The 60,613-nt window shown below is 33.2% G+C and overlaps 1 protein-coding gene across 2 annotated transcripts; it reads left to right on the top strand.

The window, feature by feature from the left end:
- The first annotated feature begins 2,275 nt into the window (after positions 1-2,275).
- LOC123718702 lies at positions 2,276-59,952 on the top strand. Of its 2 annotated transcripts, none has more exons than XM_045675427.1 (10): positions 2,276-2,509; positions 16,807-16,891; positions 21,242-21,365; positions 26,895-26,980; positions 27,943-28,038; positions 29,714-29,776; positions 42,180-42,263; positions 49,427-49,571; positions 57,467-57,583; positions 59,375-59,952. In XM_045675427.1, the coding sequence occupies exons 2-10, from the start codon at positions 16,817-16,819 to the stop codon at positions 59,437-59,439; spliced, it is 855 nt and encodes a 284-aa protein (XP_045531383.1). In that variant the 5' UTR covers positions 2,276-2,509; positions 16,807-16,816; the 3' UTR covers positions 59,440-59,952. The 2 variants fall into 2 exon arrangements, with proteins under 2 accessions (XP_045531383.1, XP_045531381.1); XM_045675425.1 differs by having other exon boundaries at positions 27,943-28,053.
- The last annotated feature ends 661 nt before the right edge of the window (positions 59,953-60,613 follow it).

Below are 60,613 nucleotides of genomic sequence, written 5' to 3'. Positions count from 1 at the left end.
CACTGATGGTTCAAAAACAGGGTGTGGCTCAGGCGCTGGTATTTTCTCCTTTGATCTCAACATCAACATACACCTACCTCTGGGCACACAAAGCACAATCTTCCAATGTGAATGTGTCGCTCTAACCGAAGCAGCCAGAGCCGTACAGCGGATGGGAGTCAATGACTTTTACATTAAGCTCATATCGGACAGTGCATCCGTGCTGATGGCGCTCGGTAACGAAAACACAAACAGCAAATTAATACTGGAGTTTCACGAAGCACTGGAGGCAATAGCTCTAACAAATAGAGTTACCTTACAGTGGATTAAGGGACACAGTGGCTCTCTCGGCAACGATGCAGCCGACGAGCTTGCGAGAAGAGGCTCTGGTATGATGCCTGCTGGCCCGCATCCGCTCCTCCCCTTGCCCTTCTCGCTAGTTCGAACCTGGATTCGCCAGAGATCCACTGTACTCCAGAATCAACGATGGTCGCGAAGTGTAGATTGCAAACAGTCCAAAATGGCTCTGCCGGCTGTGAACCCGCAACTTACTAAGCGACTTCTAAACCTGAACAGAACCAATCTCAAAACAATGATAGGGACAATCACGGGCCATTGTCTCCTTAACAAACATCTTTTCGTCCTAGGCGCAACAGACAGCCCCTTGTGCAGTGGCTGTTTCAGCGCAGAGGAATCAGTCACCCACGTAGTCCTGGAATGCGAGGCTGTGGCTAATCAACGTACAAAAATCCTCGGAACAGTGAGGTCGCTCCGCAAAGCCTGTGAAGTGCCCGGGAGACTTCTGTGCTTCTGGAAGGAGTTGGGCTGGCTAAATTAGCCAGGGCTTCTACGCACAACGGACCGACTACGCGTCTAAGTGCGGAAATTGAGTCCACCCTACCTTACCTTACCTTACCTTACCTATATTATTGCAAGCAAGCAATCAGATTTCAGGTTGGCGAAAATTACCTTTTAATGATACCTTTGCAGTTTTTGGGTGTAATTTTAAGATTTGAGAGTAAACAATCAATAAGGCGTGGAGCGTTGTCCTTTCTCCGTATACATTATTTCCGCGGACTGTACGAACTTGTAGATTACTTATAGCCCCGTATTCGTTGATTGTTCGACACTGCTTTTCAGGGCAGGGTCGAAAAAGAACTTGTTCCACAATGTCTAAGTAATCAAGGTTATTAATGTATTGGATTTTCTCTTTAGGGTCTACAATAGTTCTTACAAAAACTATTGCAAGATATAAATACTGTCCAAGTACGTTTTATAAGTTCGTTCGTAACTAATTAGCAAATTATTATTATTAACGTTTGCCGGTTTGGAACAGTTTTGTATAATTTGTACTTTACAATGTATTGAACCGTGGCCGAATTTCGGATACAAGGGGCAAGCGAAGGGTGTGTAGATACATACTCTACCTATAGATTCGGTACTCTATTGACTCTTTGGAAGTCAATTTCACTCATCCTGTCTTTGACAACCTCATATAGTGATTAATAGGCATATAGCTACTCGTAGTAACTATTTTAGTTCTAGTACATTGCGTGGTCCTGACGTTCCAATTAGGATCGTAACTGTCTATTAGGTTCGTGATTGCTGTCATAAGTGTATTGTTTGTTTCTATAACTAATGCTTCTCACCATTAATGAATATATTTACAGGTTAAGTGCGTGTGACTAACGATGTTAGGATAATGGCAGTGGTCACATCTGTTGCGTAAACCGTAAATATATAGCTTAACAAAACGTAATTCGAGTCGGGCTTTGAAACAAACTCGTAGCATTTCGTAGCATGATGATCAAAGCCACGTAACTTATTACGCACACTGTTACGGCCTACAAAGCCTACGAAGTAAGTTTATGTATATGACTTGAAAAGATATAATAAATATTTATCTACATAGTAACAATCTAAGTCATGTAACTGTCGTTTCATTACTGAAATAATTTGTTCTATATATGTTTCTAAACGATTTGTTTAGTTGTATATGTTTAAATATTCCCTAATGATAAGTATTTTAGGTTTTATTTACTATTTACTTTGGTAATAAGATTTTCGTTAAAAAGTAGAAGAAATTATCATAAACCCCAATGGACCATGGGGTAGACATTGTATTAAACATTATATACGTCAAATTATTGAGCCAATTAGTAACAAAACAAATGTATTATGACAATAAAATTGCGCCCATTATGCCGCACGATTACGAACTGCTGTTCCGGCGAGTTACAAAAACTGGAAATGGAAAATCAGTTGGGTCTGCGCTACGGGATAGGAAGGACGTAATTCTCTTTTGGCTCTCACAAAATCGAAACATTTTGCGCGAAAATAACAATCAAAATATAACGATATTATTATAGTTAAAGTATTAAATATTATAATATTGGAAATTTTAAATAAATTTAGTGTTTTTAAGTACATTTAAAGTTATTTGAAACTCAAAAAAATACAAAGGGGATGATCTTTGTAAGGTTTAAGCATAACAAAGGTCTTAAACATCGGCTTCACTGCGTGGTATAAGGTTAGTTGAACAATTAATTAATTAATCTATTAACTATATTTATTATTACATTTTTTTGTGTATTTGCAATGGCGAATAATTACACCCTCATATTGCGTGTTTATTTTCATGACATATATGTTACAAATATATTTATGAACCTATTTCATTACTTTTAAAGCATGCAGGTGTTTAGTGTGTCGCGGGGAATCGAATCTACCATCTATGACTGACCTTAGTTTTATATTGATGTAAAATAATGTTGATACTTCTGGGAGCTTCATCTCCAATTTTTGATAGATACTACCTTGGAGCATTAAAATATTCAACGTCTATATGGTTGGCGTAAAATAATTACAATAAAAAAATCATCAATGTGTATATCGTTTTCCGAGACGTATAAGACTTAATTCCCTATAATAATAAGAAAGCTGTGCATTTCTGAATAGTAGTAATTTTTAAAGTGGTATTTAAATTCATGAAAAGTTGAGAGGAAAATGTGAAAAGTTGTAATGAACTCCAAAAGAAAAATAGACCCTAAAATAATATTTTCATCTTAAACTTCGGCGAGCAATACACTTATAATATTAACTTTGAAATTACTGAAACAGCTGTATGAGGAATGCTTTCCTAGCTTGTCTTTAATTAAATCTACTATGTCCATTTTGCTTGCGTTATTTGATATATTATCTATTAGGTATATGTGCCTTAATTGTATTAAGGTTAATGTATTATATTTTATAGCATAGGACAAGTAGGTGATCTGCCTTAAGTGTTTGTTCTGTCATGCATGCCGTTTTTTTGCAATGTTTACCTTCACACGTATATATAATGAAAAATCGATTGGTGCCAGGTTACAGCCAGAATCTAAACAAAACGGTTATTCAAATAGTCAGATAGCCAAAAGCTTAACCCGTTTGGTCATCACTGGTCTCCAATATATGAAAATGCTGATGTTCAAGAAATTCTCAAATATTTCAACACACTAGTTTTTAGCTTTGAGCTGTGTTGGCCTAGTGGCTTCAGCGTACGACTCCCATCCCTGAGGTTGTAGGTTTGATCCCCGGCTGTACACCAATGGTCTTTCTTTGGACCCAAAAGACTCAAAAGTCAACAGTGTGCGTCAGGCACAGATATAGTTGACATACTTGATAGACATACTTGCCCATTCGATTAACAAATGATCATGAAAAAGCTACAGAAATCTTAGGCCCAGGCTTAAAAAGGTTGTAGCGCCATTGATATTTTTTTTACCTTAAGATTTTCGGGAGTGCTTTTAAAACATGTTGATCGGTGATAATAATAATATGGAGACGAAACAACCGTTTGTCTAATCTTGCCATCGGATTGTTTGTGTTTCTTTCCATTATTTTTCTATTACATGCAAGTACGACCTTCGTCAATTTACGGTCTAAAACATTACCCCATTTCCTCATGATGTTTTCCTTCACTGTTTGAGAAAGTGTTAAAGGCGCATATAGAACAATCCATCCGACAGTCGGAATTTGATCGTACGATGAGATTCCCAATATGTAATAAACCCAATAATCAACAGGACCTGTCAGATATTTAAATTAAAAATTATCAAAGAAATCGATCTAAGGCAACCCAATCATGTCTGAGTTTTCACTTAAATTAATTATGAGCCTCGTGGAAATAAAAACAAGGTCAAACAATACATTTTCAATTACCGTTAGCGGGTAATAAATTTAGTATGAGAATTGAAGGATTTCTTCATATACAATAAATATAGTTACCCAACACAAGGGGCTCCCTTGTGTGGGAGCGTTAGATCAATTTTGTCACAACCATATTTATTTTTTTATGACAGGAAGGAAATATTAAGTTTACAGGTTAGATGCTAATTTCGTTTACAATGTGATTAGTTATCACGATATATTATAAATTTATTATAATTTGTACCAATTTTCATTTCACTGGACTATGAATTTGAGATGTAACATACAGTGATCTTAAAAAAAAATAATGTTGTACGGTAAAGCTATTTCTTACTTAAATTTCCACGTCCAGTTAGTGAGTTGTAAACTAAACTCAAAATAATGGTTGATATACATAAGACGCTAGACGAAACGCAATTTCACGTGTCTATGCGTGTTGGACTAGTGTCGTCTTTTGTTCTACGTTCTCACCCCTCCCTCTTTCAATACAGCTGAACAGTCAAAAGATTTTATTGTTGAGTTTATATATTATATCTTGACCGGCTACAATAAAATACTTCGAACCCACCACTGTGTACTTATTTTTGCTTATGCGAATGTATTTAATTAATAAAAAATACTGCCCGGCGTTTAACAATTTAAAATATTTAATTTCATTAAAACGGCATGCATTTAATTTTCAAGGAGACAGGTTTGTTGCTTTCGGTAGCACAGAATACATTTGTAACAATGGACATTGAATCATTACCTACAATAAGTAGTTACAAAAGTATAAAAACTATATTGTAAAAGCAGCAACTAGCTTTGTTCTCACAAAGTTTTTGTAAAAGTATACTATAAGTATGATTTACTTTTTATATATTCTCAGTGCTCCGTTGTACTTTCTCTCTCGTTCAACGTTGAGGCCGTGACCTTTACCCCCTTTAAGAGTACTCCTAGCTACGTATTCATATTTAATCAGTACAAAGGCACTTGTGCGCAATTTGATCTTCGTGACTGTTGTATTTAAAATAATGATTTAAAATACTCTATAAGTCCACTTAGCCTTTTATGGCGTCGTGGCTTTTTTATATATATTTTATTGATCTTTTTTATTGACAGATAGGATTTTAGGCCCTTTTCGATTTGCGACGATGTCGGGGCGGTTTGGCTTTGAAGTGAAATGTAATTTTGAATATTGCATATAAAATTTCCAATAACTATCCTAAGTTTTAATCGCAATAATGTCGGTAAAATGTTTCCAATAAATAATTGCTCCACATATTAATCCACTATTAATCGCAATGTTATTAATGGAAATATATTAAATCCCGAATGACGTCCACAGGTCACGTTGGCAAGAATTTAATATACCAATAATCAAACAGTGTTCAAATAATAAGGTTGTATTCATTCTGAAGCCTTGAAATTATTGTGAAATATTCAGTCGCAATATTTTGCTCCTTTGCCCACTCGAGTTGAGATGAAGTATCTTTGAGGATTGTAGAAGGGCCTACATAATTCTAAGATGTTTTGTACATTCCTCCGAAATTGTGTAGATGGTATGCCTTGATGTTCCTTAGAGCTGAAGGTTTTAGAAACAACTAGGACCTTAAAGTATATAATTAAGGAGTTATACTATATACCGTTATTAATATACTATGGCTTTATTGATAGCACAGTGATTAATAATGTTCTAGTTTTTGGGAAACAAATTGTTTCTTTAATGATATGATATCAATGCTGCTGTTACCTTATAATAAACTATACATTAATCATAACATATAAATAGCTTGAATAAATATTTTATTTATTCAAAAACTTCTGGTTAATCTGGGTCATAGCTTCAAATACAACTTGAATTGCATAATACATCATTTTGAGCTTCTATTTTATAGATATTCAATATATCCCCATAACCAAACGAGCCATTAGAATTCTCTTGATACTTTAATATTTATGTATATGCCAGAAAGTTTTAATAACACATTGAAAAATCACAAAACAAAGTAGACAGATTCGTTTGTGTTAAAACTACAGAGGGAAACCGTTAATGGAACACGGTATAAGCTGCTTTTCATGCATATGTCTCATCTATACTTAGATATAAATTATAGATTGTGGAAATTCAGTTGACGTAAATAGGGCATTTAAGGCTAAAAAAAATGAATAAGAGAAATTTGTGGAGTAAACTATCTTGATAGTTGTGTACCTTTGTTTAATAAGCTTCACATTTTCTCCCTTCCCTTTATGTATATTTTAGAAATGTCCTTATTAGTTAACAAAAAAATAAATATTTTTAAGTCATCGAGAAGAGACATCTGTCGAAGTCGACATGGGGAGAAATTGGCCTTGTCAAAAATTTATCTGGAATTGCATAGGAAAAACACCTTTTGTATGTCAATCAAGATTTATAATAAAACCAAAAACATTAGACACTAGAGATTTGGAAAATCGACTTCATGTACTACTCTTGCAAAAAAAAAATGTATTCATGATTATTTTCGTTAAAAATTATAATTTATATTAATTTGATAACGAAATAATGTGATATTTAATCACTACAAATAATATAAAAATTGGCTATATGACTTATATATGTAAAATTCCTTCTATGACAACTTTGCAAGTCACGTTATTTTACTTTGGAATGTACCACCTTAACATTTTTGTACACAAGAATATATCTTGCACGAAACTATTATTATTATAAGTCCATGCATTGGCTATGGTCCTCCAGTTACACTGACCCATGCATAATTAGGTAACCTGGTTGCTTGATAATGCATGGTGGAGGTTTTTAGACGAAGGTAGGGTATGCTATCCATCCAATTCTGTGATTGGCCGAAAATGCGTAATCAACTAATCACGGCGCTGGTTGAAGTGAGTTCGTTAGTAGATTCAACCATTTACATTTACAGAATAATGCCTAGCTGGCTTAGATAATATTTAAAGCCTATTTGTACGCAACAATTGCTCTTCTACACGTTAATTGTAGGGTGTGTTGTGTGAGGAGTAATGGTTGTTTTAGCATTACACACAGTAAGTTGCTTACCAGGTTTACAAATAAGTTTGTAGAATTTAAATTGCGTATATGTCTCAATTAAACGCTTGAATATCGTATGTATTAGTAAAGAAATTAGAGTTGTCGTCCAGTGAACTGCGGAATGAAAACGTAACGCTCTGCGAATTTCAAGCGAAATTTTAAATTCTCCTATGAGCTCCTATCTTTATGTAAGATAAATTAAGAAAATGTCACCTGCTCTAAGTATCATGTGCCCTTACTTACTCAAAAGACCGGATTTGCACTCGCGAGCCCTCTAGTATTGAGATTGTCCATAGAGTCCTTGTTCTATAAAACTCAAAGTTAATTAAATACGTTTTTTAAAATCACTTTTTAATCACTATTTATTTAACTTCAGAAACGAAGTAGTATAAATTTTCTAAACATATATTTATTTATTAAAAGTATTTATATTTATTAAACCATTATGCGTTACATAAGATTAAAATTAAGTTACAAAACAAAACACCAATTTAAATTCGCGAGAAAATTAGAGTATGTAGTGTGTATGCGTGACTAAGAATTAGGTGATTCATAATTACACACCCACACATCATATCATATATGACTTAATCACCAGTGTGTATAGACCTACAGGTCTATATAAATTTTTAAAAAGAAATTTAAAAATAAAGTAATTTTTATATTCGCAATGCACCCAATAATAATAACTTGAATTTGAATTGAATTACATTAATTGACCATATTAACTGTGATTAAAAGTGTGACTTACAAGTTTACTTGATATTAAGTTGGTTTTTAATTTCACCTTTGATAAGTCAACTATTATTTAAGTAAAAATTCTATAACAATATTATTTCAAAAAGCTTAGAAAATGAAGGAATACATTGTAATCACATAAATTAAACCTGTTTGTTATTCATTCATTTGTAAAATTTATTTGTATTGTCCTGACATGAATTATATTATTTTTAGGGTTGTTGCAAATAAAAAATAGAATTTTTTCTTTCTCTATAGTAACTTTCAGTTGCGACAGCTATAACGATCCCGAAGCTTTTACCTCCAAGTGTGCTGTAGTTATATTATCAGTAGCGCTGATGTCGCAATTTAAGTATCGCGCAGAACAAATACTCTTTACAGATATATAGAAGTAAGTCGTCAATTCTAAGGCTCAATTATAGGCGTTAGAAACTTACTTCACATGTTATATATTCCCCAAGTACAGGCTCAGTTATGTACGCTTAAATATTAACTGAAACTATCCGGTTACCTCAGGACAGTTTTCCGCTTCCGTTTCCGGGGTACTAACGCTCTCAGGGATATGTCTATGTATGACTTTACATCACATACAAGGATCGCGGTGTTTAAAATAAGTACTTGTTTAATTAAATACGTTCATTGGAATTATACAGATATAAATGAATATCATATTTCAAGAAACGTTAAATAAGAAAACAAGCATGATTAATATATTCTAATGTAAGTGTTAAATTCAAAATGTATTTTTTGTCAAGTAGCAACCCTGAACACATGTGTATTTTTCGATTATATCCAACACTACGCACGTTTTGATCGTTAAATATTGCCATGAATGTTTATTTTACTTGGCGCCTGAGTATAACGTTATTTAACCAAACAGCATATATCTCTTGATGAAATATCGCAAAGTATGCTAAAAAGTCTTCATTAATTACGACATATTGTATATGACACGTCTATTCTATGAAAGAGTCACAAATGCCAACGTCACTATCTATGCGTTGGTCAAAGGCATACAGAAGTTATTTCAACTTTCATTTTCAGGCTAGTCTTTTCGACACAAAAAACTACGTCTAGGTAATTTCCTCAAAGAATCTCGTTGATTGCTAGAAAGTCTTTCAAAACTCAGTCCTAGGATTTTTGTGAGGTTATTTTCTCTGCTGAGTATAACACATTTTCCTTTCTTTCCTTAAGAGTTTCCATGAGTTTCATAGAAACTCACTGAACTGTCTCCGTACCAAACAGAGCTCGTATCGCAGTTTCAATTTGTAAAATCAAATTTTCGACTAATGCATAATTCTAAAAGGTTTTCAGATAAATCTAAATACCTCATTCATTAGAAAAAGTTCCTCGAATTTCGTCTCCGTCATGACCCAAACCTGACACTATAGAAATATTGGTGACAACTTGACAAGTGACTCGTTTTTGGACTTATCCAGCGATAAAGGAAAACTGTTTTATTTCCTTTCATCTTTTCCACCCACTGAATTTCTGATGTCAGTTGACTATTTGGAGTTTGATGAATATTGACGTTGTAATATTACACAATATTTCAGGTCAGACTTTAAAATATTTGCAAACAAAGTCTTTTTACAGTATACAAAATACAATTTAATTAATAAAGTAATTAAGGTATAAAATGTGTGAAAGATAACCCATAGAAAAGCTGAAAAAACAACCAATTAATCGGATGACTCGCCGTGATTTCATAATATAACAAATCAATCAAACAATCTTCTTCCAAAATTAAAGGTTGATCTCGGAAATAGAGCTAAGTCAACTGTCAAAAAGATTATCAAACATTAGTAAGTACAAAACCACGTATTGGAGCGAAATAACAGTGAAATAATTTGATATTTGTGGTAAAAACGAGAAGACGTTAATAAAATTGTTTGCAGAAGTGAAAAGCATACCAGTACTTTAAATTACGGAATACACAGCGCGGAATAATTGGCGACAACTTTACACGGAAGTACTGCACTTCAAACAGAAGTTATAAACTTCTGTTTTTCTCATTTTCCTCCCCGATTATAAGATTTAAATGAACGCATGCAAAGATCAAAGCTGTACGTTTTACTTTATAAATAGTTGTGTGTTCGCGTAATATTTCCTTGTAAGTTTTTTGGGCAAAGTTTAATTAATAGTACGCGGAATGTGTTTTTGCTCTATGAAAATACTTAGCTTAATAAACTTATATTCTTGATATTTTAAATACTTCAGCAGCGCTGTTGCAGCCTGATATCGTGTAAAATTTTAATTTGAATATTGTAATATTCTCATGTTCGCTTTGTAGCACTAATTAGCCCTTGTAAAGCATTTTTCAAAACTATATGAATACAGTTTTGTATCCATTTTAAAATTATTTCTTGCTGTTTTAATAAGTACCTATGGTATAAATTAATTTAACCCTGAAATATGCTTTCACAAATGGCCTTTTGTAGCGTAGTCAAGAAACTTTTCGGAAGCCCTTTAATCTGTTTGCATGAATACTTGGTTAAACGTAGGTGTGATAAACTGTTATTTAATTGTTTACAAAGGATTACTTAAAATGTATATTATATTTTGATACTTAAAATCTTACGCAGTAGGGGTTAAATTTTTGGAATAACTGTGGTTTTGAGAATAACTAGTAAAAGGAAGGTGGCTCAATGCGATTGAAATTTAGGAGAAAGAGAGGGCCAGTTACAGCCAGTTTTACCAATTCTTACAAATATTACAACAATATACATTTATAACAATTTTACATTGAATTTTCGAAACAAATAGGAAACTAAATTAAATTTAAAAAGTGTGGTCCCTGTGGCACTGAACCTTTATTGCTGGCAGAATTTCATTGCTGTTCGCGATACTTATTCGTTGAGCGAGGAAAGCACCAGCTATGAAGTCAGCAGTACCAACTTAACTTGATTTAAATTACCTTTTAAAGGAAATATAAGTGGGTAATAGAGAAGTAGAATATACTACGTCTGTAGACTTGTTTAACAGTTATGTCAGTTCTGCCACATTTTACCTTAATTCATATAATAAAGGTATGTACAGGATTTAATAGCTACCGCGTTCATATTGTGTACCCTATGATAGAAGTTAATAGATCTGATTAGTGTTTATGAATGTCTTAAATACTCTAGGTAAGTGAATAGACCAGACCACATCCGACTCACAGCTTTTCTATCAGAAGAAATTATTTTGCGTTCATCGTAAATTAGGAATATTTTTTTATATAGAACACCGAGCAAACGGGTTCGAGGCTCACCTCACTCACGATGTTTGTAATACCAACGCCAATGGACACTCTCAATGCCAGAGGGCTCGCGAGTGCGTTGCTGGCCTTTTAATATTGGGTACGCTCTTTCCACATACTCGTGGCGCGCGGCAAAAACTCGGCGTCGAGATGATTCTTGTGGAGTTACATATTCTGCCTAGACGTCTGATGATGAAACTCAGCAAGCATCAGAAGCATCCGCTGGCATCCGGACAACTCCTCTGAACACTCTGCATGGTAAATGCGGTAGGAGATTTAACCGCAAAACTGAACGTTGTTCGATATGTCAACGCCTAGTATTCCGATGCTGGCTGTAGCTTTATGGAGAGTGTCTTCGCAAAAGAGGAGTAGCGAGGAGTAGTGTATTTTTAGTGGAAAACGCGCAAACTTGTATCTTCTTGGGGTTAAATTGGACTAGATTTAGTCTACCCCAGTCCGAGACTCCACGTAAAAGAGTTTCGACTTCAGACACAAGTATGTTCCGGCGCTCATCGACAACAGCCCGAGAAATACTTGCCCGGCCCGTGTAAAAAGTATCCCCAGTGCTGTCGTCCGCATAGCAATGAATGTTGCTAAGTTGCAACATATAATTGATATGCAGAAGAAACAGTGCCGGGGATAGGCCACAGCCTTGTACTACCCCAGCGTTCACGGGTTTAAGGTCGGAATGCTCCGCAAAGACGACCTTGATTCTTCGATCGGTCACAAAGCTGGAGATCCAGTCGCATAATTTCTCGGGAAGTCCGTAGGCTTCGAGAGAAGCGCTTTATGCCACAGCCGATCGAAGGCTTTTGCTATATGGAAACTATCGACTAACTAACTAACGATCGAACACGAACAAATATAACCATAAGTATTTGCGTTAATAGGTATTTACCGTTGTAACTAGCTATTAGAGTGACCTATCTTGATAGACCCTAATAGATCGATTCCTACCTTTTTTAGTTCCTACCAATTGAGACAAGGTAGAATAATAATTTAAATAAAGTGCATATAATGGATCTATTATAAATTTAAAATCATTACACTAATTAAGTTTTCATTTCGTATTTTAATTTCAATTTATTAATTACAACACATTTGTGTTGTATTGTAAAATATTTATTTTATTCACCGTACTAAATAATAATATAAACCACCGTTCGTCAAGTGATAGATGAAAAGCTTTATTCAGAGATATTCAGCCAGCTTATATTGAAATAAAGTTGCATAATTACCCAGGTGTAATTAAAAGGAATGTCATACAAATATTCAATATCGTAGCAATTAGTTTTTGATTCCGGGACGTTGGTTGTTTCTAAATGTTTGTATTGTTAGCCTGAATATAATTACACTACAGTTTAATTTAGTATCCTCTTTAGATTCTGTAATAGTCTGTTTAGATTAGAGCTTAACCGTCGCACCTATCGTCTTTCATCATCCAAATTATATTGGTATGAAAACTTCAAAGTGGTATGAAGCAGACGGTAACTGTGGGTAAAGTTGGTGCTAAAAGTCCTCAATGGATAGCGGTACTAAGTCGTGTGAGGGAAACGCATCTGTGGGATCTTTTGAATAGTCGACCAGGTGTTTGCTTAGGTCTTTGACAAGCGTCTTTAAGCCCCAAGAGTATCCACAGTAAAAGGAATATTATTGTCGCAGCATAAGTTATAAATTGTTCTAAGGTTTTTTGTTGATTAAAACCAAAGCGTTTCTTAATATAGTAGATATATATATTATAACATTTCTTTATTTATTTATGTACACTACGTTACACTACAATATAAAAAAAATGAACATAATAAAATCAAAAGGAGGGTAACTGGCGGCCTTATCGCTTACGAGCGATCTCTTACAGTCAACCACTATGAGTAAAGAAAAAATAAAAATGTATTAAATTACATAAGATAGGCAAGTAGTGCAAAAATATATGTTATACACATTTATTAAGACAAAACTAAACAGGAACAAAACAAACCAAACTAAACTAAAAATACATACATTAAAAATAGAAAGTAAAAAGACACATAAATCACGATAATCGGAAACCGTTCGATAACATCACATATGTCTAGTTTCTTAGCAACGGAATGAATATTGAATTAATCGTGATGTTTACAAATCCAATTATCTTCCTCACTGTATAAAAATACTAATTGTATAAATGAATGATTTCCCGTTTATTTAATAATGTAAGCTATATGCTTCTGATAGTAGAGGATGAGGACTTGTGTTCAAATTATTTATGTACAATTGCTCAAGTTTGAGGGCCAAATCTATATTGATAAATCTATAACACAAAATAAATAAAACGAATAAATGTTTTATCTCTCAAAGATCATTTGTCTGCTCTACGCCACAATAATAAGTTGTTCTTTCTCGCTGCGCTCTTGACAGTAGTGGTTTAACATCATAGGGTGGTTTCTCTATAAAAGTAAAAACGTTGTAACGTTTAGAAAATTAGTTGTACAAAATATTGTTTGCTGTGTTAGATTTCTCTGTTCTCATGATCTTATATCTTATTTTTCCTTGTGAAGACTCTAATCTACATCCCTCCTACAGTGCTGTAAAATACACATACTTTAAGTAGTCTTAACAGGTTTACACTCACCATAACCAAAAGATGCCTTTCACGTGTTTCATTCTTTATTTTTTCGTCTACCGTATAATTAAGTAAGAGCTCTCAAATGCCTTTCACCTTTTCATGCACCACCAGTCGGTCTATAGATACCTTTTCACGTTGCTATACTGGGTGGGTAAGGTTAGAATTGGTTTTTGAACTTCGAAGACAGACGTTGTTTGTCAAGCGAAACTTACAGAAACGCCTCGGGTATATTTTTACTTTCCTACAATTTATAATGCAGTTTTAACACGTTCGTGTTCAATATTCACTTAAACATTCACCAAGATTAGATGGGATATCGCAGCACTACCGTCGAAAAATCAATATGAAATCTTATATTCCCTTAGCTTCGATCCCAAGATGGTCTTATTAAATATTTAAGTTATAAATACGATGGTATTAATTAACTATTGAGTAAAAACTTGAGAATAGTGAAATAATAACGTGTAAAAATATTAAGATACTTAATTAAAAAGGAAACCAAATGTCACGGTGATATGATAATATTAACTTAAAACTATTTTGTCTGATCCCCTGGCTGGAAAATAATTCATGTTAAACATAATTACCTATTCAATAATAACACAAAGTAATAGTTACGTAACATTTCAAAATTGTCCTTCAAGTTTTTAAAAGACTTCAAGAAACCCGAAAGTGTATGACGCGAACTTCTTTAGCAATTACAAAAGAAAATTTTAAAATTTCCACTGAGCTGACATTTAACACTGAGTATAATACTTAATTAAATGTACAAGGTTTCTATCATAACGGTCGTTGCTATTACAAAAACCTTTGTTAGAATTTGAATTTAATTTAATTGACAGGAATTCGTTGCTCGTTTTACAAAGCGATAAAAATTAAAATGTTTTTATAGTATAATAGCAAAGCAGCACCTCGGCTTAGTTTCAGTCCTGGGCTAGTTTTCGTGGAACTATTTACTATTACGGGTTATAAAGCTCAGAGGCCTGAATACTTGTATGTGGAGAAAACTGATGAATAACACACAGGCAGAAATATTGAATCCCCAATGTCTTCATGTCTTCTCAGCTTGGCATATTACAAACTTGAATCATAGCGCTAATTCTTGACTCGAAATCTGACTTATAAAGCGACGTTCTGTGTCAGGCGTAGGTGGTTGATCAAAATCATCCAAATAACAAAAATTGTGAATAAGGTTGTATCAGCACTGCATAGTTGTTATTACCTTAGATTGACGACAAGTAATTATTTCAATCAATAATAATCAATAAATCATTGGATCAATATTATCAACCATGTGATTTCCAATCCATTAAATCCCGATATGGGAGTGCGGAAAGGCTTATTTATCCCCATTATTTTTTAACATATATATGGGGAAAGAGTATAATGCGAAGAATCGTAGATGGAAGGCAGAGTTGGTTTAGTAAAAATCAGCAACCTTAGGTATACCGACGTCACCACTCTCATGGAATCAAATGAACATGACTTTGGCGAACTAATTCAAAGAGCGCATAGAAGTTTGTACTACACATAAATAGGTCCAAAACTTAAGTGATAATAAATAATCGATAAATCAGGAACCTCACACGCACTAAAAAATCTAGAAATAGTAAGCGAGTTTATATACCTTGGTTCTCTGAAGAAGGAAGCGAAATCGAAATCCGAAAAAGACCAAAGATTCAATGACAAAATTGTTGTGTTTATGAAAGGACCGGAACATTTCCTGAAAAACAAAGATGAGATTGGTTAAGACCCAGAGTCTTAACCGATCGATTTTCCATTACAGCGCTGAATCCTGGACAATACGGACATCTGAATTTAGACAAATAGATGCTCTGGAAATGTGGTGTTGAAGACCGATGCTAAGGATGCCCTGAAAAGCTAAGGAACAAACCGATACAGGTAAAAAATCGTTTTCAACACTTTGTTACCAACTCAACCTGAGGTTTTTTGGACGTGTAACACGCAGAGCCCTCCGCTCTGCACTAGACCTCAAGACCTACTCGCTGAACCGATTAAGTAAGGGCTTAAGATCCGTAGGAGTACGGATCTTACCATGCGCAGGTCATACCTAGGCGCAGAGCCTCACCGAAGACAGGGAGTGGAGGAAGTTGTGTGGCACCGCTAACACGACCTTCAGAATTCAACAGTGCGACTGAAAAAGACCGTAAACTTATAAAGAAAATAAGTGTTAGTACATCTGATTTGTAAATTTTATAGTATGAAATTAAAGTGGCTTTATTATAATCATATGATTCAAGTCATTTGACATTCCTTTAACAAAAACCATACTTTATTTGGCTATAATAATCGTGATCTTGTGTCAATGTGATATTTAAAAGAGAGCTTGTCGTCCAAACGAGGTCAATTATTGATTTCGTTCCTAATACACTTCTGATGATTTGGATATAAGCAGTCAATGTGGTCTTTGAAATAAAGGGTGACGTCCAAAACAATAACGAGGTCAATTATTGATTCCCGTCCTAAAATTGGACGTATTATTCATGAAATACTAACATTTTAGCACGTGGATCTATTGACTAAATACCTGGCACTTGTTAGTGTTGACGGCAATTTAGTTTTCTGCGTGAGGCGATCCGTGATAGCCGATTACAATCTTGAACTTAATCCTGATAAAGATTTATTTGTCGTCAGCATAGAAAGGAGGTGGTGAACTTTGGAGGCAAATTCCAAATCGGAGAAAACTCTGTGACATGACACTCGGTGTTGTAATGTTCAATGATTTAAAGCCGGACGGCCTAAGTACGATTTTTTAAATATGATTTAAACAAAACTTTATAAAAGAGGCTAATGTGACTGACACGGTCGCAAGTTTTTTACGTAATCGGAGTATATAGCGTCTAATGTTCGTTTGCTGTTCATATCTTTATTATAAAAACGCCAGTGTATTCAATTTTAACTTAAGTATTTTCGCGTTTTAAAAGGTCAACAAATGTATGTGCTTATGCTAGACGTGTCCGACGTATAAGTTACTAAAAATAATATGTAAATATTAATTTTTTGTTACAGGATCGTCGCTATGGCCATCATACAGTCGTGCTGCTGTTGGCGTAGCCTTCGTAGAGGCTGCTACGCCTCTGCGATATACACTTTGGTATGTAATCTAAGTATATTTTTACCTATATAAATCTTCTATGCGTGTGTTTGTAGTTAAACTCCTTCTAAACGGCTGCACCGATTTTAATATTTTTTTGTGTATGTTCAAATTCATTAGGTGATTTGAATTTACAATTAAATGTCTTTTTATTTTATTTTTATTGAATTGGTAAAAACATATTGAAACCAAATTATTTGACTTAAATTAGTGACACCCGGTATGTAGCTCTGAGCTCAGATTCAGAAAAATTTGAATGTACTTCTTTGACAAAGACTTGTACAGGACATCGTCTATCAAGTGTTTGGAGTTTCGGAAAAAAATGTGCTTATTATTATAGAGTAGAGTGTATTCTTAAATATGATCCTAAATTATATGTACAAAAAACCCAGGCAGTAGGCATTTGTCGTATTGAAGATAATATGCTATATGTTATTTATTTTTAAAAACCAGATGTAACCTCGAATGCATTTAAGAAATTTAATTCGCTTCTAATATTAGTAAGACCAAATCCATCCTTATAACTAGAATAAAAATAAAAATAAATTTAGTCATAGTTTAATAACTCTGTTAAGGGTATTAGAGACTTATAAAAACCTAATATTTTGAAACAAAGTTTGCACAACTTTGTAAACATTCGTATGACTTTTGGGTGCCATTCAAGTTTACAAATTGACATTGTTCTTTTAGCCCAAACATTTTGAAGAAGTTTACTTAGAATTATTATGTCTCCTCGTTTAACTCTGCCACCGGCCGAGCCTTTTGTACACTTAGCAATAGGAGTCGTCTAAAATTTGAAAAACTTGCTATTGTGTAACCGGTACATAAACAATCTGTCTTGTTTATTTACTAACTACCTCAGTAAGAACCGCACAAGCCGTACTTTAGGTGGACGGGGTAAGAATCTGGATAACATTATGCGGTGATACTAACAGTATTTAAGATAATTAGGGGAAACAAAAACAACTTCACATTATATAATGTAAATGACAATCCAGGAATAAAAGTAGCGACATATGTGGTCTATTACAAAAAGTCATAGTCAGCTGTCTCCCGATGTCGTCAAAGTACGTCTTCAAAATTCATATCGCAAATTGATTTCATTCCACTAGATGGATATCATGAGTTCGCGATATATTTGTTTCCTCTCAGTATCCAGATATTATCGTAAATTTTAAAGGCAAATGCAAGGAGATCGATTGAATATACAAGTGTATTTATATGTATACACTCAATGTATACCTTTAGTGTTATTTTTTCCGAAATTTTCTTTAAATAATATATATGTACTAAATAAAAATTAACCAAATGTATATTATAAGAGACAATCAAAAAGAATATACTTTTTATGAACCCCTTATAAGATATTTTAAATAGAAATATTTCCGAAGCAAATCAAATTTTACTTACACAGGATGCTCTAAAGGCCGGCCAGGCAAGGCAGTATCCATGGTAATTTAACATCCTGCCTGTTGGTCCTCTTATTAAATCACTTATGTTACGTATACTATCTAAATATAAATTACGAAGATAAAATACAATTAATACATTATAGAACGTAATAACTCTCATAAACCGTATATAATTTATACGTATATTCCAAAGAGAAGATTGCTATGGAGTAATTACAGACACCCTATTCATGACGTAACATACAAACCTTGGCCTCCTGAGACAGTTCAATAACAAACATACACTACACCCTAACTGCAAAACTGTGTTACTCAGTGCGTAATATTATGTTAATATTATTAGGAGAAGAAATATCCTTGTAAATAGAATATTTCACTTCATATAACGAAAAAGAAAACATCTGTTTAATGGCATTGATAGGATATCTAGGGTAACTAGTACATTCAAAGATCACTGAATCCAGTCTTGTTCTTTTAGATACCACCATTTGTTATTACCACTAGACCTGTACAGTACCGGTACTACATAAATTGTTATTGGCTGGTATTGCCACTCCATAACAAGGTTTCAATTGAACAGAGCGCTGTGTAAGTAACGCGGTAGCCTTGCAGGCGGTTTTACGACCACCTTCCGTTGTTTGTACTTGTAGGCTCTTGTAATTATTGCAAATATACTTTTATCGGATTAACTCGCTCAACCATCACTATTCAACAATGGTTTCAGTTAAATTAAATTTACGGGGTTTATTGACTTAGGTCAAACCAGGTCAAAATTTAGTTTTTCCACATCATAATGAATTCTGTTTAAGAGCTGCGTTTACTTCATAACCAATGGGAAGAAACAATGCATTACGTCAAAAGTGTCCTTCGGTCAAATAGTTACTATGTATAAATACGGTAATCTAATATTCTGTATGACAAAAGTATAACTTAGTTTTTTTGTATGATATTTTCTTAGATGTTTAGCTAAACAGAGACTAATTCGCAGAAATAATTTTTCCTCGCAGACCTCACGATCGTAATTTACTTGAAATTAGCCGTAAATAATGCTAGGTGCGTCTCAAAGGCGTAAGATTTATGATAGAGTGCTCGTTAAATTTATGAAACGTACCTAATAAATCTGGGATATTGCAGAATTTACTTTTACATATGAATATTCTGCATCACATAAAAATATTAATGTCACAATTCAGTGTTTCCGTGACTAAATGCCGTTCTTGATTATAATATGTATTTTTTTTTTTGTAACTTATACCGTCATGTAGGCTTAGATCATTTGCAAATTGGAGAAAAACACATAAAAATAAAAATATTAAACTGGCAAAGTTTCGATTGCGAGCAAGTTCAATGCGTGTTCTTTTGCAAAAGAGTTTTTGTATTATCGGATATAAAGGATTATAATTACAGCGTTGGAAAGATTAGGGTCTGTTTAAATTTCCGTTCCTTCACTCGCTACTGCGATGACGTAACGCATTTATAAATCCTCGAACGCTGACTCGCAGCTTATACCGTGACGTCACAGTAGCAAGGTCGCTAAAAATTTTACCGTGCCATACTTATAATAAAAACTGATTCTTTTTTAGAAAGGCCAATAATAATAAGGCAATGGTGCGACGAAGTTTATGCTATGGAACTCTAATTGTAATGGCAGCGCTCATTTGCGCTCCTATGCCAAAAACAAGGATTTTTTTTATAACAATTTATCTTCTCAATTATGAAGCAGCTTGAGTAACTGCCTAGTAGTCGATAATGCACATAATGTGTCGAAAGTCTTGGGGTCGATTGATCGGAGAAACACTTCTTTTCACAAAAAATATCAATGAATATGCCTATTGAAAAAAAATAGCACTTTTTATACATACTTCAAAGCCTTCAAATAATTAATTTTGCTACATATTTTTTATACTTCACCTGCTCCATTCTATCGTGTAATAATTGCACGAGAGCCCACGCGTAAAACCATACCACTGTAGAAAGAAAATCCTGAAATCGTATAATTTAATATCGACAAAAGTGTAACGTACGAGACTTTTTCTGTTGTGCCAAAAAAATGTAAAATAGACGGTATCAAAGCAAACGTGATATTGGAAATGTACATAGATTTTTTGTTTTATGACGAAAGAGTACGTTTTCAAACGAACTAGAAGCGAAATAAGCGCTGAGGAAATTGCTAGGCGATTCTACAACCTCCTTTTCATTGTGTAGATGACATCGAATATTTCTGAAAATAGTGTTTTTACGATCCTAGTAGCCGTACTGGAGTTTAACAATTATTATTAATCCAATTTTATGAAAAAAAATCGTCGTAGTACTATGATAATGTGGCGGAACACTCTCGTCGCCAAGAACGCGTTTCATAGTTGTATGATTTCACATTTCTAACTGTGATGGGTCAAGAAATCATATGATAATTATTTTTTATTTTCCATGTATCCTTTTTTTAGTTTAGTTTTTTTTTGTTCCTGTTTGGTTTTGTCTTAATAACTACACTTTACTACATTTTTTTACTATTCTAACAGTGGTTGCCTGAAGAGATAGCTTGAAAGCGATAAGCCCGCCAGCCCTTTTTTTAATTTGTCTATGTTCAATTTTTATATTGTAATGCAACAAATTGTTAATAAAAAATAAAAAAAAATAGTTTTTATCATCAAGTGCGTAATGAATTGATTAATTGTATTTCTAATAAAGTTTTTGTTCATATTTCAGTGTAGTACGAGTATAGCACTACTTATCACTGGAACTGCGATACTAACCTCAGTTCATTAAGAATAATTTACTATTCCCGTCATGTACAATGTACTAATACAGTCTAACAAAAATACTGTGCAAACGAGAATCCCTACCAATTAAAACCATATAGGTGTTTTATTGGTCAATAAATTATCCTAAAGAGACATGCCGTTTGTAACAGGTCCCTAATCTTGATAATATTATGCAGGTATACTTCGCGGTAACCATAGTAACGATGGGGCACTTTATCGACGTTGAGCATCGCTACCTATCCGGCCAAATGACTGAACCCGAATCGGAGAGCTTTCTCGAGCCGGAAAAAATAACTCCAAGTAAGTATATTTTTTATACCTCATTGATTCAACATAGGAATTGGGTTTGAATACGGCCTGTAGAAACAATAAGGAAAGTAGGTTAACCAAAGATTACACTTACGAAGAACGAACAGGTGTGGGGGTGTATTCCGTATGTGCGTATATCTAAAACGATAGTTTTTAGGCCATTATATTACTTACTTATTTAATTTAGAGCAGTTGGCCAAGTGGCTTCAGCATGTGCCTTTCATCCTTAAGGTAGTAGGTACCAATCGCGGACTCTACACGAATGGACCAATAGATTTTCTGTCTATAAATTCCCGCACACACTCGATCGTACTGTGAAGGAAAACATCATGACGAAACTAGATTTTTACATAAGACCGAAAAATTTGGCGCGTGTCAGTTAAAGAAGGCCTACCTTCCTTTTTGAAAAAACTAATGATAACGAAACACACATAGGGCCTAAAACATTGTAGCGCCATACTTTTTTTTAACAAATTAATATTAATAATTAATTCTGTGGTCCATACGAATGCTACACATTTCAATAATACGCAACGGAAATGATTGGTCTCTCAATGACCACGATTGTTGTAAATGTAATGTAAATAAAAATGGGTACCCATTATTTCCATTAAATAAGTTTTACGTAATGCAATGTTTAACTATTTGAGGGTATCTAGGATATTAATAAAACCGAAATACTGAATTTATCCACTCGTATATACTTCAACAAAAGTAATTTAGCCAATAACTTCTAGCTAATATAAGTTCGGTGGATGACACACGCTAAACTTTGTTTCAATATACTGGTCATTTTCTATCTCCAAAGGTGAACTTTGTAAAACTACATTTTAGCTATTTCTACAATAGTATTCACCCCTGTGAAACGCTCATCTGTTATTAAGTGAGATAGTTAATTAATCTATTAAATAATGATTTAATTATAGATCCAACCACTACTAAAAGCCTATAAGCCTATAAGCCTAGTAGCTAGCCGAGCATGAAATACCGTAGCTGATTGACAAGACGGTTCTTTAAATAATTAATTGACAACTCTAAAATTTCTTGAAAGTGTATTCTAGTAATGAAGTGACGGCCTACAGTCACTACAAAAAATCACGCATTTCTGTGAAATGATGAAAATTTGATACAAGTTTTCTTGTAATAATATATTAAACATAAAAACCACAACTTCTTCATATTGTTTCTCACATTGTAACGCTTATAAATTTTTAACTATGTGTACAGGAAATCCCCGCAGAAAGAATCATTTTTCTTTGAGAAATATAATTAATTTTTCCGGACAAAGCCAGCCACAGAACTGGTTTTAGTTTCTATAATCTGTATTAATATTATTATATATATGTTATGATTAATCTAATTAACATTGTAATATTAATAATTTCAAAGTAATATTTAAGAATTTTTTAATGGTAGATATTAAATAAAAAAATCAAATAAGCTTTAAAGTATATTCATAATCTAAAAATATAAAAGATTAATTAAAATCATTATTTATTCTATTACAGCTAATGAAGATATTCGAGCTGTATTTACAAAGATAAATTCCTCATCTTCATATTCATCTCATTAATTTAACTAAGATAATTAAATTTGAATTCCTTGAACTGACTTTGATTTTCCAAATACTAGAGCCTCCAAGTAATTTACACTAAACAACTTTAAATTAGCTTTCAGAATTTCAGAAAATATTGTGGTTTGTTTCAACTTCGCTATTTATAATTAGGTCGCCTTGTAGGTGTAATATTATAATCAATATTTATGATAAATTTAATGTATTATTTCAAGTAAAATTTATCATACGATTTAGTAAACATTACAAATGATCAAAGTATTTTAGTTATTTATATATTGATGTCGTGAGGTCGTATCATAACTGTGCCAGACAATTGTTTTTGCATAGTTCTTACGGAGGCCATATCTCTCTATATGCCTCTTACAAAGATGGTCCGTACCTGTGGCATGATAACCCGTAATATGCAATATTTTGAAAACGCAAATATAAGTTATAAGTCTGGAAAGAAAATCACCTACTTCTATATAAAAGAAAATGATCAAAGTCACATATATGGCTGTCCATTTATTTTATTAATTAATTAGTGAAAGTGATGCTGTATGGAATGAATATTTTGCTTATTAGTTGTACAAAATTAATAAACTTACATTTAATTACTACCTAATTGCTATTTAAGTATTAACATTGTATATCCGCGGAGGCTTGACGGATTGTGGTGCTGCGGCCTACTCGATTGTGAGGAAGTTACATGGATACGGTTAGCGCTGAGCCTTCTTAAGTTCTCATGAAATTTTCACACGTGTATATCCGTTTTCTATCATACTTTAATAAATATTTAATTTTGATATGTGTGATGTACAGGGGCATAAATATAAATGGAAAAGTATTCTTAATTAATTTGTAATTCATTATATACAAGGGTTTTGGGACTATAAGAAACCGATAAATTTGTTCAAAACGGATTCTGTTTTATGAATCTTCATCAGTCACAATCTTCATTTCTGAAGGTCGTGTTAGTGGCGCCGCACAACTTCCTTTACTCTTCCCTGTTTTCGGCAAGCCTTTGCGCTTGGGTGATGGTAAGACACTTAAGGGCCTTTACTTGATCGGTCCAGCGAGAAAGGGATCAGCCTCGAGGTCTGGTGCCCTCTACTTTGTCACTATATATCAAAATTTAAGGGTTGCAATTGCTGAGAAATAACAATTGGGTTAAAATTTGATAAAAAAGTGCAATTGTCTGGTTCTCTATCGAATGTCGAGTCTGATCGATGTCAATTCTAATAAGTAGGAGCAATTGCTTTAATTTAATAAATCAACAACAACTGGACCCTTGGTCTTGTACCTTTTCTGACAAGCTTCTTTTGTTACCAGATTACAATTTAATTGTTTTGTGTAGTATAAAAGAAAAAGGGCGAGAAATCGACAAAAATCTTTTATAAGAAGAAAAAATGGATTTGTATCGTTAGCGTGAAATTTGTTTAAATGAACTAAAATCTCGGCATTTGAAATATAAATTCGTAAGAAGTAGTTATCCGTGTTAGTTACTGCAGTGAGTCGGTTGGTCACGCTCATTATTAAACTGCTATTTAACTGATAAATTTAGGAAATAACAACATTTGGGTATCTATCGGATGTATAACTAATTCATCGTTAACTAAGCTGTATATAAAATAATTGTATTCATTCTTATCATCTTATAATAGTAAAATCACGCACTTAACAAATCCTAATTTAACAATTAATAAGGAACAATACTAGCTATACGTACGTGAGAAAATAAGTTAGATAAAGCAATTAAAAGGGAAAATTGCAAATACCTTTTGGAACAAATGACCAATTAAAATAAAGGTTAGGAAGTTTATTCGCCTAAAATAAGATTTTAACAGTTAAAAGTTTTAAGGGAACATCCCCGTCGGTAATCGGAATCCATTTAGATAGTGTCAGTTACAAATCTTGCTAAAGGAATAGCCCGATTTTGTTACAAATTACATCGCATGTACTTATGAATCGTAAACATATTGATTTTATATTTTGAAATAATTATAATAGTCACAATTATAATCCACTTTTAATTTCCTTCTATAATGAATTGAATATACTTATAAATTATAAAAAAATCGAATTCTTGTTTTTATTTTTTTCAGTAAGAACTCTTTTTACATATAGGCCTCCGAAAAATGTCCTTTTTTCATCATAACGGCATTTTTTCCTCAGAGCACAATGAAAAAATAAAACTCGATTTGGTTTAGCCGTCCGCATGACCGCAAAGCGCTTAGCAACATATTTTCGGATTTATTTTTACTTACAAATAAGCCTTCTCGTTTTACTATAGTGAACGTAATTTAGAAATGAAATACGCATAATACAGTATTTATAAGTTTCATTAATAAAGCGTATTTTTAACATACAATAGCTATAAATCAACTTAGTCAATGAGTGTCATGCACGCCAGTGACCTGGAAATCGATGCTACCCGTGGATAAAATATGAAAATAACCTTATAATATAAAAAAGTTCATTTCCCTCATGGATACATCACGTAATATTACCCATCGTTTACGCTCTTACAAGCTGTGATACGAGTTTCAAACAATACTTTATGATCAATTAGTTTTGATGACTTATGGATGTTTTACCTTTTCACCACCAAATGTATCAAGCACTTCTATTATACTGCAGGTTACCTACTGCAGTTACTGGATTGGGTGATTTTCTGATAAATACGGTTTTCGTAATGGAAACTTCGAACCTCGCTTCGAACTCGCTTTAAAGCTCTGTCATTGCCCACGCGTAATAGACCACTGCGTTGGACATTTATACAATACGTGGGCTTCACCATACTAAATTGTTGTACTATCCCATACGAAATTTTATTAATTATTAAACTCAAACTCGTATATCTGCTTCGAATGCTTCTGTAGACAACTAACACGTAGCTTTATATATAATAATATACATATTTTAAGGTATCCTTCAACAGTTCGTCAATAATCGAAAATAGCACAACACTTGCCTATCTTATGTAATTTAATACATTTTTCTTTACTCACAGTGGTTGCCTGGAAGAGATCGCTCGAAAGCGATAAGGCCGCCAGTTGGCCGCTTCTTTTGATTTAATTTTGTTCAATTTTTTTTATATTGTAGTGTAACGAAGTGTAAATAAATAAATAAAAAAGGAAATTGGTTTATTTAACTAGTAAACTATTCAGAAAAAAATCTCATGCCTTCGTTCACATAATGAGAAACAGTTTAAGTCTTTCTGATGCTTAGTTTTCATGGCATGCAATAAGCCTTCTTGTGAATTTCAAATAAATTTCTTTTTGGAAAACATCAATTTTATGTATGTGATATAATTGAAATAGACTAATATTTAGGCATAATGATTTAATTTTACCGCAAAGCTGTGTTTAATTCCGTAAGTATATATATGCGGTCACCTCGAAAACTCAAATCGATTAAATCAGATAAACCAGGGAGCAAGTCACAGTTTCATCAAAATCACAAACAAGACTAGAGTTTGAAATGTCCACACAAATCTGGAGAGGACATTTATAATATAACGTATATATGTCGCAGTAAAGTAGTTAAATCAGAAAGTTAATTGAATCTCTACACAGTTAATTAAATTCAATAAAGTCGCTAGCATTTTGATTTAAATAAAGCAGCGTCGAAAACGTTTAACTATCTGTCTGACCGAAAGCCATGCTGGATTTCGGTTGATTAACAATGATTATGATTATTTCATTTGTTATTGTTATTTCGGTGTGATCGTGAAGCACTGAGAGCTTGGAAATTCCATGTTTTGCTTTATTGTAAGTGGTTAGGTCAGGTTAGTCTTGATCCCTAACGTTTTGGAAATTCGTTAACCGTTTCGTTCACTCACTTGTCTGACGGAACTTTAGCGACTTGATTGAGTATCGACTTTTAATTAACTCTGATTTAACTACTTTTCTGCGACATATATATAATATGGTTGAATTAATTTTAATTTTTTTTTGTTACAGTAACAGTGTCTCTTAACATCACGCTTCTGGCATGCAGCAGTTTGGGCCTCATCTCTTGTGTCGTACTCATGGTGGGAGTGTATAAGGTATTTTAAAATTTATTACAAAACTCACATTTTTCTTATAAGTTTTAATCCTATATAGTTATACAAAGTACCGCATTAACAGTGTCACACACGTATAACCGACGGGATCGATTTACTTTTGGCGACTAAGGGGGTCAATTAAAAGTGGGTGGTATATAATGTATAAAGTTTGTAAGAACTATTTTATATCACACCATGTCACACGTGTCATTTTTATAATATTACTAAAATACCTTTTAAAAAAGTGTTATTACTTACTAGTTACTACTAGTTGCTTGCTAAGATCCTTGGTACACATTCTGGGTTTCAAACTGGTATCATTTATTTCTGCACTTCTATTATAATATATATCACCTCAACTATGAACAATCCCAACAATTAAAGTTAGAGTTAAACATAGATTATACTGGTATGCGCTATATACTATAGGCTGTAGGTTGATGTCTTTGTAAGCACGTCCGAGCTGGGTCACTACTAAAACTTTATAGCAATACATAAAACATATGAAAACCCGTTACTCTAGTTATTGATTGGACAAGCACTAGAATATATTTTAAATCCAGCTAAACATAAAAATTCTTTATTACCATTTTTATTTTATACGTATAAATATAATTGGGCCTTGTGTTAGATCCGCTTGCACGATAATCAACAAACACAGTTAATAAATATATTAAGAACACGAATCACTATTCGACTATCAAAATAATTTCCTTATTTTTACTGTTAGTCTTATTTTTACTGGGCAGTCTAGCCCAAATTACGAAAATTCGTTGCATCATGGATTCATTTATATATAATATATAAGACCTCCTTAAATCCTTTGGATTTTTTTACTATTTCACATATATTATAAATTCGGACAAATAGTAGAGATATAACTTAAGAAATGTTTACGTTTATTCCCTTTAAAAGTAATACTAGAAACACTGTATTGATAAAATATGTATAATTAATTGCAGGATATCAAATTTATGCTTCTACCTTGGATTGTGTCTATGGGATTGGAAACCCTCGTTGAGCTGATCAACGTATGCTATCTATTTTACTTGCAAACTGTAAGTATTGAACAAGTAAGTATTCAAATATTTTTTTAATTGTGTTTGAGAACAAATTAGTGGACACGACTTCTACACGAAAGTGTCCGCGATTATGTTCGAATTTTGAATAAAAATAATTGTACTCAACGATTATCATTCTAATTCTAATTGTTTCTTCACAGTTAATCTGACTGTTTCAAAATATTCATGTATAATGTAATAGCTTACAAGAAACACATTCGTGATTTAGTAATTCAGTATAACAAATCTTAAAATATTAAAAGGAGATATAAATATTTTATTAAATTGAAATAGTAGTATAATCAGATAATATAATGTTCATACATTCTTTAAAAAAAATGATATATTTAGCCATTATTCAGACAGATTTCTAACTTAAATTTAATCTTAAACTCTAGTGAGTCGGTGACACAGACAATCCATCTGTTTGCCCAACTTTGGCAAGTGCCTTCTGCATTTCTTTCCACTCTGCTCTGATTCTTTGTCCTGTTTTCCCAGTTACGGTTTTCATTTCGTCATCCTACCTTCGAAACTATCTACCTCCTTATCTTTTCTTATTTCTTGGGTACCCGCATATATGATTTTTTTGTTCCATTTGACCAGCCCATTTCCATTTTAGTGTTGGTATCCTCGTTGTAACGTCTTCAATTTTCGTGCGGTTCTTAATGCTTTTATTATTGATTCTATGACTTCCTGATATTTAGCATGCTTCTTTCCATCGCCGTCTGGCATGTCTTCAGTTTCCTGTTTTCCACTTTTGTGAGTGCCCAGGTAAGACAGCTGTTAAGACTATGTAGGTGTTATATAGCTTTCAGTGTTCATCATTACTTCCTTAAGCCCCCAATATCATTTCCATGTGTATTTATTTTGGCATAATATCAGTGGGTTAGATTTGTTGGCTCAGGTGTGTGTATTCAATTGCATCTCCGTTTACAATAACAATATCGTCTGCATTCGTCAATGCTTTATTTCTGGAGGTTTTCCTCGTTAGCCATACCTTGTGACTTTTTCTCTCCAGCTCTGTGATCATAATTTTTAGAAGATTTCAGCATACTATTTGCTACAAACAATGATCAAACATACTCCTTCCCATTTCATAACTTTTTCACAGTGAGAATTTATAACCGGCCTCACGTTTCGTTTATCTTTGACCTAATATTTCTACCTTAATAATTATAGATTATATCATTTAATTTTGGCATAGATAAAGCCACTCTTTGATCCAAACCAAAAATTATTTGAAATCATACGAATGGTCGAGCTGATGCGTCTGTCAAATATAAATTGAACACAGACGCAATTATAGAAGAAATGGCAAACGTCCCCAAACAAGTAATACTATACCAAAATAAGATAACAAATAATAACGTTAAAAAATATCGCTTCCATATCTCATTAGAGGAATTCAATGCTTTTATCAGCCTCCGGGCTTCAAAGAAATAATTGTTTCGAGTTTAAAGTTACAGTATCACTTGTTATATCAGAAACTAGAAACGTAATTACGTTTATGAGACATGATAGACTGTTTACTTCTAATTCTAATACAGTCGCAAAATCTGGCTTGGATATCATACATATTTTCTAAAGTAATATAATGTTAACTTCGATATTGTTTAAAAAGGCTTAGGCCGTTATGGGAAGTGTTTTTGACAGACTTTTTGTTTCGTTTCAGTTCAACTTCAACCCAATAACATCATTTCTCTTCACTCTGGACTTCTTTATAATCGCCCTTAACGTAAGTACCGATTTGTTGAAATATAATTTGTTATTATTGTTAGTGGAATTATTTTTCTATTACCGAACTATTGAACTCCAATTATAAAACAACAATGGCAATTTGGCACTAATAATGATAATACAAGTGTATTAAAAAAACAATTAAGCAACAGAATCATTGTATGTCTGCATACATTTTTACATTAATTATAGGTTTTGGTAGGTGTGCTCTGAACAGAAATGCTCCTATTCTGTTGATTATACCGAGCTGCTCTCTGCAAGCTCAATGTTAAATATGACAATATTAAGGGAATACGACTGCACACACTGATAAATACAGCCACTGAAATAACTAATGCATTTCGTTTAGTCTATTTGCACTTCATAGGCAATAAATAACAGAGACAAATATATATAACAAAAATATACAAAGGACAAACCTAATATCTTGACTTTCATTCTTTAGAAGCGAAATGGAAGATCTAAGTGTTACGGCTGTTAGCCGTTCAAACGTCCAAAGAAAGGTAATTAGTTGGAATAACCCAATACCGTCTAAGAAACGGGGTACAAAATTTATTTGCATTTTAAATCCTTAGAGCAAGAATTTTGATTTTTTGTTGAAGATGAGCTTTTTGTGTCTGAAACAATTTCAAATAGCAGGCTAGAATCATTTTTATTAAAAATATTGTTACTTTAATTGTAGTCGTTGTCCATAGAACGGTTTCCTTATAGCGTATTCCTCAAATTAACATTTCTATTGAAATGCAATGGGGGCCGCCTAAAGGGAAAATAATTAGTTTAATAAATTCTTTTCGTAAAAATTTCTATGTAAGTATTTTATACTTTATGTCGCTTAATAATTCTTAATTATAATATTATTGTTTAGCTAATTTATATTTTTAATAAATAATTATTTGAAATACGCAATAGTAAAATACTAACGTAATGTGTTTTAAACTATTTAAATATTGTTTAACAACCTTCTTAATGTAATTCGAAAAAAAAGTCAATGAAACATAGCCTTATAATGTTTAAAAATCATTCAAAACCATTTCTTATTTTAGAGCAGACTGTTAAACAAATTTTTTTAAATCTCATATTCTAGTAAAAGAACTCGTAAACCCTATTATTTTTGCCGCACTATTGTAAGTGAAGTAATTTTTAAGTATTATTTTAAGTACCTTTCTACGTAAAATAAAAGATTTTAAATTGGACGACACAAGTGTGGAATACCAAATATCGTTTATCAGTGTCGCAATGTTTCTGATACAAATTCTCTGTAAACAGTAGCTGTTTACGGTTTTGCAATCTGTGAATAATTTTACAAAATCTAATCACTGCTGGATTTGAAATACTAAAAATAAAATGTCAAATGCGAAAAATAGCTAAAAGACCTAAAAAAGAAGTGGTAATAGGGACTGATAATAATGATACAGGACTTTATAACAACTGTATGGAAAGGACCAATGGGAAGAAGAAAAAGAGAGCGCTCTAAAATAGTCTAGATATTCAAGTAATAGCACGTATGGAGTAGAAAAATCCACGCTTAGAGAGGATTTCAATAAGCTGGACTAACTTAAGGAAGGTCAATAACACTTAAGGAAGATAAGGCAATGAGGAATAAAAAACAACATTATTATAATAAATGTTCTTTATTATTTGGATCAACTCAGAGCTGGCACGAGACTCTCAACAACATACAACAGAAGACTTGTAATTCACTTTGGTCATATCAACCTCCGGGAACTAGATAACTCGGACAGGTGTGTTGTCGTCAGCAAGGTGGCAGGCAAAAAGCCGCGGCGTAGATCGCAAATCGAACAAAGTGGAGAGATAACACTAGCAGGGCACCTTACAATGAGGAATATTATATAATAATATATAGTAAAATAGTAGTCTAAAGAAGTACTGTTACTACGAGGAGTTTAGAAAATTAATGGCGCGCGAATATCACATGTTGTACAACGATCACGTTAACAATGAATATTTTCTCTCTTCAATAAATTTTTCTATATCTGTTTATTTAATCTGATATATAATTATCATTGAATCATCAAAATTTTTTGTGTTAAAAGGAATTTAAACAGCTCCTTATAAAACTTTGTATGTATAGCCCCTGTAGCGGCGAAGACAAAGAAAAGTAGGCCGAGGGGTAAGTGGAATGCGGCGCAATAATATGGAAACACCACTCACCTATAGTCCTCAGTCTCTTCAGCCGTGTCCGTGGGAGAAGACCACAAATAAAAATATAAGCACAAAATAGCGGAAGAGTAAGCAAACGAAGCGCAAGCGTAAGCACACGCGTGACCTCGCGTCGGCGGTTTACTCTTCTCTAAGGCACAGGAACATGTAGAATGATCCCCTCCTCCTACACTTCAAGATAGTAAAAGAGAAAGAGTGGTTTTTAGGGAATTGGTGCGGTAAGGATAGAAAATGTGAACAGAGAGGACTATAGGTAACTGGATGGCGTGAACAGCCCCTTTTTTACCATTACCATTGTTACCTTTTTTTACATAGTTGAAACTACGGTGTCAGTCACATTTCTATCATTTGGCCACGTCGTAATGCCTAAATGTTAGTAGTTCAACGTTCTTTACAATAAACACAGATTATAACGTCAAAATATATGAACAAAAATGTTGTAGTCGTAAAGTATATTAAGAAACCTCAGGTTGAGTCACTTGCGACTGAATAATTTGTGAATTTTTATAGCGCTCCTTTTAAATTGAAAGTCTTTTTATTGCGCATCCCTTAGCGTAAAATTTTCACGGAAATTGGGAGTACCATTTGCTTGCTACGTAACAGTTTACATTAAATTTGTATAATTTTACAAAAATTAACTTTTCAAAAGTAATATTTAATCATGGTCTCAGAGCTACATTATGTTAATTGTACTTCGTCTATAGTATGTTTTTAAGATCTAAATTCAATTGAAAATCCTAAAATTTCACTTCACTTATGAGATACCAAACTGCTGTGTTCAACCTGGAGATTTTAAAGGCTAATCTTTAAGCTTTTACTTTTCGATAGAGTAAGCGCGCTTTTATATAAATTTATTATAATTATGCAACACAGTTCGTTTTGAACTGATATCTTAAGCATTTTTATATAAATGCTGATAATTATTTAAGTACTGGTCCAATACACCAAATTGATAAGGATTTATATAAATCTTAATGTTCAAACAATTTTGGGCTTTTAAACCATGAGAAACAATTTTAATCCCAATAGCAATCTCGAGTGAAATATTGAGTTTATAAAAAAGCAAAGTAGGAAATTAGGAGGATATCAATGCGACGTCTTATTCTATTTTGTACCGCACGATCGCAAAGTTGCTTCATCAGCGGTACGGTTATTGAAAGAAGTATATCAAAGTCCATACAAAAAGTTTGTATCGCTGTCACTGGCGCAGTCAGGTTATAACAATCTAGTTTATAAAAAAGCAAAGTAGGAAATGAAGAGGAAATCAATTCGACGTGTAATTCTTTTTTGTACCGCACGATCGCAAAGTTGCTTCATCAGCGCTACGAAAGAAGTATATCAAAATCCATACAAAAAGTTGGTATCGTTGTCACTGGCGCAGTTAGGTTATAACAATCTAGTTTATAAAAAAGCAAAGTAGGAAATGAAGAGGAAATCAATTCGACGTTTCATTCTTTTGTTGTACCGCACGATCGCAAAGTTGTTTCATCAGCGCTACGAAAGAAGTATATCAAAATCCATACAAAAAGTTGGTATCGTTGTCACTGGCGCAGTTAGGTTATAACAATCTAAATTTAATAGACCAAATCAAATAGATCAAAATAGAATTTATTTTAGGTTAGTCAACCAACCAACTAAATGGAAAACTCTTTCTTTAAATGACTTTAATTCCATTTTGCTACTTAGCACTCTTTAATAATCAATTTAATAAATAATTCCACCTCTAGAATTATTTAAAACAAAATCTGTTACTGGTAGTGTAGCTTGTAATTTGTTTAATTGGTTTAGCAGTTTTTCTGTAACAAACATACAAATTCTTGCTTTTTATAAATTTTGCTATTACGTTGTTAAACATCAATGTTATGTTTTAATTTATATTTATTAATAAATGGTGAAATCTATGAGTTAATATATAATACTCGCGTAACGCTTTATTGGTATATGAAGAAAATATAATTTACAGTAAGGGTTAAATTTCGTTTGCAGAATCACGGTTCATAATTTATGTAAATACATAAGTTAGAGAAACGAATAGAATTTGAATAAGCTTTGACTCCGTTCGTATGAATTGTAACGAGATTTCATCTACGAACACTCATATGAATGAAAAACGTTAATTCAATGCCTTATAAATTATAAAGAAGTTGAATGATTTAGTGAACTGTAAAGAATGATTGATGATACTCGGCATTCAAGTGTCACGGGTGAGAAAATGTGGCAAAGGTTGGTTGAAGTGCTCCAGCGACACTGGAAGTCCACCTTAATAAATAGTTGTTTAACGCATCGTACATAGGACGTAGCCTTTCCTTAGCAAGTGAGGGTAGGCTTATGAAAAAATATTAATCTACCCACCAAGGCTTACTTTGACTTCTTCTTAGCCCAGTCTTGAGTTATTCTAACACATTTGCGAGATCAAATGTCACAATTTTATTGTTTGATTTTAATTTCCACGTTGAAACAACCCGTTCCGATTCTCTGACTCTAAGATGCGTTCAGCTACGCAGCGGCCAGCTGTTGATTTTTTTAAATTAAAATATACAGTTTAACCGATGTTATTCTTCAACCGCAAGGTCTAAAAGCGTCCAACAATGTAAGAAATAAACAGTGATCCATCCGCAACATCATAAAATATTTTAAGAGTACTCAGGAGCTGTTAAATTTTTAACATCTCGCATCCTGTGCAATAAAGCTCCAAAAATGTTCATTAAAAATTATATGCGTATTTGTGAAAAACATTTTTTTAAATAATTGTAAGTTTTTAATAATAATACATAGCTTCAATCTGTTCAAAAAATGTTTTTCTTAATGTGTAAAAGCTATGTTAACAAAAGACTATGCGTATTTGTGATAAACTTATTGGTTGCTTTAAAAAGAGTTACCTAGCGCTAGTAGACTCAAATCGAATAGTCAATGTAATAGAATATTATTACAGAATTACGAATACATATATGGAAAACTGTGAAGCCCGCGCGCTTCACGGGATTTGAAACGAAACGGAATCAATCCATATCATTCGTGTTTACCCAAAACTGTCAAAAACTAACATTATCATACTCCACAGAAAATAAAAACTTACTAAAGTTTTTTTAAACTAATAGATATCCGAAGTAAATTGAAAACGTTGTATCTTGTTTTTTATATAACTATATGTAAAACGTTTTCATTTCGTATGGAGCACATAAATAGGGAATATGATGCCATAATGTATCCTTGAATGATATTGATAACGAACAAGTGTGTATAAAAATAAAACATGGTATATGAGATATTGACGTGTTATTGTAACGGAACGGTTTAGATTACAACATAGTTTGTTATACTCAAATGTGACCGTAAACTATTCTAACATAATATAAATAACTTTAAATCTTGAATAAGCAGTGTAAACCCTTTAATACATTTCAAATCTTTTCTTTTTTTTGTTCTATAAAAACACATAGGCATCTACCGGATATTTTTACCGGATTGTAGCTATGTATTATTATAAACTTTTAATTATGTTACGTAATTTTAATTTTAAACAGCGTGCGTGGTCACGGCGACAAAAGACAATAGTAAAAAAACAGACATCAATAAAGTGAGTGTCTGCTAAGGAATATGTAACTCCCTTCTAGGAACACAGTTATACCACGTTTATATATCTAAGATTGTGTTATAGCGCGTCTTCATATGAGAATTGTGGAACAATATGTGAAACATATTTCGTATTTCAAATGTGTACAATCTAAAATCCAATACTTTATAGAATATATTAAACTTATCTCAAATATAAAAGTCCCAATCATATTTAATTTATTCTAAGCCTTATTAATATATATGAATAAAATTATATCGCAAAATATGTTGCTAGGCGCAAAACTCGAAGACTGGAACAATTAGAGTAATTTTTTAGATATTTATAGCGACGACCATAGAAAAAATGGCTAACTAAAAAACACATTAAGGCAAAATGAAGTAGGCGGGGGCTGGTAATCAATAAATAGAAGTGATTAGTGCTTGTGGTTGTTACTTTAAAAATAAATGTTAATGTAAAATGTCCGGTTAAAACAAACCACATACTTTATATATGGCATTCTTCTGGTTATTTTAAAATTAGCTTTACAATTCAAGGCGTAGTTTTTTCCAGAAAGAGATCTCGATGCTATTTGTCACTTATCAGAAAGCGCCTTTTAGAATCCATAAACTAATATACATTTATTATATGGGATACGACAAAAATGTTAGTTAAAGCATAACAGTGTTTTATTTTTAACATTATATGTTTCCTAAATTATAAGAAATCAATATAAATACTTGTTTAGTAAGAAAGACGGCGTGCAAAACCTTGTTTATGATTTTAATTTTCACGAGTCACTTTAATCAAGACTTGAAAAAGAAAAGCTAAGTGAAGTGTCTGAAGCAAGTGATTAATAACCGTCCGATCCTCTTAGGTACACAGCTATGTATATTAAAACTTTAATTACCTACTATTTTTACAAACAATGTGTAATGATAGCGGATAATTACTTTTTTAAATGATTGAGCAAACGGGCGTTATCATACTGCATGCGTAAACTATTCTGCAAATCTAGTGTTTGAACAAAATTAGATAAAAAAAAGGAAACCAAAAGTAGTGCCGTGCAACTTGACCAATTATATATATACCGCGTACGATATACCATCGTATATTGATACGTTTGGTATCGACCGACTGTACTGCTTTGAGGTAAAATTTCTGCCTCAGTCATATACTCTAGTTTATTTAGAAATTCTCGAAATGTCCAATGGAATGGTGACCATAATTTTTTTAAAGGCTTATTTGGATCGAAATTCAAGCATGTACTTCGTACGTATACTGTGTAACATGCCAGTTTCCTCCTCAAGTCTTTCTTATTTGAGAAAGTCGTGGCGCACATGAATAGTAAATTCCATTGATTCTGTGGGCATACAAGGTATCTTATATTCAGAATTTTATTAAAGTCTTTATTGAAGTCTCGACTTGGTATCTTACCCTGAGAGAGTCACCCAACTAGGCTAACATTGCTCAGTACAGGTGATTACCATAGTACTTAAATTTTGCCATTTTGACTTTCCTAATGTAAATATTCAAAAATCACAAGTTTTATTAAAAAAAAAGGGTTCTAGCTAGTGAAAGTTTGAAGGTAAACTTTTAAAAAATAAACTACCTTTTACTAACCTATTTTGAGTGAAATCAATTCAAAATTAATTCCCTAAATCAACTTGCCCCTATTAACTGAGATCAGCAAAATGTGTTGTTTTTCCATTTCTCTACCTTATAGTTGACCTTTGAGCGCATATCGTTCTAATATTTTCTTTTGGTTCAGATTCCCTTAAATCAGCAAGTTTTATGTACGAGATCCCTATATATCATTCCCCATACAATATTAGAGCGTTATGAACTCTAGTCTTATAGATACTTAGTTTGTATTGTTTTGTAAACTTAATTTCGTATCCAGTATTTTAAACTTCTAGTATATATTATAGCTCATTTTCGGTCGTGTATGGTATTTTTTATTATTTATGAATTTTTTACTGTTCTACTTTTTGTGTTTGTTACCGGGTCAATGTTTTGTACTCTGGTTGTGTATTTCTATCGTTCTTAAATAGTATAATATCTTTTTTTTAATAGTATAATATTATAATTATATAATTAGAGGATTTTTTTAAAGTGAAGTGTATAATATCCAGCATTTTAAACTTCTAGTATATATTATAGCTCATTTTCGGTCGTATATGGTATTTTTTATTATTTATGAATTTTTTACTGTTCTACTTTTTTGTGTTTGTTACTGGGTCAATGGTTTGTACTCTGGCTGTGTAGTTCTATCGTTCTTAAATAGTATAATATCCATTTTTAATAGTATAATATTATAATTATATAATTAGAAGTTTTTTTTAAAGTGATGTGTATAATAAGTAATTGCTAATACAATTATCCGCGTTGCATATTTTCTTTATAGTGATACATAATTTTAATATTCGAGTCCAAATTCTAACATTAATCTATTTTCACTACCCGTTTGTTGAAAAAATATTATATTTTATATATGATTAATTTAGTTTCTTGCAATAAAACTTAATTAAAACAAACGTACATATACCCTGCAATTTAATCCCAAAACTCGAAGCTAACAAACCAAACAAACAATACCACGTAAGCGGTTAGTACTAATTTCATTAAATTTAAATATGCGAATTTTCGTATCACGGGTCGGTCCCAACATAAAAATACCCTTGAGAATTTTTACACTAGACACACTTTATTTAGGAACCTCCATAAAATGCCTTATACTCAATATGACAACCGATCTATTTTATTAAAATAATTCCTTTATATGTGTAGTTACATATACAAATTTCATAAAATATAATTTAATTTAAATTAGTAATTTATTTATAAACACTAAATAAATATGCTTCTATCATTGAATATAGTATAAGTTCTTAATTGTTTTATATTAAAAATTATTTTACAAGTATAAGTTTATTTCATAACTTATTCATGTTCTTCAAAAGCAGCGCAGTTGCAGCGAAGTTTTGTGCAAATCTTTAGATTTAGTTCTCTCTAACTCTATATGTAGAATCGTTCGAGTCAAATTCAAAGTGCTCTGGAACTATATCTTCAAACAAGAGATTACCAGTAAGCGCATAAAATAAAGTGTCATGCCAGCCCAGTCCACTTTCAGAGCTGTGAATCCCACTGACAGACATGGTCAATATTTTTACATTTGAGAATTCTATTGACACGGTAACATCCGGGTTGTAGCTAGTAATAGAGAATCTCTTAAGTGAAATAAGCGAAGGAATTTTATATTAAGACGGACCCTCGTATTCTTGTTACGTTGTATTTTTTTATGGAACATTATCTTCGCTATCTGGAACGCTATTTACTTTCTAATTGTTAGATATCTCCCGGGATATTCTGAGCTAATAACCACTTAAAAATATTTTATCTCGTATGTTCTATGATAAGGTGTTTGAAGTTCTGCAACCCCTTAATAAAGTATGGAGCTAACATACTTTTGCACGTGTTTTATTGATTTGAGAGCTGATTGGGCTATCATGTGACCGCATTACTAAAAACTTAAAATTAAACATAGATTTAGACTGAATTAAAAACAAAGTGGTCTTAAATATCTTTTATTGATATAATAAAAAATAGTAGAAGGTTTTCGTTAAGCCTACCTCCGTGCCTTAAGTCCAAGTGTTATCAATAGAATATTGTATATAATTGTCGTGATATTATTTTATGTAATGGGTCGGTGAAAAAGTTTCTTCGCATTTTTTAAGAAAATTCACAACATTTTTTTTAATATAGTTTCTTTACATTTAACTAAAGTATGTAGGTACCATTTTGTTCGATAACATTTTGCCATTTTGTAGGTAGCGACATGATCCCATTGCTATAGAAATTTTAGGTTTTGGCAGTACTCTCGTGATGTTAACCTGACACTGCCTAAATAATTCTGAAGAGACCGAGACAGGTGCAAGGTCTGGTGGTGTTAATGCATCATCGCTGTATAGAGCGGATGCATTAACACCACCCAGCCAAGCTCTCTTAATTTTTGCTGAGTGGCTAAAGATGTGTGAGCGAGCGAGCGATGTCGAGCGTTATCATGATGAAATACCACACCCCTTCTGTTGATTAATTCCGGCCGCTTTCTCTCAACTTGTTGCTTTAATCTCATCAGTTGTTTGCAGTAGAGTTCAGAGTCGATGGTCCTGCCTGGTGGTCACAGCTCATAATCCCACCACACGGTGGGACTGGAAGGGTATTATTCCTTTTTCACACGTTCTACTCACACGTACGTGATCTTCTTTTTATCGCCAGTTTTAAGCTTCTTCAAAAATGGTTTGGTTTCATTACGTCGTATTAGAGAATCACAAATAAGTACAAAGTTCATTAGGTTTCTTTCAGTGAGCTCCCAAATATCTAGCTTTTTTGTGTACCAAGTTTTTTTCAAATGCGCTAAAAGTATTTTGGCGCCAATTCCCAGTACTTCAGCTACGTCGTTACTACTGATATGCCGATCGTGCTCCACTTTTACAAAACTGGCATACATTTTATCCGTAATATTGCAACCAGAGCGACGTTTGACATCAAAATTTCCGGATTGAAAACGCTTAAACCAAATTAAAAAATGCAGCCAAAATTTTTTGCGCGGCTTGCGCTGCGTTTTTACTTTTTTTGTAGTAAAATTTTAAAATGTATCGAATTTCATTAGATTCACTCATCTTGACAGTACGAAAAATAAATAAAAATCACACATTTTCCTAATTCTAATTTGGAATTATATTCTTTAAACTTTAAAACCAGCCAGATACAAATAGTATAGCGAAAGAGATTTTATTACACGTTCATACTTACTATGACCTAGACTTTATCCCAACTTAATAACTAGCGGCCCCCTTATCACGGCCATTTATTTCAGGGATACGCCCTCCTGTAGTTTTACAATATGCATCTCAATTACTAAATAATAAATATTTATATTTACATTTCCATACGGTCAAAAATAATTTATCACAGTTTAATACGGGAATATTTTAGTATGGATGCTTTAAACCCGATATATTTGACGCCTAAACTTGTAAGGATGCTTAAACTTCACAATATCGGACTTTAAATTAAATTCTGAGCTCAACGTGTGCTGTTTCTGGAGAGATCTAGTTATCGAAACTTTGTATGAACAAGGGCAATTCTTAGACTTGACATTGTAGTTTGAAAAGAATATTGAGTATCACCATGAAAGTCAAGTACGTTTTCTATTTAGGTGATATAAAAACGAATTCTATTTGTATTAAAAAAATAATACTAGTTCAAAATGTTTGCAAATGCACTCCGCACTATTAGAAAATTATTTTATGCTGTCAGCGTGTATGTACTCTTTCACACAAAACATTTTTTTTAGATTTATGATATATTAAACGCGTTTTAATTGTAAAAAGTGTATTTAATCATATAATACAGTGCACTTATGTCGTTATTAAAATAATAGGCAACATGAAAATTATAATTGTTTATTATTGCCGAAAATTTTAACTTAATTAAAGATAGACTGTTAAACTAAAAACTTGTGAAGAAAAATATAATATTATTCCGCATAATTTACACTCATAGTCGTAGTTGTACTTCTATAAAAAAAATATTACGTATTTAATGTAAATTTTAAAACTTGTTGATTGAGTTCAGATTTTAATGAATGCAGGAAAATTATGAAAATTTAATTTTTTTAACACAAATATGCTCTCGTTAGTTTGTAATTATAATTTGTCAATTAATTAATTTTATTTTTAACTAGCTGCCTCCGCGAACTTTGTTTCGCCTGAATATCAAATTTTATTAGTCTACCTTTTAAGTAGTTACATACCAACATGGAACATTTTGCTATACTAGACAATAGAGACTGTTTGATTTTTCGGAACAGAAACATCAGTACTAAATAAAACTAAATTTTATAATTTCTCTCTCCATAAAAACCAACGCAGAGTCTAAGATTAAACATAACAAAACCTCAAATTAGTTCAGCCATCTTCAAGTTTTGCGCTTAGCAAAATCTTCAGTGATTATTTTTTTTTTAGATGATAACAACAATTTTAGATCAGTAAATTATAGAGACCACAATCGTCATGTAATTTTCTTCTAGTAACATATTAAATCATTAATAACAAATAACATTTCCAATAGAAATACGAATCCGAACTAAAAAAAATATAAGAGAAATATTTTCGTATCGAATTAGTTAGTTCTACAAAAACCAATGGCTGCGAGCTATATTAACGGTAGTTTATATAAAATTACACGGTCTTACAAATACAGTTTTATGCATACCTAACTCCAGTAAATTACTAATTGCAAATATAGCTCCCGAAACAGCTTTAAAATGTACAATTACTTTATATTATCACTCCACGTAGGTATATTAAAGGATAAAGCGCGTTACTTTGATATGAAAAACCATGGCCCTTTGGGTAGTGAGTGCTTATAGATAGTCTTATTCAGTGTCATTACAGTTCAGGGGCATTTCAGTCAGTGTGACTGGCTGAAGCTCCTGCCTTAAGGTCGTAAGAAGCACACAACATCGTTCTTGTGTCAACACCACAGTGCGTTATAAAACAGTTTTCGGGAAAGTTTATTAGCTTTTCGTTCTTGCGTATTACATTCCTAGACGAGTAAATTATACGTATAATATAGTTTGATATTTTATGTTTGTTTACAGATATATGCGTTGGTGTGCGTCATATCGCAGTTTCAAGAGTACATTGATGGGCGAGGGACCGCGTCGTTCGACTATTCCGATAGGGTGAGTCAAAGTTCTATGACATCACCATAGAGATATATGTTTGTAATAAACAAAAGTTGCATACATTTGTACCGACACCTACGATCACTGAAGTTATTCCAACCACTAAGAATATATACAACTTATTACCCATAGCCGGAGCCTACGGACCAGTAAGTGGTTAGACTGGTCGAGAATCCTTCTTTAAGATAGAGGAAGAACTCTCCCTCTGACCCTCTCACCTCACTGCACCTGCCACTATACATTATAGATCTATTTTAGGCAGGCACTTTTAAATTACGTAGTTGGTCCCAAAGTTATGTAACTGGCACATTATTTTAAAATTTCGGACATGTTTTTATAAAAAAAATGTTTTGTTCTATTGTTGAATGTTTGACGATTGTGTTAAAAAAAAACAAAGTGGAAGTCTCGAGTGTTGAGGAAAAATAAATAACTGGCTGGCCATGCTCCACAAGAACATCAGAAGTAGTCAAAAATTTGGAGAGCCTGAAGTCATCTTTAAAAAGAGCAGCCGCTGAAAACGACATGAATATAATTCTTGCTGCGATAGACGGCCTGGTTGCGGCGCTTAAGGGCCTGTATTAATAATTTTTTTTGATATTTCCTTCATTTCTTAATTAATGTACTTTAAATTCGTATATTAAAAACTGATCAGTACTTTTTTATCATTATTTATGACAGAACTACGGGGCCGACTACGTATTACCTTTTAGTTCGGAATGAGACATGACTCATGTATTATAAGAAAGTATATTAAATTCATCCAATACTCGTCTTACAAAATACAAATTTATACAATATTCAAAAATACACACAAATCTTGTTTGTATTAATTGAATTTATGTTTAGTTTGTAGGCTCTACTCGTCACCTACCTGTTCGTACTTTCCCGCCGATTTCTATTTGCGTGAGACGTTTTCTTTTCCATACATAATCAAATTTTATTCATCATATCACTTAATACTTACTATTGTGTACGGTACGAATTTAATATGCTAAGGTGAAGAGCAGATAAATGGTTCAAAATTCCAATTCAAATCCTATACCTGTCCGGCCATTGTAAAGGTTCTTTTAATAAATAAAGCTTGCTTTCAAGACTTTTATTATCATTATTATGGGATTTCCTAATTCTTTGATTAACAATTATGTGTTTTTGTGAATGGCTTGATTAAGATTATTGTTATGTTATTTCTGTGTAATGGATTTGGTAATCATAATATAAAAATAGTTTTAAATCTACACATATTTCCTTGCAAAGATCTTATTTAAGATATACATTATTTGCCAGAAGATAACAACGGCAATCGTTCAGAAAACACTGTATTGGCACTACGGTATGCTTTTTCTTAGGTTCTTTAATTCGTATACAAATAATTGTCAGAATATATATGTAATATAATAATATTGAACTCTTGCTCAAACAGAATATAGGTAGAGACAAGACACGCTCTTGACCAATAACATTCCGTTTCTTCTTACGTTTAACTCTCTATTCGCACCGACAACTATGACCACCAACCAATGCGTTACGATATTTCTCCTGACATTTTTATTCGTGTAAACCATCTCAATTATTTGTATCCTTAGAACTTCCGTTTTTCCGATGTAATTAACAATCGACGATCGACTTTCGTTGCAGGTTGCATAAGTGCCTAACTTCAGAACTCCTAACTAAACATTTGTATTCTTTTTTTCGATAGTAGTCAACGTTAGAAATCTGCAAAAAATGTATAATAATAAAGGGCTTCTTTGCTTGGGCTATAAAATACTTATCTTAGTACGTGAAGTTCTATGCACATTAACAATTAATCGGTAATCTAATTTCAGTTTTACAGCTTGTCATTGGACATAGGCCTCCTCTATGAGCTTCCACTCGTCTCGGTGTTAGTGTTAGCTATTATATTTATATCACCGTCCCATCTTTTTATATTGTCTTCCTGGTTCTCTTTTGTCATAGCCAGGAAGCCATTCCGTCGCTTTTTCGTCTATTTATTTTTGTCTTCTCTCATAATGTGTCCTGTCCATTTCCACATTTTACTAGAAGTAGCAGCACAACATGTAGTCTGCAAATAATGTTTTTATGATAATTTAGTTTTTCGAGAAAAAGTCAACTAGACAAAATATCCATACAAAGCTCCTGTGAATTACCGACCCGAAGTTAGTGGAATATAATTAAAGTCGGCATCAATTGAACAGTGTATTTAAAGCTGGAACTTTAATCAGTGCCAAATTATAGGAGAATTAAAACATTTTGTAAAAAAATAAGGCCACATAATTGATATTGAATCCCTTCGCTTTTACATAAAACGCTTACGTTGCGTTTAAAACAGCTTACGTTAAAAAATACATAACATGAAGACCTATAAACGCCTAAAGAATATGGGAAAGACACATTTCATTACTTTTTGATGCCGATTAGATGGATCTAACATTCCTCATGGAGCTTTCCTTTACCAGCAAGTATTATGGTTATGATTGGTGGACTTAGTTTCCGCACTTAGTCTCATACTCGGTCCGTTGTGCGTAAAGTCCTCGCTAATTAAGCCAGCCTAGCTCCTTCTAGAAGCACAGAAGTCTTCTGGGCTCTTCACAAGCTTCCTGGAGTGACCTCACTACTCCGCGGATTTCTGCACGTAGTTCAGCCACAGCCTCGCGTTTCAGGACTACGTGGGTTCCTTCTAATTCTTCTGCGCTGAAACAGGCTTTGCACATGGGGCTGTCTGTCACACCTAGGACAAAAACATGTTTATTAAGGAGACAATGGCTCGTGATTGTCCTTATCATTGTTTTGAAATTAGTCCTATTTAAGATTAGAAGTCGCTTTGTCGATTGCGGGTTAATTGCTGGTAAAACCATTTTGACCATCGCTCATGTTGGATTCTTAGCTCTTCTCAGCAGATCTCTGTCGAATCCAGGTTTGCACTAGCGATAAGGGCAAGGGGAGGAGCGGATACGGGCCAGCGGGCATCATTCCGGAGCCACTTCCCGCAAGCTCGTCGGCAGCATCATTGCAGAGAGATCCAATGTGTCTCTATCCACTGCAGGGTCAGGATTCAGGGCAGTTTGCTGTTTGCGCAATTTATTAACGCCATCAGCACATATGCACTGTCGGATACTTCTACGGAACAGAGGAAGTATTAATTACGATCATAAAAATCCATTACTTCCTGGGAATCCCTGGTAACCTTAGGACAGAGAATGTCACACTTTGCCCTTAGGCAAATATTGCTCTGCCATAACAATTAATTGGATCAGCCAATCGATAAAGTACGGCTACAGACAAAAACATTTTTTAATTAAATTAAAATTACTTACCTCTTGCTTGACAGCAACATCCTTTACTGTATTATTTTTTTAACATTTACACTCAATTTTAATTCTTTTACGAGCAGTGTAATAATATTTTATATTATTTTTTTTTACTTTGTATCTCAGTTTTTAAGATTAATGTGTGTCGTTCAAACCGCCAAAAACTTGTAGTTTCAGTATTCTAATTTCAGATACTGTTATAGCCAAAGGAATTAATTAAGTACTGACCAACTTCGTCTCGATATCTGTTAAGTGTAGATTGAGGAAAGTTTATTACGCGCGATAGTTCCAACCCCTAGATTACGTCATAATGCATAGACTTATTTCCACGAGAATACCCAATTCCTTCTATCTAAATGATCACAAGCTGAGACTTATTTGCTCCTATATTTATCATCCCAATGAAGAATATTAAACTTTATAATTCTGTAGAATCTAATATAGCGTTTGGATTGGATCGGATCGGGAAATGTTTGATTTTGAATGAAGATGCGGTAAATCCGTGAAAGGCGCATTGATTACATTCTGCTTCAAAGAAAATGATAGTTATAAAAGTATCTATTATCGGAACTTATTGTCCATATCAAAACAACGTTTATCAGACTGGAAACCTGTTTGTTTAATTTATACAATTCAAAAGCACTGCTGTTATTTAAATGCAGACCAGCTTACACCGTAACTTTTATAACAATTTTAATGTTCACTTTTGGTGACACATAAACCGAATTTTAAAGCAGTGTTGGCCTAGTGGCTTCAGCGTGCGACTATCTTCCTTGAGATCGTAGGTTTGATCCCCGGCTATGCACCAATCGAATTTCGACGGTCGACAAATAATTATCAATAAAGTGGAAGGCGTGTATCATGCACAGCAGGCTGCTCACATATTTGCCTCTTAGATTGACAAAATGATTATAAAATAGGTACAGAAATCTGATGGCCAGACCTCAAAAGTTTGTAATGCCACTAAATTTTTCCAAGGAACTACATCGAAATTGACTTTTGCGGTTAAATGTATTTAAGGTTCTTTGTTGGGGAACACCTATGCCAGCGAATTAATTGGCTAAGGTCACTAATTGTAATCACTTTTTCGAAAAGCTCATCTATAACAAACGTCATTTGTTTATAAAAACAAAAGATAGTATAGCTTAAAGACAATATCAATTTGAAGATAATGCTCAAAAGAAACGTGTTTTATAAAACGATATCGGTTGATGGTCACACGAAGTCCCCGTCATTGTAGTAACTCACAATAGCTGAAATTGCATGCTACGTTTTGACAATACGGCCAGTGGTCTAAGCCATTAATAGTAAGCTCCTTTGATCGCCACTGACATGCTAATCAATCAACATTATATGTTTTTGACGTGGCTATCAACCTAAAAGCATGCCCTGTTATCCTATCGGAGATCAATCAATGCAGGTCCCGATTTTTGAATTTCCAAATATGTACAACTTAGTTGTAGATTGCAGCGTAAGATTGACATTTTACAACTTCTCTATAATGTTCTTTTTAATCCTAAAACTCCTAGTTACTTAAAACACAATTTCATGTTCTTCTCTGGCGGTAGTTTTTATTTGCGTTCCTTAGATAATCTAATTCTGGAAACTCCTATTCATAAGACTGATTAATATCACTCCTTCACTGTGCAAAGTATTCTACTAAGGAATTCCTTACCAATTGATATCAGACGAGCTCAGTCTCTAAATTTATTTAAAAATCTTCTTTTTGACCATTTTTCTTCTGCCTCGTAATTAGCTACTACTTATGTATATATTAATTGTGAGTTAATTAACCTTTAGCAGAGCTTATAAATATTATTATTTATATTTTTCTTTGGATTTAATTTTAGTTATAGTTGCATGTTATTTTGAGTTTTTTTTTGCTAATTAATTATGCACTTCTTGTACCCTTTGTAGTTGTTTCTTCTTTTTATTGTCCCATATAAGGGTTGCATGGAAGAAATCACTTGTTAGCGATAAGGCCGCCAGTTGCCTAATAACTTATGTAACCTCCTTACTTTTTGTTTTTTATCTGTATAATTACGTAACTAATAATATGGTATCTAATATTATGGTAACAAAGTATAAATAAATAAATTACACCTTGTGCCTTATGGCACATATTATATTTTATCACAAACAAATATTATATTTTTAAATAATATGTACAAAGCACAAGGTTTATTGAATTAACTTTAGAGTTTCAACTTACAAGTAAGTTTATTTGAAGATATCTTTAGAATACGTTTATTAAAAACGTGTGTACTTAGCTAAGGAATTGGTTGATGGTAAGGCGTTTCTTGTTTCTTAAATAAAATAATTACTTGCAAAAGTCAACTCGTAAAACTAATTCTGACTTCCCTGGAGATTAGTCCCAACTTGCTACAATAGCCTGCTTCTGCAGTACAAATATCGAAAATTTTGCTGCATTGGCCCACAAATTATTAATAAAGTCTTATGTTTCATATCATATTAGCCGTATATGAAACTAACAAAAATATATGTTATATTCTCCAATTAGAATTTGAAATTCCCGCTCAGCAATAGTCAAAACTTGAAATTGACAGAATGACGTGAAATGAAATTATATTATCTAATTTGAAATAATCTGTTAAAAAACGAATGTTAATGTGTTCTACTAAAAGATAAATCTCATTAAAATTATCACTTGTTCTAAGTTCTACTGTAACTGATTGTTTTTTATAGAATCGGGGGCAAATTGAAAGAGGGCACATATGTTAAGTGACAGCAAAAAAACACAAAATTCCAGATGGCTCGCAAATATGTTACTAAGCTTATATGAACATCTATAAGACTGTCTAATTAGTTTTCATACTGGAGCGGTTCTGAGGACATCATTGGCAAACTATATGCTTATTTATTTCAAAATACATTCAATGCTTTGATAAGCTTATGTGATCGTTTAGACTGAAACTCAAAAATCGAGTCTCCGTGTGACATGTTTGACATTAGCATAAAATTAATATTTGCATTGCCAGTCGGGTTCACTAAAGTCTATATGTACCTGACGTGGAACAAATATTTTCGATTGACGATTTTCTAATTTCACTCTCGTATTTCGTCTCGTATTAATAATCCGTCATCATAAATTGAACTCACAATATTATGAAGAATTGTAAATTCATGTATGAGAGTAGCGTACAAATTACTTTTAGTAGGTGAATACTTTTACTAATTGACATAGACGGCTTCTAAAATCTATATATTTTCCTTCTAAATTAACAATCTCTAGATGTGCCAATATATGAATGAAACCAACAAAGATCGAGGAAGGAAGGTGTTACTCTTCCACTGACCTAAAGGTAGGATCGTTTATCACCCAGTCCGGCCCGAAGGACCAGTGGTTAAGGTTCAGTAGTTGTCTAAACATTTAGCGAATGGAATAAGTCATTATAGTGATTGTAGGTGTCACTACAAAAATATGAGTTTGAATAAATCCTCCTGAATTTTTGTATTATATCAATTAAGTTTATGTATGTATGACGTATGTCAACAATTATATACGTAAAACCACACATAGAATATTTAATCGAACATTGGCATTACTTATTTGCTACCTACTATATCCATGTATATTTAGTATCTTTATATTTATTGCATAGAAACCAGAATTCGAAAAAATATCATGTATTAAATCCATTCGACATTTAAATTTTTAATTGGGAAATTGGCAAACAATCAATTTACTTCGATGTTTTCAATATTTTGTCTTTAACTACTTATATACTAAAATAAATATTAAAAATATATTTATAGAATTCTATTCAATATTTATTAAACTGAAATTATTTTGTTAATAATATGCATACATGTAAACATTTTTTTTTATTAAAGCTAGCTGGAGTTCAGTACATTGCACAACCTCCTCAAACTACAACTACGAGTTCCGCTCCTAGTGGCCGTAGACGATCCGCCCCAAGGCCACTGCTCAGTCGATGTGACCCTGAAGAGTTTTCTGAAGCACCATCTAGAGCAATTAGTAAGTTTTTGTTTTCTAAATTTGATAATCACGGTATAAAAACACGAAAATCAATTAACTTAGAAGGCCATGTTAAATTAAAAAAAACAGTGAAAATAAGTCTGTAATTTATATTATTACAAATATTTTTAGACTATAAAGGTATTATGTAGTGGAAGAAAATAATTGTTTCTAAGGATTACCGTTAATGCTGCTTGTTTTGATAAACACCGCTTTTCGAATAAACAATTAATTTTAAGCTGATACCGCTCAGATTTCGGAAACTTCACCTTGTCATACACCCGATATTGTTACCGAAATAATGCTTTTTATTCATTATTATTTTTCTTCGCTGATTCCTAACTCTTAATGGATTTCCTTTGTGTATTTTTCCTGATTTTCCAGAACAGATAATGTATGTTTCAGAGGGATCGTATGATGATAAAATATATTTTAAGACTTTTTATATATTTATTACATGAAATATGTGCCGATACGAATATAATTTACCAAATACGTGGGTAACACTGAAAATGTTTAGAACGGCCCAGTTAGAAACATTGCTAATAAAAACTTTTTTTTTAATTCCTAGCCTAGCACTCTTTGGTAATCTAATGTAGTATATTGCATTCATTTGTCATTTGTTTTTGTGAATTGGCGGAAAATCTAAAACTCTTGTTACACGTGAAAATAAACCTAACGCGAGAAAATTTTCGGTCAATGATTTATTATGACTTTCGTTGTGGGCTTACTCAACAACTAAACTAGGCTGGGATTAGCATTTCTTAATGAAACCCCATCTCGTGCCACTATTTACAGTTGGTTTAATGAGTTTAAGCGTGGACGTAGCAATCTCACTACTGAAGATAACATCACCTGTGCGACGCATGATGGAATAAGATAAGAGAGCCCTATCAGCAGATACGGGCAAGCCTAGGTATTGGTATGAGTCAATAATGAGTCCATAAGTTCAAAAAATATTACACGAACAATTTGGCGTCAGCACCAGATGGATTCTCCGTACTTTAACCGACAACCAGAAACACCTTCGCATGGACTGGTGAAAATTTGATTATGGCAGATGTCGAGATAATGAGTCATCCGCCATACAGTCCTGACCCGGCGCCCTGCGACTTTCATTTATTCCCAAGAACTAAAAATAAGAAGAAAAAAAAGATAGAAGATAAAATTCGAGGCATTCGCTTTATGAACCCTGAAGATGCGGTGAAAACGTAAGAGCAACGGCAAGCCCACTGCTTTTCACAGTGGTTCCATCGAATGCGACGATATGTAGAGAGGAACGGAGATTACTTTGAAAAATAATAAAAGTATTAGCAAATTCCTCAATCAAGCCGTTTTTCATTTTCTAAACATTTTCATATTTCAAGTTTTGATAAAATAAATCTCCATGGTGAGAATTTGGACACGGAGGTCTCAACACAAAAAATGTATACCTTATACCCAAATATATATATATAGAAATATAATACCTCTTAGGGGAACCGATTTTTGGAATCAAGCATCGCTCCCTATTCGCTTTGGTGGATTAGGAGTACACAAAATTCTCTCTTTTCTGTTACAAATCTAGCAGTCTGGTAGGTAAAATCCTTAGATCATATTCTACAAACTACGAGATTGCGGATTTAACAAATACGAGAAATGCTAAGTTCACATCCAACCCGAGCTCAAACCCAGCCGAGTTTGTTTAAATCCGAATTTTTAAAGTTATTACAAATGATAAGGCACATAATGAAAAGTAAAAATGAGAATGGTATCTAACAGAATGTAAAAGAAAAGGATGTCAAATAAGTAGATAGACAGATGGACAGCCCGCCGACAAGATGGAGTAGGCTAGCCCAGGACAGAGTAGAATGGGCTAAAATAGAGGAGGCCTATGTCCGAGGACAACCTGACCATAAAACTGGTTGCTAAAAAGTTATCAATTGTTTTTTTGTTTTCAAATTTGTTATTTGTATTGTAACCAGCGGTCAGAGGGTAAATGCTTTGTTTGTTATTTATAGTTAATAGACAAAGCGTCCTTTTGCCGTATAATTGTCTTTACCGTTTATCTAATCGATATCTGATCCCGGCTAATAGCATAAGCAAAGCAATAAACCAGTATGTATGTATGTAGTATGTTAGACTATTGCGAAAAAATATATTGCGATGAACGAAAATATTTTAATAGCAGAATTATTATAAGCAGATAATAGGCGTACCTACGCAATCTAATTATTATTCAAGAATAGCGTTATGAGATAGATTCTTGGGGGTAAAATGCCAATTATTGAGCTATACTTAACCTGCCTGAGCTTATTGTGTTTATTTAAAAAATAACCCATAAAGAATTTAATGTAGCAAAACGATTTCATATCCACGCACAGTCAATAGATGGCGGATGTATTTGTCTCTGAGGGACCGACCCAATATTAGGGTATTATGGGGGAAGTTATATATGGAATAGAACATAGTAAAATATTATTTATTCAGGTTTGGCGCAGTGTCGGCCTAGTGGCTTCAGCGTGCGACTCTCATCCCTAAGGGCGTAGGTTCGATCCCCGGCTGTGCACCAATGGATTTTATTTCTATGTGCGCATTTAACATTAGCTCGAACGGTGAAGGAAAACATCGCGAGGAAACAGACTTGCCTTAGACCCAAAAAAAAAAGTCGACGGTGTGTGTCAGGCCCAGAAGGCTGATCACCTACTTGCATATCAATTCACAAACGATCATGAAACAGATACAGAAATCTGAGGCCCAGACCTAAAAAAAAGGTTGTAGCGCCATTGATTTTTTTTTTGGTGCAGTATCACACATCGCATTTAGATTCAAAATCTATCTGATTTTAAATATTTTAAAAATATAACACGTTATAAGGATATGATTATCATGATTAATCTTTATTCATGTGAGCGTAAGTGATGGGATGATTAAGGGGTCGAGTACACTTTTGTTGCGAAATGTAGGCTAATTTATCGATTGGTCTACATTCCAAGCCGCACTTGAAGTGCCAATTCTGAAATTAATTATTGATTTAAAAATTACTTCATCTAATATTGAAGTTCCTAACAAAGACCTGTGATAATGATTTCCATCATCATAATCATCATGAGCAAAACTTCTTGGTTAATCTTTGGACGGCCATCCATTTTCTCCAACTCGACCGGTAATGCGCATTTTGCATGCATTTGCAGCGTGCATGTTTTGTGATGTCATCGCTCCATCAAGGAGCCTTCGGGTCCAACGGGCCTTAGCCATGTGTCCTATATGGTCCGCCGACCTCCATTTTTGGTCGAGTGACTTCATCGTTAACACCCGTAATTTTTCGATTGATAACATTACGAATGGAGATTCCCAGCATTGAAAGATCATGGCAGATTCTCTTTCACCTGCCCACCTCTGATACACTTGTATTTTTTTATAGTAAATACTTTTAAGTCTTCTGTAAGGATTCGGAATCGAGACATAGACATGAGTCCTGTCAAATAATACTTAAATACATTTATGGTCTTTGTACGAATTTTGAATAAAACTCACTTCATCTAGTCTATTGGCCTAAAGAGCGTAATCCTGATGAACTGGGTGAAATAAATGCAATGCAATAATCGAGATTTATTTAGTACAATGATTACTCCATAAATCAAAGTTAAGAATTGAAGAGACAAATACTTTACTCATCAATGAGTTCTAGTTTCATTTTATCACGTTTATTGCAAAGTGATCACAACAGTTCTTTATAATTTCTTTGTACAACAAAACTTGGCAATGAAAAAGATTGTTTCTTGCCAGTTATTCTCACCTAAATGTAAATTTAAACTTTCTTCTTAATGACGTTCATAATAATTAACTATTTAATTAAAATGAATTTGAAATTGTATATTATTCAAATTCTATCGAGGCTTAGTGTAATATATAAGTTTATGAATAACTAACTAAATAACAATGTAACTAGAGTAAATAATAGTTATATGGCATCATTGAAAGATTAATAGATTAGCATTTGTCAAACCACTAAGACAGTTTAATTAAACCATTTCGGACAATTGGAATAGGGGTTCATTGAATGGGAAACGTCGCATTGAAATTTATATTTCTTGCTGTCGGAGTACCTACTAGAATTAATGCATGACTCAATATATTGTATTTTTTATATATTATTTACACAAGTCTAAATAAACTTTGTGTTATACCTATGAGTTATGAGTATAAATAATTCAGAATGGGATATATTACAATGAGACAATGTACAGAATAATTTAATCACTGTTATGACAATAAAATAATGTACGCTGTGGCAATGTACCTTTAACACTGGTAGCATATCCTCGCTGTATAGTTCGTTAAGCGAGGAAAGCACCAGCTCTGGGGTCACCGGTGCTATCTACCAGGCGCCAACTTAAATCTTTAATGAGCGCCTGTGCATTTGAACCCCGCGGCCCAAGAGTCTCTACTCCAAAGAACAAAATCAAAGTTGGACGAAAGACTCTTATATTTGAGCCGTTTATTATTTTCTGCCAGCTCAACGGCCGCCCCAGCTTTTCTACTTGCCCGAGGTAGACGGGGCTAACGTGTCCATACAGTAACATCCCATAGCAAAACACGTCCAATTTTCGAAGTGATCAACGACATCTCATCCGGCCGCTTGCCATTGACTTTAACGATGCCTGTTGGCCTGATGCCTTAAGTATGAAAGCGATTATATTTATGTATATGTGACACATTATATGTATTATTTATAATAATTGCATCGTTACCTATGTACTCGAATATAATAATCATAACTTTTATCTTTATACAACAGTTGTAAATCTCATTAGAGAGAACCCTAACCCTAACCCAACACTAAACGTGTTGGTCTCAGATTCTATGTGTTTCGGCCTTATAAGGTTGATTTCGGGGTTTTAGACATGTCAATGTCCTTACGATGTCTCCCCTTATAAACAAGTGTTAATTTCGCACTGACGGAAACTGATTAGTGTACTGGGATTTAAACACAACCTCGGTCACACGCACTAATGGGCTTCCTAGTTAATACTTGTGCTTGCCAATGGGAATGGAAAATTCCCATCCAAGTCCTTTCTAGCTAAGGCTTATTTATGAAGTAATTAACAGAGAGACAAAAGAGTAGAAGGGAATTCATCTCAACGGCGTTGTTTGCTAACGTTTCTGGCCAAACATTGTGACGTCGCCCCTCATCAATTTGTCAGTTATTTACCGTTGCTTGTGTTCAATTAACGGATATAAAGGCACTATCTATGGACTAAACGAGGATAGTGACTATAATAATTATTGAATTTCATTGGAGTCAGACATAAGGCTAACTCTCAACTATGTATCTTACCCTAGGACATGCCAGGCTCCTTCACCGACTTTCGACTTTTGTTTAATCGTAAGAGCATTATTGCATTGATTTCAAGGTTGTAAATCGCATTCTTCACCACTAAACTGACATAAAATGGATTAACATAATAATTTCAGACATTTGCATTAAAAAATATGAGGAATTTTTTCGGCAAACTTCGTCGAATATATAAAACAACTTCAGTGTAATTTCTGCGTGGTCGTTACGGTCCCAACTGAAATTTGATAAAATTTTGGGTAAAAATTTAAATATTATGTAAATGTTAATACGTTTTCCGCGGTTCCCTGTTAATTAACTTTTTGATATGGGACTATTATAATAATAAAATTTTAGCTTATCTTGGTTGTGAAGTGTTTGTACCTATTTATTAAATATATATCTTTGGATCGCTTATTAGCGATAAAGTCTGTTACACTCAGCGATTTAATAATCTGTTGGTAAGCCCTTTAGATTTCTAATTAGAACTCTCCTATTTGGTGGCATAAAATAACATACTATTATCTATGAAATAGGTAACGTTAAAAATATAAAGATCTTTACAGAGCAAAAGAACTTCATCTCCTCCGAACCAAATAGAAATGTTAATTTATTCCTATTGGTTACTATGTACACTTATGAACGTCAATATTTAGTAAAATAGATAGTAAATGTAAAGTAAAATCTTAATTTACATTTTCTACATTCCGGAACTGGGAAGGAAAAGAAAAGTTTCCGCAACTCTTTTGAAACGCCAATTTTTGGAGTATTAGGACACAACGCTTCATCTGTTGAACTAGTCATAAGCTTAACAAATCTACATAATAATATTAAAACCTTTTAAGGGGTCTTCTGGTATATTATTGGTAAAATACCTACAACAAAACAATCAATTTTTTATAAAGCAACCACTCGTATGAATTACTGATATTCTTTAGGACCTTGGACGTTATATATTGTTTTTATACAATTCTTTATCTGGGTTATTTCAGACACGTAACAAATGTAGGTATATGATTTATGAAAACATTCAGGGCTGTACGCGTAAATTCTTCACAGATATAACACATGGTTGCCTGATTAAGCGTTACATATACTCGTATTATCTTGGCTTACACAATCTTGTGTAGCATTTTTTACTTTAGTACGTTACCGTAAGGTACGTTTTGCCTTAAGTAGAATCCATCTATTATTCTTTGGATTTACTTCGATATTGGAGCAAATGTATGAAAGGGATGTCTTTTGAGTAGTATTTATGACAAAATCTCACTTTCTAGTTACGGGTAACGCAAAATTTAATAGATGAAAGTCATTCATAGAAATTAATATATATTGCTATTATTGTTTTTTTTATGAGACAGGAGGCAAACGTGGTAAGCTGGTTTAATTAAAAATTAAATGCTTACCGGCGCCCGTGGACACCCGTAACACCAGAAGATTTGCTAGTGTGTTGCCAGCCTTTAACTTACTGGGACCCCCTTCTCTTAAAGGCTCCTAAGTCGTAACAGTTCGGATGTACCTAAATTAGCACCTGGTTCTATGAAGTGCGTGGGAAGAAGTGCCTTATTATAAGCCTGTAAAATAATATATAAGGCTATATAATATCGCGAAAAGGGGATAAAACACTTTGCAGAAGCGTCTATGCAAAATTTATTTCTAGAATTATAAGAGAGTAATCTGTAATACTATCTATGTCTACTGTCCATAGTAAACGACAAAATATTTAATAATCTTATGGTCCTAGCAGCGGACCGATTGGCAATGACTTGTACGCCCATATATATAATTGATATTAATGCATATATTATACTTAGGCTTAATGCTTTGGCATATATTATACTTAGGTATAAATCTTTATGCTTAGCGTGTTAAGAACCTAATTAAGTATATTTCCCTAGTTATAATAACACTATCTTTATACATTATTCATAAACGAAGCATTTCCTCGTAGAAACATGTTATAAGTACAATTTATTTTGATATCGTAAATCAAAAACAAGGCGTTGTGGCAAAATTATACACATGTGCTGTCAAATTAGGAATTAATTTACAACATTGTCTGTCGGACTGCTTGATTTCAACTCACGGCCCAGTTTTCAAAGCAACTACATCCCTTCAAATTGGGTGACACATAGGCCCGCCCGAGCTCTCAACGGGGCGTTCGTTTATTTCCTTAAATTGACAACCTAATTGCTTTGGGCGGTTCGTTTTACTTTCTCCTATTTGAGTAGTATCTTTGATCCACCACTTTTATTTACAGCCAAATTGTAGAAACCGATAATTTGCGTAAAACTCGGCCTGAATTTATCTATTTTTCAATGCGGCCTTGAACTGACCCGAACACATTTAAAAGTTGCTGAGCATTGATATTATATCGCAATGAGATTCATTCATATGAGTATAAAATGGTAATTTATTGTAATTTTATTTTCGGTCGTTACTTTTTGTGACATTTTTTGTCTCCGATAAGCGCTTAAATGACTTTCAGTCAATCCTCCAGTGACCTATCAGATATTTGTTAACGCTAGGTTCAAAGTTCTCAACGACTGCTGTAATTACGGATCACATTTTTTTACAGCTTCTGTGTTGTCAAAGCCATCTCGATCTAACGTCAAGAAGCATGTTCAGTTCCCGGACGAGCAAAGTTGCATTGAAGAAGCACCCGAAACTTCAAATGGGAACGAAGGAAAATCTTGTAAGTGTTTATTTTTTTAGTATTAAAATATCATTACATAAAATACTTCCAATTAAATAAATAATAGATAGAACTAAAGAAATGTGGCACCAACGTAGGCAGTAAAAACATCTAAATCCTAGGTAATATGCTCATGCGAACAATGTTTTTCTTTTTCTCTACCTCTGTCCAAATTTATTGATAAGGCTTAAACTTATGATATGCTGCCGTACAAAGTGTACTTTGTACTTACGGTAGTAGTATTCTTAGTAATAATCAGGATTCAGGACAGATATTCTGACATATGGTGATATACGTTGCACTTTTAAACAGCGATCATCCACGTAACTACTATACCGTAACTATACAGATCTTTCACAGTTGAATTAAAGTAGAATGTCCATGTTTCATAATTTAGTCAGATATTGATAACACTGACGCTACAACCCCTGTCCTAAGGATCTATAAGTTTCATGGATAACTTTTATTTTACAGTCAAATAGGTAGCCCTCAAACGTAATGCTGTCCTGGTTTTATTTCAACTTATGCTTTACAAACAAAGAAAAAATATTTGATGTACAGCGGAGATTTGAATGCAACTACCCCCGGGATTAAAAGTTGTAGTTGTAACAGTAATTGGGGATATTTCTGAAACTTTAATATTTAGAAAAATCAAAGGTCCTAAAATTTACACATCACACATACACATGCGTTGCCGTTAAAGATCGGTTTTCTTGAAGGTAGAGTTGTCATTTTCAAGATACCTTTAGTAGTTATACAAAAGTGCCTTTACACGTGTTTTAAATAAGGCTGGTTTTCGGTTGCCATTTTATAAGAATGCCTTTGTTTCACAAGACTAATTGAACTTGAACGTTAAGAGCTAATATTGAGCTTGAATTGTGCAGAGATGTTCCTAGCTTTTCGCTAACAATTTTACCACAAGTCCAATCTTATTGATAATATCTATACTTATCATTAAATGTTAGAATGATGTATTACTTTGTCGTTTTGACTTAGATTTTCCATCTATTTCATTAATAATTTTTCTTTTGCCTTGGTCTGACGCACGTCAGAGTTCTTTTGCCAAACAATTGCACGTTCATCTAACCTATGTTTAAGCAACCCATTTATAATTAAGAGAAAATCTAAACTCATCTGTGGTTAACGTGATTTTTCATTGTTATTATAATCGTAATTTATTTTTTCTTGATTATAGAATCTTATAACTGGTAAGATGAACAACAGGTGGAACCTTACATCAAAGTTGTAGCTGGGATAATATTAACACTTGACTTTGAATATGAAGCGAACGTAGCATTTTGTTTACACCTACTTTAAAACTTATGTATTTGTATAGAAAAATAGCGAGTAGTGGATCCGGTTATGTTGTAACAACTGGCGTACAACGAAATTGTAACTCTGCTTAAAACAGTTACGACGTTCAAACTTTCTTTGCTTGTTTTTTCATTTACATGCTTGTATATGACGTATGTGTCTGATAACCAATCGGTTAGTTCATTAAATGTGCGCAGCTATTGGATTTGACTTCGGAGAAAAATGATTCGTTTAGGCACAGAAAACATAAAACAGGAAGAGACCATTAAAACAAAGACAAGAAAGAAATATGCCTGATACCTATATGATAATGAGTCATTAAATTTTCTTACAGAAGCGATGTAATGTTCATAACAAGTACGAATTAACTAGTTGATGATTGTTTAGTAGTAGTGGTCTCTTTAAAATAACTGCAAACAATTTCAATCAGTTTAAAGGGAATCTTTGTGGCCGCAATTAAATAATCCTTGTCAACAGCGTCCCGCGTGATCAGCTCGTTGTGGATGGAGCTGGAGACTGAAGCTCCACCACCGGAACGCTGACGACGTCGCAGCGAGCAGTATTACCGGCCAGTTTCGCGCGCCCGAAATGAGCGTCGCAAAATGTCCGCCGCCGGAGTACCGCCCGCTACACCCGACATTCAAGACTCGTCATTGTAAACTATAAAACAGTGATAACTAACCGTAACCTATCGTTTTACTGGCCGTTTTGTACACATATAAAAATTACCTTTAATTATATTCAAGTGCAAATTACCTTTTACGACGTTTCTATTATTCTGAATGTGAATGAAAATGTAGATGAAGTTACTCAAACAAATATAGTAAGCACATGCATATAGCATAAGGCATCAACAAACGCTGGCGCCATAAACAGATTTCAATTGAATAGTTAGGCAGGCGGGTTACAACGTAAATCGTAAGATGAAACACCGAATACACGCTTAGTTATTGGTTTTTAAATTTCAATCGTATTCGCTATACAGTCGTTTGGCAAATCACTATCGAGTGAAGCGTGATCTGTGTTCGTCTTTTGTTTTACATTAACACCTCAGGATATTTTAATAAGTGTTCTTATTTTGTATATAATATAGTTTATTGTTCTTGTAAATACATACTTTCAAATAAATTGTGTGTTTCATTAAATGGCTTACAAATTATTTAACGCATAATCTTCCCTGTATAGGGAAGATAATTTCCTCATATTATCAAGATGGAAATCAATTTCCGCACAAGACAACAGTTTCCTCATTAAAATAGTTTGTGATAAAGTTTCATATATTTTCGCTGTCATTAACATTTACACAATAACTGGTCCAGTCATAAGTTCTATTACATATGAAAATGCTTTTTTATAAATGAAGTAATGCAATATTATTAAAATTTATACCCACATATTTATAAAAGTCTCAGCAAAAAACTAAAGTATTCTATTCGAAATGGCCACCTTTGGCTTTTATTGAGGCCGTTAATTTTTTTGGCCACGATCTATGGATTTACGCAGTTTCCATTTGAAATGTTGCTACTGCTTGCTCCAAAATCTGTTAAAGAGACTCAATCTCGCCGTGCTGTTTGGGGCCATGTCCTCTAAAACTGACGATAGTTGAAGTCTAAAGGGTTGAGGTCTGGGACAGATGAGGACCAGTCTTCACCTCTTATATAGTTCGGAACGTGGGTTTCAAGCCAGGCCTAACTTCGTGCCTTGTAACCAGGTGCA

This window comes from Pieris brassicae, chromosome Z, assembly GCF_905147105.1.
Source record: "Pieris brassicae chromosome Z, ilPieBrab1.1, whole genome shotgun sequence".
NCBI classification, from domain to species: Eukaryota; Metazoa; Arthropoda; class Insecta; order Lepidoptera; family Pieridae; genus Pieris; species Pieris brassicae.
This window is presented reverse-complemented; position numbering and strand designations above follow the sequence as displayed.

What these genes read in the sequence shown, in the direction of transcription:
- LOC123718702 (XM_045675425.1), top strand. Translation starts at nt 16,817, where the DNA reads ATGGCCATCATACAGTCGTGCTGCTGTTGGCGTAGCCTTCGTAGAGGC. An exon ending in CCTCTGCGATATACACTTTG is followed by an intron (nt 16,892 to 21,241) that starts GTATGTAATCTA and finishes AATATTATGCAG; the next exon opens with GTATACTTCGCGGTAACCAT. An exon ending in TCATGGTGGGAGTGTATAAG is followed by an intron (nt 26,981 to 27,942) that starts GTATTTTAAAAT and finishes AATTAATTGCAG; the next exon opens with GATATCAAATTTATGCTTCT.